The following is a 71659-nucleotide window of genomic DNA, read 5'->3' as shown; positions in this document are numbered from 1 at the left end:
CTGAAGCAAAAAGATGAAACAGGAAAGAAAAGATAGAGGAGACGTTAGGGCCTGGGGACGCCTGTAGGTCTACCTTGGATCTCCGCGTGGACTGAAGGTAGCCTCCAAACTACGGTCCAAGAGCTGCTCCGGGATCTGCACATAATGCAGAGTGTAGTATCAGCATAACCGACACCATGTGTTGGTAAGTGCCTAGCCTAACCTCGACGAAGTAGTGATGAGGCTAGGACCAGACTAACAAATAAACTTGTGTAGTTATATAATATACAGCGGAAAGTAAAGCAGAAATAAACAAGTAAAGATGGGAGGAGGGAAAACTTGCTTCGGGGAATAACAGGTAACAACAGAATATCAAGAGAACTATAAAGGAACCAAAATCCAACTACTAACAAGGGTAAGGAAAAACGAAGGCAGAATTCACTTTCATTTCACATCTTGTTGCAGGCGTGCAACCCGATCCCAATTCATTTATCTCGTTGCAGGCGTGCAACCCGATCCCCATTTCACATATCTTGTGGTAGGCGTGCCAACCGCTCTCATTTCAAATATTTTGTGGCAGGCGTGTTACCCGCTCCCATTTCAAATATCTTGTGGCAGGCGTGCCACCAGCTCCCATTTCATATATCTTGTGGCAGGTGTGCCACCCGCTCCCATTTCAAATATCTTGTGGCAGGCGTGCCACCCACTCCCATTTCATATATCTTGTGGCAGGCGTGCCACCCGCTCCCATTTCAAACATCTCGTGGAAGGCGTACCACCCGCTCCCATTTCATTTATCTTGTGGAATGCGTGCCACCCGCTCTCATGTTATAAATCAACAACAATCACAAAGAATCCCGGCAAGGGAACAAGAACAATATAACAACTTCCCAGCAACGGAACATTAATATTTCAACAACATTCCGGCAAGGGAACAATGATATTTCAACAATATCCCGGCAAGGGAACAATAATATCAAACAAACGTCCTGGCAAGGGAACAATGATGGTAATAACATATGAGGCACAATAAACCACAACGGAATCATAACAATTATAATACAAGACCCACGGGCATGCATGAAACTGACGTATAGATACTTGTCATCATGCCTATACGTCCTACTCCACAATTAACACGTAGCAAATAAGACACAACTCCTAATCCCTCAAGCTAAGGTTAGACCAAACACTTACCTCGATGCTAAGAACACACTTCACGTTTCAATTATAGCTTTACCCCTTGATTCCACCACCAATTCGCTCTAATCTAGCCACAAGTTACTTAATTACATCAATAAACGCTAAATGAATCAACCCCAATGCATGAAAATGAGTTTTCCAAAGTTTTACCCAAAAAGTCAAAAATCGCTCCCGGACCCACATGGTCAAAACCCGATTACCCATTCCCCACGAACCCAAATATATAATTTGTTTTGGAATCAGACCTCAAATAGAGGTCCAAATCCCCAATTTTTGAAAAACATATGTTCTACCCAAAACACCCAATTTTCCCCATGAAAATCATTGATTTTGAGTTAAAATCATGTTAAAAGATGTTAATGATTGAAGGAAATGCGTTAAAATTAACTTACAATCGATTTGGAAAAAGAATTGTTCTTGAAAATTACCCAAGAAAGTTTGTGTTTTGAAAAGATGTGAAAATGGGTTTAAAATTCGTCTAAGTATAAAAGTTGCAGGTTGAAGATGTGGGAAATGCGAACAGGCGTTCGCAATTGCAAACCCCGACATCTGCTAGCTTGGGATTTGGGAAACAGGGCTCGCATTTGCGAACCTTTCAGGGAATTTGGAACTTCGCATTTGCGAAAGGGACCCTCGCATTTGCGAGGCCGAATTGCGAAGAACATCTCGTATTTGCAAGATAAGGCAGGCCTGGGCTGGTTTGCATTTGCGATATTGCATTTGCGAGCCACGCTTCGCAAATGCGAAGCCTGCATGCCTGATCATACCAGCAATGAAACCTGGAATTTTCTAAGTCCAAAATGCACTTCGTGGCCTATCCAAAACTCACCCGAGCTCTTGGGGCTCCAAACCAATTATAAACACAACCTCAAAAACAACCTACGGACTTATTCGTGTAATCAAATCACCAAAATAACATCATGAGCATCTAATTAAACCCCAAAATCGATGAAATTTCTCAAAACTTCTTTAAACATCAAATTTTGCATTTAAGGTCCGAATAACGTCAAATGGATTCCGCTTATTACCAAACTTTACCGACAATACATATAAATCACATTGAATCTGTATCGGGCTCTAGAACCATAATACGGGCCCGATACCACAGGTTTCACATAACATTCCACTATCAGAAAATCTTTATTTTTTCAGAAAATAATTTCTTTCAAAAATTCATTCCTCGGGCTTGGGTCCTCGGAATTCGAACCCGGGCATATGTCCAAGTCCCATATTTTTCTGCGAACCCTCCGGAACCGTCAAATCATGGGCCCGGGTCCGTTTACCCAAAACGTTGACCAAAGTCAAATTAATTCATTTTATAGTCAAAATTTATCATTTGTCATAGATTTTCATATATAGGCTTTCCAGCTACGCGCCCAGACTGTGCACGTAAATCGAGGTGGTGCTAAAAGAGGTTTTTAAGCCTCAAAACATAGAATTCATTTTAAAAATAAGTCACATTCTCCACCTCTAAAACAACCGTTCATCCTCGAACGGACATAAGAAGGAAGTACCTGAGTCGGGGAAAAGATGGGGATAACGGCTCTGCATATCGGACTCAGACTCCCAGGTCGATGCCTCAGCAGGCTGACCTCTCCACTAAACACGAATAGAAGGAAAACTCTTCGATCTCAACTGACGAACTTGCCGGTCTAGAATAGCTACCGGCTCCTCCTCATAAGACTAGTCCTTGTCCAATTGGACAGTGCTGAAATCTAACACGTGAGATGGATCACCGTGATATTTCCAAAGCATGGACACATGAAACACTGGATGCATGCTGACAAGCTCGGCGGCAATGCAAGTCTATAAGCCACCTCTCCCACTCGATCAAGGATCTCAAATGGTCCAATGAACCTAGGGGTAAAGCTTGCCCTTCTTCCCAAATATCATCACGCCCTTCATAGGTGACACTCGAAGCAATACCCGCTCACCAACCATGAATGCCAAATCACGAACCTTGCGATCAGCATAACTTTTTTGCCTGGACTGAGATGTGCGAAGCCTATCCTGAATGATCCTGACCTTATCCAAGGCATCCTGAACCAGATCCGTACCAACAACCGAGCCTTTCTCGGCTCAAACCATCCAACTGGAGACCGACATCGCCTACCATACAAAGCCTCATATGGAGCCATCTGAATACTCGACTGGTAGTTATTGTTGTAGGCAAACTCTGCTAAAGGAAAAAATTGATCCCGTGAGCCTCCAAAGTCATTGACATAAGATCGGAGCATATCTTCCAAAATATTAATAGTCGGCTCGGACTGCCTGTCTGCCTGAGGATGAAACGTTGTGCTCAACTCAACCCGTGTGCCCAACTCTCGCTGAACTACTCTCTAGAAATATGAGGTAAACTACATACCTCGGTCCGAAATGATAGACTCGGGCACACTATGAAGGAGAACAATCTCCCGGATATAGATCTCAGCTAACCTCTCAAAAGAATATGAGACTGCCACAGTAATGAAATGTGCTGACTTGGTCAGCTTATCAACAATAACCCACACTGCATCGAACTTCCTCTGAGTTTGTGGGAGTCAAACAACGAAGTCCATAGTGATACGCTCCCACTTCCACTCAGGAATCTCAATCTGTTGAAATAAACCATCGGGACTCTGATGCTCGTACTTAAACTGCTGATAATTCAAACACCTAGCCACATATGCAGCGATATCCTTCTTTATTCTCCTCCACCAATAATGTTGCCACAAATCCCGATACATCTTAGCGGTGCCTTGATGAATAGAGTACCGGGAACTATGGGCCTCCTCTAATATCAACTCTCGAAGCCCATCCACATTAGGCACACAAACTCGACCGTGCAACCTTAAAACTCCATCATCACCTAAGGTAACCTGCTTGGCACCTCCATGTTGCACCGTGTCTCTAAGAACACACAAATGGGGATCATCATACTGCCGATCATGGATACGCTCCAATAAAGAAGAACGAGCGGTCGTGCAAGCTAACACACAACTGGGCTCAGAAACATCCAACCTCACGAACTGATTGGCCAAAGCCTGAACATCCAAAGCAAGCGGTCTCTCACCAACCGGAATATAAGCAAGACTGCCCATACTAGCTGACTTCCTACTCAAAGCATCGGCCACCACATTGGCCTTTCCCGGATGATATAAGATGGTGATATCTTAGTCTTTCAACAACTCCAACCACTTTCTCTGCCTCAAATTCAACTTATTTTGCTTGAACAAATACTAAAGACTCTTGTGATCCGTGAATACCTCACATGCCACGCCATACAGATAATGCCTCCAAATCTTCAACGCGTGAACAATGGCTGCCAGCTCCAAATCATAAACTGGATACTTCTTCTCATAAATCTTCAACTGCCGCGTAGCATAGGCAATGACCTTGCTATTTTTCATCAACACTACACCAAGTCTAATACAAGTTACATCGCAATAAACTGTATAAGGCCCTGAACCTGTGGGCAAAACCAACACTGGTGCCATAGTCAGAGCTATCTTGAGCTTCTGAAAGATCGCCTCACACTCGTCCGACCATCTGAACTAGGCATCCTTCTGGGTCAACCTGGTTATCGGGGATGCGATAGATGAAAACCCCACCACGAACCGACGATAGTAGCCTGCCAACCCTAAGAAACACTGAATCTCTGTAGCTGATGCTGGTCTAGGCCAGTTTTTTGACTGCCTCAATCTTCTTCAGATCAACCTGAATGCCCTCTTTTGATACAGCATGACCCAGAAACGCAACTGAACTCAACCAGAACTCACACTTCGAGAACTTAGCATATAATTAACTATCCCTCAAGGTCTGAAGAACCACTCTAAGATGCTGCTCGTGCTCCTCCCGGCTACGGGAATAAATCAAAATATCATCAATGAAGACTATTACGAATGAATCCAAATAAGGCCTGAACACTTGGTTCATCAAATCCATAAAGGCCATTGGGGCATTTGTCAACCCGAATGACATCACCAAGAACTTATAATGTCTGTACCGAGTGCGGAAAGTTTTCTTAGGGACATCGGATGCCCTAATCCTTAACTGATGGTAGCCAGATCTCAAGTAAATCTTCGAAAATACCTTGGCACCCTGAAGCTGATAAAACAAATCATCAATCATCGGTAATGGATACTTATTCTTGATTGTAACCTTATTCAACTGTCGGTAATCAATACACATTCTCATTGATCCGTCCTTCTTATTATCAAACAACACCGGCTCACCCCAAGGCGAAACACTCAGCCTAATGAAACACTTCTCAAACAAGTCTTGCAACTGATCCTTCAACTCTTTCAACTCAAGCGGGGCCATACGATACGGCGGGATAGAAATGGGCTGAGTGCCCGGAGCCAAATCAATGCAAAAGTCAATATCCTTGTCGGGTGGCATACCCGACAGGTTTGAAGGGAATACCTCAGGGAACTCACGAACAACGGGCACAGAATCAATAAAAGGAACCTCAACACTAGAATCACGAACATATGTCAAATAGGCCAAACACCTCTTCTCGACCATACGCCGAGCCTTCACATATGAGATAGCACTGCGGGTAGAATGACCAAGAGTCCATATCCACTCTAAACAAGGTAAACCCGGCAAGGCTAAGGTCACAGTCTTGGCATGATAGTCCAAAATAGCGTAGTAAGGTGATAACCAGTCCATCCCTAATATGATATCAAAATCAACCATGTCCAGAAAAAGCAAATCTACACGAGTCTCAAGACCTCCAATCACAACTATACATGAACGATGGACTCGATCTACCACAATAGAATCACCCACCGGTGTAGAAACATAAACATGGGTACTCAAAGAATCACTAGGCATGACCAGATATGGTGCAAAATAAGATGACACATACGAGTATATAGACCCTAGATCAAATAACACTGAAGCATCTCTATCACAAACCAGAATCGTACCTATGATAACTACATCGGGAGCCTCAACCTCGGGCCTGGCTGGAAGGGCATAACATCCGGGTTGGGCCCCACCACCCTGAACTACCTCTCTGGGACGGCCTGCTACTGGCTGGCCTCCGCCTCTAGCGGCCTGAGCTCCACATCTAATACCTCTACCTCCACCTCTAGAACCTTTACCCCCACATCTAGCTGGCTGGGCGGGCTATAGAACACTCGGTGCCTAAACTATGGCACGGGAACCCTGATGCTGAGAGATACTCGGTGCTCGACGGAAATACCAAACAATGTGCCTTATGTCGCCACAAATAAAACAAGCCCTCGGCTGCTGGGGCTGACAACCCTGGAAACTCTGAAGCGGCGGTGCACTGATAGGAGCTGGTGGTGCACTGTAGGACTGCTGATCAGAATACTATATATGGGAACCACGACCACCTGAAGCACCATGAGAAACCTGAAGCGCTGACTGAAAAGGCCTGGAAGGATGGCCTCTACCATACGAATCCCTACCTCTAGATGAGGTACCACAGAATCGGCCTGAATGACGAGGCCTCTTGTCAAACCCCTAATCACCTCCCTGCGATAGAACCATCTCAACTCTCTAGGCCACATTAGCTGCCTCCTGGAAGGAAATCTCACTCCTTGTCTCCTTATCCATCGGAAGACGAATCGGCTAAATAAGTCCCTCAATAAACCTCCTCACCCTCTCTCTCTCTAGATGGGAAGTATGATAAGAGCAGACGAGCCAAGTCGATGAATCTGGTCTTACACTGGGTAACAGTCATAGAACCCTGTTGGAGACGCTCAAACTGCCTCTGATAGGCCTCTCTCTGAGTGATGGGGAGAAACTTCTCTAGAAATAGCTGAGTAAATTGCTCCCAAGTCAAAGCTGGTGATCCGGCTGGTCTAGACAAACAGTAATCCCTCTACCAAGTCTTAGCGGATCTAGACAAGCGAAAAGTAGCAAAATCGACCCCATTGGTCTCATCTATCCCCATGTTCCTGAGAACCTCATGACAGCTGTCTAGATAATCCTGTGGATCCTCAATAGATGCACTGCTGAAAGTAGTAGTAAAGAGCTTGGTGAACCTATCCAACCTCCACAAAGCATCGGCAGACAGAGCTGCTCCATCACCAGTCTGAGCTACCATACCCGGTTGAACTGCTCCAACTGGTTGAATTGCTGAAGTTTGAAACTGGGGAGCTACCTGCTCCGGAGTGCGAGTAGCAGGAGTTTGGGCTCCTCCTCCAACTTGAGAGACGGTTGGTGCTACATGAAGCAAGCTTGCCCGGGTGACACTCTCTATAAGGCCCACTAGGCGGACCAGAGCATCCTGAAGAATTGGGGTGGCAATAAATCCCTCTGGGACTTGATCTGGGCCCACCGGAACTGCTTGGGCCGAAACCTCGTCATCAAAATCAACCTGAGGCTCCGCTGCTGGTAATGCTGCTCGGGGCTGAGCTCTACCCCTACCTCGACCTCTAGCACGGCCTCGCCCTCGCCCTCTGCCCCTTGTAGGAGCTGCTGCTGGAGGCTCAAGCTGCTGGTTAGCAGATGAGGAAGCGCGTGTTCTCACCATCTGCGAAGGAACATAGTAGAAATTCAATTAGCATTGAGAAACCAAACCGCACGATAGGAAAGAATAAATGTGAAGTTTTTCCAAACTCTGTAGCCTCTAGGGATAAATACAGACGTCTCCGTACCAATCCCTCAGACTCTATTAAGCTTGTCTGTGAACTGTGAGACCCATGTAACCTAGAGCTCTGATACCAACTTGTCACGACCGGAATTTTCCGTCCTCGAGAATCGTGATAGCGCCTACTAATGTGAGCTAGGCAAGTCAAAACCTTAAACTAATTACTTCATTGTCCATTTCTTTCTTTTTAACAAACGTAAGCAATAACGTATAAACAACGGAAATTTATTTTAAGCGGAAGAAAACCATAAAATATCTGAAGTCTGTATCTATTACAACTGCTTAAGCCTTAATCACCCAAAACCTGGTGTCACAGTACCACAGACGGTCTAAGACTGCTAAATACAAGGTTTGAAAATAAAAGACACATTGTTTCTGAAGCAAAAAGATGAAACAGGAAATAAAAGATAGATGAGATGCCAGGGCCTGCGGACGCCTACAGGTCTACATTGAATCTCCGCATGGACTGAAGGTAGCCTCCAAACTACGGTCCAAGAGATGCTCTGGGATCTGCACAAAGTGCAGAGTGTAGTATTAGCACAATTGACCCCATGTGATGGTAAGTGCCTAGCCTAACCTCGACGAAGTAGTGACGAGGCTAGGACCAGACTACCAAATAAACTTGTGCAGTTATATAATAGACATCGGAAAGTAAAGCAGAAATAAACAAGTAAAAATGAGAGGGGGAGAAAATGCTTCGGGGAATAATAGGTAACAACAGAATATCAAAAGAACTATAAAGGAAACAAAATCCAACTACTAACAAGGGTAAGGAAAAACGAAGGCAGAATTCACTTTCATTTCACATCTTGTTGCAGGCGTGCAACCCGATCCCAATTCATTTATCTCGTTGCAGGCGTGCAACCCAATCCCCATTTCATATATCTTGTGGCATGCGTGCCACACGCTCCCATTTCGAACGTCTCATGGCAGGCGTGCCACCCGCTCCCATTTTATTTATCTTGTGGCAGGCGTGCCACCCGCTCCCACGATACAAACCAACAACAATCACAAAGAATCCCGGCAAGGGAACAAGAACAATATAACAACTTCCTGGCAAGGGAACATTAATATTTCAACAACATCCCGGAAAGGTAACAATGATATTTCAACAATATCTCGGTAAGGGAACAATGATATTTCAACAATATCCCAGCAAGGGAACAATAATATCAAACAAACGTCCCGGCAAGGGAACAATGATGGTAATAACATGTGAGGCACAATAAACCACAACGGAATCATAATGATTATAATACAAGACACACGAGCATGCTTGACACCGACGTATAGATACTCGTCACCATGCCTATACGTCGTACTCCACAATTAACACATAGCAAATAAGACACAACTCCTAATCCCTCAAGCTAAGGTTAGACCAAACTCTTACCTCGATGCCACGAACACACTTCACATTTCAATTATAGTTTTACCCCTTGATTCCACCACCATTCTCTCGATCTAGCCACACGTTACTTAATTACATCAATAAACGCTAAATGAATCAATCTCAATGCATGAAAATGAGTTTTCCAAAGTTTTACCCAAAAGTCAAAAATCGTCCCCGGGCCCACATGGTCAAAACTCGAGGTTAGAACCAAAACCCGATTACTCATTCCCCCACGAATTCAAATATATAACTTATTTTGGAATCGGACCTCAAATCGATTTCCAAATCCCCAATTTTTGAAAAACTTAGGTTCTACCCAAACACCCAAATTCCCCCATGAAAATCATTGATTTTAAATCATGTTAAAAAATTTATCATTTTTGAACCTGTACCGGGCTCCAGAACCATAATATGGGCCCGATACCACAAGTTTCACATAACATTTCACTTTCAGAAAACCTTTATATTTTTTAGAAAATAATTTCTTTCAAAAATTCATTTCTCGGGCTTGGGACCTCGGAATTCGATTCGGGGCATACGCCCAAGTCCCACCGTTTACCCAAAATATTGACCGAAGTCAAATTAATTCATTTTATAGTCAAAAATTATCATTTTTCACAAATTTTCACATATAGGCTTTCCAGCTACGCGCCCAGAATGCGCACGCAAATCAAGGTGATGCTAAAAGAGGGTTTTAAGGCCTTGAAACGTACAATTCATTTTAAAGTCATCACAACACATTATCTTATTTTTCTCTTTGTATTTGTTTATGCAATCGCAGGATTAAAATTGTATACGATGAAAATCGGAGCTACTCGATTTCATTCTTTGGTCGAGATAGGAATGTCATGTCAAAGATCTAGGACGTCGAGTCATCCCTAGGTCGACCTCGATGACGGACAGAAAGAGGCAGACTTCGAGGAACGCCGACCTAGCTTGATAACGGAAAAGGCGAGATATCTGCGATTCGTCGAGAATCGTGACATGAATCTCAGAACAGATCAATCTACAGTGGTTAATTAGATGTTAATATGATTTCCTACTATAATTAGAAGTGTACATTATTTGGGACTCTCCTATTATATAAAGAGGGATCTCATTCATTTGTAAGCATCATTGTTCACTAATAATAATACACACATCTACTGCTCTTATATCTTGCTTACCGTTCATTACTGTTCGTCATTGTTGTTTCATTTCTTTACTGTTATTACTATTGCTCTATTTCGAGACCGTCTTAGATCGAAGTCGAGATTCCACTCGCATACTAGTTTGATCTATCCAATCTCCTAATTTATCTATTTAATTCCTTGTTTATCAATTGGCATTAAATTGAATCACATATCCTTAAAACCACAATATAAGTTTAATTGTTACTCGAATTTTAGGATAACCAAAAATAGTTTTACCAGGTAATTAAGCTGATTAACACAAGATTATAGATATATAAATTGCAGGCTTGCAACAGTAACTATTGTAAGAGGTTTCGCTGATAGAGCATGTAATAATATTCTTTCTCTGTGTTTCATTTTATATGATACTGGTATTATTTATTACTCCCTCCGGTCCAAAATAAGTGATTTTTTAGTTGTCTTCATACAGATTAAGAAATTCACCTTTTAACATTAATTACCAGTGAAATTGACCATATTAACATTTACTATCTCTTCACATAAATACTCCTAACACATACTCCAATACTATTTACTCCAAGGGCAATGTAGGAAAAAAATAATTAATTCATTCTTGAAATATGGAAAAATCACTTATTTTGGACCACAAAAAAAGGTCAAAGAATCACTTATTTTGGACCGGAGGGAGTAATGCGTTTAAAAGAGAATGACACATTTCTAATTTGATTGTAATTTAATTTTAAAGTTCTTATTTTACACAAATCATGCTTACTCATACAAATTTCATTGCATATTTATAATCACAAGTTCTAAAACTATTTTTATCTCCAAATTTCTTTTTCTCATTTTATTTCTTCCCCCAAAGAGACAAAATAGAGCCTAAAAAGAAGAAGAATGAAATTACCATTCTTGCATCCCATCACAAAAAGGACATGACAATGTCAGAGACAGCTGGGCAGAATGACTTTTCTCAAGTTAACTCTTTGCATAAAAATATTTTAAAAAATTATTACTCCACTATTATCTTATCTCAAAAAACAAATACAACTAAAATATTATTTTTCAATCCAATTCTCCCAACGGAAACCAAACAAATTCTTCCAAAATCATATTTAATACATTCGTATTTCAAAATATAAAAAGAAATTAATCAAATGCCACTTAGCCGAAGTTTTTTTTTTCTTTTTTCCCGACAACGACTGGTAAGTTTGACAAGTTATCGTCTCTATTAATATCCTTTGTCGTAGGGCTGGACATATATCGGGTAAAATTGATAGTCCAAATCGAAAAAGATTTATTGAATTATCGGTATTGAATTATTGGGTTAAAAGTTCGGTAACGATTAAATGTTATTTTACTATTGAGTTATCAGTTCGGGTTTCGAGTTGCCAAATTTTATTAACGGTTTAATCGATAATCCAATAAACTTTATAAAATTACAATTTTATCCTTCAATATATAATTTTAGTTCTTCCAATTCTCTATCTACTGCTGTAACACTCCCAAATTTGTCATTCAACACATAGAGAAACAATGATATAAGGTTTATTATATTCTTTGAGAGGGTTACAATAGTCGAGAAAGTTTATCATATTCTTTATACAGTACACATTATCCTTCATTGCTTCTTCCCTCTAGAATCTAGATTGAATTATCTTATCGGATAAACCAATAACGATCGATAATCGATAATCTATATTTTATCTGTTCGGTTATCGATTTAACATATTTATAAACCGATAACCGATAATCGATATGCTAAACTGATAACAATCACAACCGAACCGAACCGATCGATGTTCACCCTTGAAATTAAATTACTAACTGCAAAAGTAGAAAAAAAATATTAAAAAAGGAAAAAAGAAAACATCTTAGACGTCAAGTATGACACAAGTTCCCTTTTAAATGGGGAATAGAGTTGTTGCCATTTTCCTCCCACCTAGTTAATGCACTCAATTATTTAAATATATCAAAAAGAACATGAGAAGAAGACGGCTATACCATAGCTAAAAAGTGTCAAACTTCCTAGTTTAGTTAATTTTTCTATTAAAAATAGTAATATTGGACTTCTAGTTTTTTCACACCTAGGTGTTTTTATTTAAGAGAAAAAAAAAAACTTTTAAAACTGAATACTTAAGTCTTACATTAAAAAAATACCTGAGACTTGTGGAAAGCGCGTAAGTGAAAAGCCAGACGACATTCAAAGTCGTTATTCAAACTTCAACTCCTTACGTTTTTTAATTCTACACTTCACCATACAAAACTCATAAACCAAGACCCAAATCACCCTCATTTTTATTTCCTTCTTTTTTTTCCTTTAACTTTGCCTCTCCTTACAAATTGTTCCTCATTTTCCTCTTTCATTCAGCTTCCAGATTTCTAACCCAACTCATTTTTTTTGGATTCTTGAGGATTTTTCATTCAGGCAAAAACTAAAAAATTTAGTAGTATTAGTGATGGGGACAAAGTTCATTCTTTTCATTTTGTTGTTTATATTCTTGTTTTCCTCTGGTTTTGTTGCCTGTGGAGGATTTTACAGCTTCAGAAATCTAAATTCTAGTGTTTCGGGTATTGAATTCCCTAACCATCCAAGCTTTAATGCTGTTTCTTCTTCAGCTGACTCAGATTGCAACTATGGAGTTTCTCAAAAATCAAAAACCCATTCAATAGCTCAAGAAGTAGATGGTGTTGATGTAAAAAATGGAGAAAATGAAGAAGTTTCCATTTTTGGAAACCAGAAAAAAGAAGCTGTAAAGTTTCAGTTAAGGCACAGATCAGCTGGTAAAAAAATTGAGGCTAAGGATTCAGTCTTTGAGTCAAGAGCAAGGGATTTAAGCAGAATTCAGACACTCCATACAAGAATTGTTGAGAAGAAAAATCAGAATTACAATTCAAGACTTGCAAAAAGTAATGAAAAACATGTGGACAAACATAAGCCTGTGATTGCTCCGGCAGCAGTTTCGCTGGAATCTTATGAACTTTCCGGCAAACTAATGGCGACTTTGGAGTCAGGTGTAAGCCTTGGCTCTGGTGAGTATTTTATGGATGTGTTTGTTGGTACACCACCTAAGCATTTTTCTTTAATTCTTGATACTGGTAGTGATCTTAATTGGATTCAATGTGTTCCTTGTTTTGATTGTTTTGAACAAAATGGACCTCATTATAATCCTCAAGACTCTACTTCATTTAGAAATATAAGTTGTCATGATCCTAGGTGTAAATTTGTTACATCCCCTGATCCTCCTCAGCTTTGTAAATCTGAGAATCAAACTTGTCCTTATTACTATTGGTATGGTGATAGTTCTAATACTACTGGCGATTTCGCGCTTGAAACGTTTACTGTTAACCTCACGACGATGAGTGGGAGTGAATTTAGGGAAGTGGAAAATGTGATGTTTGGTTGTGGTCATTGGAATAGAGGATTATTTCATGGTGCTGCTGGTTTGTTAGGATTAGGGAGAGGGCCGCTTTCGTTTGCTTCTCAGCTTCAATCTTTATATGGTCATTCGTTTTCGTATTGTCTTGTTGATAGGAATAGCAATTCTAGTGTTAGTAGTAAGTTGATTTTTGGTGAAGATAAGGAACTTTTGAAACATCCACAGTTGAATTTTACTTCATTGGTTGGAGGCAAAGAAGTGGAAACATTCTACTATGTGCAGATAAAGTCTGTCATAGTTGGAGGAGAGGTACTGAATATACCCGAGGAGACGTGGAATTTATCGCTAGAAGGTCTTGGTGGTGCAATCATTGATTCAGGTACCACATTGAGTTATTTCGCGGATCCTGCTTATGAGATTATAAAAGAGGCATTTGTCAATAAGGTTAAGGGATATCCCATTGTACAAGACTTTCCTATTTTGAATCCGTGTTACAATGTGTCTGGTGTGAAGAACTTGGAATTTCCCTCGTTTGGGATCGTGTTTGGTGATGGAGCTGTATGGAATTTTCCAGTAGAGAACTACTTTATCAAACTCGAACCAGAGGATATCGTTTGTTTGGCAGTTTTAGGGACTCCTCGATCTGCTTTGTCGATAATTGGAAACTATCAGCAGCAGAATTTTCATATCTTATATGACACCAAAAGGTCCAGACTGGGATATGCACCAACAAGATGTGCTGATGCTTGAAATTTTATGTACAGTATTCTTGGAGTAGAAGGTGGGAAAATTGTGTTCATTATTTCATGAACTTAGAAACAGTTCATATATATTGTAGGTTATACATTATTTTTTCCCCTTAACTGTAGATGATTTTATGTTGTTTGACAGAAACTGGCAACTATGTAAGAAAATTGTAATAGGAGGTTTTCTCACATTATGAAAGTATGAATCATTGCTTTTTAAAGTTCAGTTCATTCTTAATCTTCTATGTACATTGTTTCTAACAATATTTCTAATTGTAGTGTTTTAATCCATGAAAGGGAGCCTCAACGTAATTGGCGTAACAGGAAAGGTTGTTGCCATCCTGGTCACAGGTTCGAGCGGTGGAAACAAACTTTTGTAGAAATGCAGGGTAAGGCTGTACAATAGACCCCGTGGTCCGGCCCTTCCCCGAACCCCGCGCATAGCGGGAGCTTAGTGCATCGGGCCGTTCTTTAGTATTTTAATCCATATGTAGTATGATTTGAAATCAAGAAATTTAATTCAACCATGTATTCTGACATTCAATCTCCTCAACCATATAGAGTGAATAATCATGTGAAACACATCATATCTCTTTGGTGGATCATTTATGACAAAATGCCTTTGCACTTGTCTCACTCCCTCTACCATTTTTTCATATCTTTCCTCAGAAATTCCTAGTAAAATATTTTTCAAGTTTGGTAATTCACTTACTGAAACTTGTATTGAGAACTTATCCCAATCAAGAACATCACTAAAGGGCAGCACATAATTTTGTGAGATCAAAACTGGTACACAGTTTGCATATATAGCCTCCACAATTCTTGGACTTGCAACTTCATAACCACTTGGACATAGGCAAAATTTGCTACTTTTCATCATTTCATCATAAGATAATTCTGGTGGAATTTTGCTATAAACTCTTATATCTTCATCTTTTTCTTCCCAGTGTCGGAAAAGTATAGGCCGAATTCGACCGTGTGATCGTCCTGCAAAGAACCCTAGGATTGTCTTGTTTGACTTTGGCAATGCTTCAACAAGTCCATTAATGTTTCCTGTGAGGAGATTAATCTCTGGAAGTGGTACATCTTTTCTTGGATTAAAGAACTCAGATGTATTTGCATTGCATAATACTCGTATAGAAGTGAAATACATTTGATGCACGTACCATGTAGCTCGAGGCCCCTACAAATGTACAAAACTATATATAACGTCTCGTCATACCATGTAAAAGAAGTACAGTCATATATACCTCTCTATAATAGTCATTTTTATGATAAAATTTTACTATAACGGCAAGTTTTCTTTGGAACTGATTTTTTGATCATGTTATGTTATATTATATGTCCGGACAAATAACGTTATTATAGAGAGGTTTAACTATATAAACTTTTCAAATTCAATAACGTACTTACCCAATCATGGCTTGAAAGCATAAAATGATCAGCTCCAAGGCTTCTATTCCAGTATGGGTATTTTGTCGATACAGTACGAACATAATCACGAAGAATGCGTTCCAAGACGGCCTTATCGCGAATGATTGGATCGAAAAGGTGTTCGAGGATCATAACAACACTAAAGGGAAGGAAATAGACATGAGCTTTGTCAGGATTAAGAGTTTGAAAATGGTTGTTTGCTTCCATTAGGTTAATGAACATGCCTTCCATTGAGTATATGTTCTTGCAAGGACCATAGTGAAATAGAGGCGGTTCTCCTTCTTTGTACACAAATATCTTGAATAGTTTCTCCATTAGCAAATAACTCCTGCATTACTTGCACAGAAGCTAGAAATTTTGAGTAAACAGGGATGAACATACTGGCTGGAAATGTAAACAGTGAATCCGACTTGTTATTTATGTAAAGATTCCAAAATGAATAGAATACTATGGCCGTGTTTGGTATAACGAAAAATATATTCTGTGGAAAATGTTTTCCAAGAAAATGTTTTCTTGAAAAATAAGTAGTAATCTTATTCATTTTCAGGTGTTTGGTACGCAAATTAAGAAAAATAACTTCTCAAGAGTATTCATAAATAATTTAGATACAATAAACATGAATCCATAAACTTTCGAACCAACAACCTTCCGAACCCACAAATTTCACAAACTTCCGAACCACTAAACTTTCGAAACCGCAAACTTTATAATTTCTAAATCCGTAATCTTCCAAACACATAAACCTCCGAACTCATAACTTTGGAACGTGTAAAATTTCGAACATGTGAAAGATGAAAAAACTAAAACTGAAAATATATAAAAAAATATTTTTTTCCGGGGGAGGGGGGAGGGCTGGGGGCAGGGGCGGTTTGTGCAGAAAAACTAAAATACAAAAATTTGAAATTACAAAAAAAAATGGTGCGGGATAGCTTTTCTAAGAGAGGGGGTGGGGTGGGGGTGGGGTTTGGTGGGTGAGTGTGGGGGTGTGGGGTGGGTTGGTGAGGGTGGGGAATAGGGTGGGAAGGTTGAGAAGGAGTTTTGGAAAATGTTTCCCCTTATCTTGATAAGGAAATATTTTCCTCCAATTGGAGGAAAATGAGTTCATAAGGAAAATGTTTTCTAAAACATTTAAGCCAACCAAACGTGGAAAAATTGGATTCGTACCAAACACACCCTATGTGTTCTGAGCCAACACCTTGGACTCTCATGCTAATAAAGAAATGTCTCTTTGCTGGGCCTTAGGGGTGACAAAATGGTTCAAAGAAAATAGTTAACCACCCATATTATCCATTAAAAATGGGTTGGATAATGAACTACTTTAAAAATGAGTCAATTATGGATAAGAATCACATTATCCATTTAGAAAATGGATAACCAATGGGTAACCAATGGATAACCAATGGGTAACCAATGGATAACCAATGGTTCTAACTTTTACACTTGTTAAGCCTCAAATTGGGAGTTTCTCAAGTTAGGGAGACTAAGAATTCTCTCAAAAGTGATCATATGTAAGAAGTCATGGAAAATATGGTTACCCATATTATTCGCCGGTTAACCCATTTTTTATCCGTATTAAATATGGGTCGGGTCGGGTAATTTACCATTTTTTCATTACCCGTTTTCGACCCGAACCATATCCGACCCGACCTGCTCGTTTGCCACTACTACTGTGCCTATACAACATGTTTATGGCCTGCCCAAAAAAAAAAAACTAGTCTTCGCCCCTTAAATGAGCAAGACTAGTCTTCGCCCCTTAAAACAGAAGGCCTGATCCAAAACAGATGGAGATATAAGCCTTGAAAATTCGTTAAAATAGCACGGTCTAGCCAATTTTCGAACTGGTCATTCAAAAATAGCCAGCGTTTTCCAAGTCATTAAAAAATAACCACTATTTTGCTGCAACAGAGACTGGTCCAGCATAATATACTGGAGTTCGGTGCACCTGTGTATGAACTTCCAGCATATTATGTTGGACCGGTATACTTTGCTAGCTCAAGTATAATATACTGGAGTTTGGAGCACCGTTTCCGTTCAGACTTATCTTTACATGAAAAGTGGCTAAATTTTGATTACTTTTAAAATTATGACTATTTTTGAGTGACCACTTGTAAATCTGGCTATTTTTGAATTTCTCCCTGAAAATTGGGATCATCACACAAATACCCGACTGGATTTACTGTTTACTTTTTCTAGTCAGTATACATAAATTCTATATATATAGAGAGAGAAGTGGGTGAACGACTATTTAGGTTAATTGTTTCTTAAAAACTCTAGGAAATGAAACTTCTACTGAAGTGAAATGCAATAACGCTTTAATTATTACTTTTCTTTCTTACTTTTAACTTCTAATTTTGAATGGAATGGACCCATGAATGGTAAAATTAGAGAAGGTAATAAAGTGCAAGAATTTGATGAACTTGAAACTTTACACCTAAGACGTGTGTAAAATTTTTGTGCTGCTACAAATTTTAGATTATGGTTGTATAGGTCCAAATTTAGTGATCACGGTAACGAATAAGCAAGACAAAGGATGGGGTCGACCATAATATAATGACTGAAGGTCGTTCTCATAAAGGCCGATGCCAGAAGCGGGCAGCCGAGATAAGAAAGTAACAGTAGCATAGGTTCAGAAGGGGACATAAAGAATATTCCTTTAGATATTCTTTATGTTGTACTTTTTAAGGTTTTGGGGAATATCCCTTATAAATAGGAAAAGATAGGGAACAAAAGGGCATCTGCTCTCTTGACTAGAACATATTGTAAAGGGTTGACAGAAGCATATACGAGGAAGTTGTCTTATTCATTGATTTATTCAAGCATATGGTGTTCAATCTTTATCCATAAATCTCAAGATTCCATACCCACCTTGACTTCTCACTTTTCTGTGTTGCTATTAGAGAAAATGGACATCCCAATCATATAATAATTGGATGGTAGATCCTTTCCTGTTACATTCCTTGTCATTATTTACAGTTATTACACATTTATGCTATCATATTTATTGTCAATCATAGCACATTAAATTAGCTATTTAATACTCTTGAGCTCTACTCATTAAACAAGTACTCTATTTTACACAGTCTAGAATTTATTAGGCTCAATTGAGATTCTCCTTTTAACTCATCATTAATTGGTTTAGTAATTATTTGCTCAAACAATTTGGCGCCGTTTGTGAGGAGGTTTTAATTGAAACTATAGTTCCTTCTAGATCATAAAAAAGACAGCCATCTTTTCTTCGTTTGCACAAACTAACGATGGCAGGAAAAAGAGATGCATGGCTGAAAGCGATAGCAGGTGTCACTACCAACATTCTGAACACCATTAACGAAGATGGTTGGGAAGACAACGAGAACGTGACACCAAACGCTACGCCTAGGCGGAGTGCTTCACCTCCCTCTCACGAAAGCATAACAGCTTTACGCGAAAGGGGAGCCTCCATGTCTACAGCTGAAGAAGCACCACTAGCAGTGAAAAAATTACTGGAAAAGTGACTGACAAGCACTCTAAACAATATACTCGACAGACCCGTTCAAAGGAAGAACAGAAACACCGCGCAAGTAGATACCACAACAACCACTAGCAAGCAGCCCATCCCTCAAACAGGTAACACTTACACCACTGTTGATGCAGGTAATGATGCACTCGCAGTCGTTCTAAAGAAAATGGAAGAAATAGAAAACGAAAACAAGGCACTCCATAACCAGATGCGGGAGCATCGAGAAAGGGTCGATAAGATACCGGGCGCCCCAAAAATTTCTACCAAAACAAGACGTTGGTCGGTTCATCGAACAACCGTACAACAAGTAAGTAGCTCCACATGCCATTCCCAAAACCTTCAAAATGCCATTGTACCTGAACATATAGATAGTACTACAAACCCCGAAGATCACATCATCCATTACATCACAGCGGTGAAGGTCAACGACCTTTCGAATGAGCAAGTACCATCAGTGTTACTGAAAAAGTTCGGTGAAACCTTAACGGGTGGATCCTTAACCTGGTATTCACAACTACCAGCGCGGTCAATAGCAACGTTTGAGGAAATGACCGACAAGTTCGTCACCGTCCATGCAGGGGCTAAAAAGGCGGAAGCTAGGGTGAATGACATATTCATCGTTAGGCAATCGTCTAGCGAGGGACTCAGGGACTTCCTCGCCCGATTTAACAGGGTGAGAATGAGCCTACCAAATATATCAGAAGGGATGGCGGTAGCGGCTTTCCAGAAAGGGTTGAGCAGGAACGGGTCGAGAAAAACCAGAAAACTATTAAGTAGGCTCATGAAATACCCTCCCACCACTTGGGAAGAAATCCACAATGCATATTGCGTCGAAGTGAGAGCCGATGAGGACGACCTTAACGGTTTGACCCAACGGCTGATATCAATTCAAACAGAATCAAGGAAATATCATCTTAATGACGGTCGAAGAGATCAGTCAGGCCCTCGTCTCAACCGAGAAATACATCAGCCCTACGTCAGAACAACCGTCCCACCGTCTCCTCGACATACGGAAGGGCCGCCCAGACCGCACACAGGGACTCAGCGAAACGAAAGAGGTATGCCTCCACTCTTATCCGCTCACAATTTTTGTGTTTCCCCTTCAGAAATAGTGTACGCACTAGAGAAGCTTGGCACAAAGGTGAAATGGCCACAAAAGATGAAGTCAGACCCAAATACTCGAAAGTCGAACGTCCTCTGTGAATTTCACCAGGAGCGGGGTCACAAAACCGAGGACTGCATAGCTCTACGGCAAGAGGTAGTAAACATACTAAACCAAGGGCACTTGAGGGAACTGATAAGCGATCGTGGACGAGCCAACTTCGGCCGCAGACGTGAACAACACCAGGGACCTCCAAAACCACCCTCCCCTGCTCGTACCATCCAAATGATCATCAGCGGAGGCGATGAAGCAGCAATCAACCATGTGAAGTCCACCACTAAACATAAACTGAAATGGTCGATCACCCACGAATGATACGACGACCTCGGAGACAGTATTATCTTCGATAAGTCAGATACCGACGGTTTGAATTTCCCTTATTTCGATGCTCTTGTTATTACTTTGCCTATTTCAGATACTGATGTGAAAAGAATAATGGTAGATGCCGGAAGCGTTGCATGTATTATCCACCCTCGAGTCCTGGCACAAATTAGACCCGAAGACAAGATAGTACCGCATTGCATAACACTAACAGGTTTTAACAATGCAGTTGAGCGAACCTCTGGGGAGATAACGTTACCTGTTCTGTCCGGGGGCGTCACCCTATAAACAACATTCCATGTCATGAACCAAGACACAACTTACAACGCCATCATAGGGCGGCCATGGATACACACCATGAGGGCCATCCCGTCAAGCCTCTATCAAGTAATCAAGTTCCATTCTCCATGAGGAATATTCAGTATTTGAGGTGAACAACGCACCGCCCAAGAATGCTATTATATCACCCAGGATTGCACGAACACCCAACAGCTAAAGGGAATAGATGCAGAAGCATAGCAATTACCAAAGCCGGGGACCAAACTCGACATACAAACAGACGTCAGCAGGAACCCCGATATCGTGGAAGCCGCTAGGTCAACGGTAGAAGATCTCGATCCCGTCCAACTGAACAACATCGACAAAAGCAAAAAGGCTTACATTGGACATAAGCTCTCAGAACCAGGTAAATTTCACAAGTTTTTAATTGACAATGCCGATTTGTTCGCCTTCTCCCATGCAGATATACCGGGTATCTTAAAAGATGTTGCCACACACAAGCTGAATGTCGACCCACTCTATCCACCAGTGCGGCAAATAAGAAGAAAATTCAACACCGCAATCAACGAGGCCGTCAGTGATGATGTGGATAAGCTTTTCACCAAAGGTTCCATCCGGGAATCAAAACAATCCCCAATGGGTCGCCAATGTGGTCATGGTAAAAAAGAAAAATAGGAAATGGCGGATGTGCATAGATTTCACAGACCTAAACAAGGCATGCCCGAAAGACTCCTTTCCATTGCCTCACATTGACCAGCTCATCGACACAACGACATGGCACAAATTGCTAAGCTTCTTGGACGCCTACTCCGGTTACAACCAAATCCTCATGGAAGAGTAGGACCAAGAGAAAACTACTTTCATTACCCATCAGGGAACGTACTACTATAGAGTCATGTCATTTGGGTTGAAGAATGCAGCGACAACGTACCAAAGGTTGGTCACCAAGATGTTCAAATATCAACTCGACAAGACAATAGAAGTTTACATCAACGACATGTTGGTCAAATCAAAAAGTAAAGAAGACCACATCAATCACCTGAAAGAAGCCTTCGGTATATTGAGGTGGTACGACATGAAACTAAACCCCGAAAAATATGCCTTCGGCGTAACCTTGGGCAAATTTCTTGATTTTTTGGTATCACAAAAAGGCATCGAAGTCAATCCAGATCAAATCAAAGCCATTGAAGGGATACCTGAAGTGTTAACCAGCAAGAAACAGGTGCAAAAACTGACTGGCCGTATAGCCGCCCTGTCGAGATTCATCCTGCGGTCAACCGACAGATGCCACAAATTTTTTTATATGCTGAAAAAAGACAACGGGCTCCAGTGGAATTCAGAATGCATCGATGCCTTAAGAGAACTAAATGCATACTTGTCCTTACCCCCACTACTTGCCAAAGCAGAGCCTAGCGAACGCCTCCTAATATATTTGGTCATCTCAAAAGTCGCGATAAGTGCGGTGCTGGTCCACGAAAACAAAGGTATGCAATCTCCAATTTATTATATTAGCAAAACCATGGTCGACGCCGAAATGAGGTACCCCCACCTCAAGAAGTTGGCTTTAGCATTGGTTATAGCTTCACGAAAGCTTAGACCCTATTTTCAGTGCCATCTCATATCGGTGGTGACGACCTTTCTCCTGCGGAGCATCCTACATAAACCTGAATTGTCGGGAAGACTGGCTAAGTGGACCATAGAAATGAGAGAGCATGATATAACATATCAGCCGCGAACAACGATAAAATCGCAGGTACTCGCCAACTTCATCGCCGATTTCAGTGCCAAAATAATGCCCAAGGTCGAGTAGGAAAATTCTCTTACCTCTCCTGGGCAACCCGACTTCTGGTTCCTTTACACCGACGGAGCATCCAACGTATTGGGGTCTAGACTGGGACTCGTACTCGAAGTACCAACAAGGGAAGTTATCCGCCAGTCTATACGGTGCCCCGATAGGACTAACAATGAGGCCGAGTATGAGGCCATAATTGTAGGATTAAAGCTATCTCTCAAATATGGAGCACAACGAGTCATCCTCAGATGCAACTCACAACTCGTCGTCAACCAAGTTACAAGGACTTTTCAAATCAAAGAGTAAAGGCTACAAAAGTACCAGGCAGAAATTCACAAACTACTGCCAGAATTCGATGAATGTCGACTTGACCAGATACCTCAAGCTCAAAACATTGAGGCAGTTGGCCTCGCCAAACTAGCAGCAACCACCAAAATATCAGTAAAGAAAATGTGGTCACCCTCCTCCACTCGTCAATAGACCAACTCGAGGTACATTCCATAAATTTGACTTGGGACTGGCGCAACCGCATCATGACATATTTGCAGGAGGGAGTACTTCCACAAGACAAAAAGGAAGCCAAAAAGTTTAGAATGCAGGCGGCCAGGTACAATATCATAAATCAAGACCTGTACAAGAGAACATTCGGGGGGCTTTGGCGAAATTCCTAGGGCCGAATAAAACAAGGCACGTGCTCGAAGAAGTACACAAAGGTCATTGTGGTGCCCATACAGGCAACCGAGCCCTCGTTAGATGCCTCGTACGGGCAGGATATTACTTGCCCACTATGAAAAAGGAGGCCACAGATTATGTTAAGAAATGCAAATAGTGCCAAAAGCACACACCTATGATACATCAAGCGGAGAACACCTCCACTCTGTCACTTCGCCATGCTGTTCATCAAATGGGGAATGGACATCATTGGACCCCTCCCAGCGAGGTGAGCTAAGATACGTTTTCTTTTGATTTTAACTTACTACTTTTCCAAATAGGTGGAAGCGGGTGCATTCACCCAAATACGCAAACAGGAAGTCATCACATTTATATGGAGGAACATCATATATCGTTTCGGCATCCCTAAAGAAATTAGCTGTGACAATGGACCCCAATTCACTGGGAAAAAGACCACCGAGTTCTTCGAAAAATGGCGCTTCAAGCGAATACTCTCCACGCCATATCATCCCGCCAGCAAAGGTCAAGCCGAATCCTCCAACAAAACAATATTGAACATCTTAAAGAAAAAGCTCGAGGATGCCAAAGGTTTATGGCCGGAATTTCTATCAGAGGTACTATGGGCCTACTGCACCACGCCAAGAATAAGCACAGGCAAAACGTCATATTCACTGGTCTACGGGACCGATGCCATGATACCCGTTGAGGCTCGGGATCCCAGCCTAAGATACTCCAATGAAAGCGGACAAGATAATAACGAGAACAGGAAACAAGACCTCGACGAGGTAGAAGAATGAAGAGACATGGCCTACATAAGAATGGTAGCCCAAAAATAACAAACAGCAAAGTACTATAACAAAAATGCCAAAATACGACCGCTCAAAGTTGGAGACTATGTTCTCAAAGCCAAAACACAAACAAGCAAAGACCCAAAAGAAGGCAAACTAGGAACCAACTGGGATGGGCCATACAACATCACGGCAGCAGCAAGCTAATGAGCGTTCCAACTAGAAACAATGGAAGGAAAACTACTACAAAACAATTGGAATGTTGCCCACCTCAAATACTTCAACTTCTGAAAAAGTATGCCCCTCAAGTCGTACTTTTTTTCGCTCACTCGGGTTTTGTCCCAATTGAGTTTTCTCGGGGAGGTTTTTAACGAGGCGACAAAGGGGACGTCTTGAAGTTCAAGTATGATTCATCACCCTGCCTGCCGACTGCGTCTCTAGGCCGAACGATGAATGGACTAGATACATGGAAACTTCTCCAATATATGTATGAAACGGACATGTATACCACTCTCCAGCGAATGAAATAAAGCAGCATTTTGTACTCTTCACCAAGATATTCTCCAATGAATGAAATAAAGCAACATTTTACTCTCCATCAAATCTCTTTATTCGCATCTAAAATTCGACCTCGCTCGAATTACTTAACATTCGATCTCGCTCGAATCACTTTAACATTCGACCTCGCTCGAATCACTTAACATTCAACCTCGCTCGAATCACTCAACACTCGACCTTGCTCGAATTACTTAAATATCTACGATCGACTACGCCAAAACATTACACACAAGCGACCAGAAAGCCAGGGACTTTCCCTCGCAGCAAACAAAAATAACAATTCGGAGATACACAGCAAAAAGGTAATTATTCCATTACAACTGTTATATTACAAAACATTTTACAAAGGGCTCGAAGACGCCCTCATAAAAATAGCAAAGCAAAACAAAAATAAATACAACGGCCTTACGCCGCATCATCCCCCGCTACATACTCCTCGTTATACCGAGAATCGAAGGCGTGCCTATCCGCATCATCATTGGCATCGTCCCTGCCAGGTGTACCGGGATCATAACCATAGGCTTCACAGGTTGCACATGATTTAACACGAACACCCTCGAGATCTGCCTCAGAAACTCTCCCGCTGGCCTTCATGGACTTGTACACATCAAGCTGAGCCTCGGCATGAACCCACATCTCATACAAACCCCACAGCACGACGGGATCAACAAAAGTATGAGACGGGGACGGCTGCGACTGCCATCACACTTCCTCTCCCTTCAAAGCAACAACTTGTTCATTCAATTCGGACAACTCCGCCTCCAGACCTTGGATCCGCTCTTCTAACCTCGCTACCTTGAGCGCCGACGTCTCCACCTCATTATCCCAGTCAGACCTACAAACACGGAAGGTATCATCTAGGGCTGCTACTTCAGATATGGAGGCCACCCTGCCTTTTTCGGCACGAGCCAATTCATCGACTTTGATGCTCAACTCGCCCCTCAGATCAACAGCCTCTGCTTCCTTTAGCCCAAGCTCAATAGTTAAAGAATCCACCCACACCTGAAGATCGACGTTCTCAACCATCACCCCCTTGCTCACCTCGAGCTCATCATCTTTGGCCTTAAGAGCCGCCTCAAGTTCACCGCATCGACCTATGGCCTTCATCAGCTCATCATCCCGCTCCTTCAGCTCTTCAACCTTCTGCGCCAACTCTTCCTCTTTCTGTTTAAGCCCATCACGAAATAGCTGAAAATCGCTATCTTGAGTGAAGACATCGGCCAACGCACAGTGCTTGGTGCGGTACTTTTTGTACTTGGAGGTCACCTTCTTAAAAACGGTCGTCCTCCGCCCATCCCTCTGGTCGTGCTCGATCTCCATAATGAGAATCTGACATGCAGAGGAAAGAAAGTCAGCATAAGCAGATTACGCATGGGAAACAAATCCTAATAGGAAAAAAAACTTACCCACAAAGCCATGCCAAAAATACTCTGCAATAGCTCTGCATCACTCATCACCTAAAGCACCATGTTCTCAGAAGCGGAGCACAAGGGGGTGAAGGATGACACTGCCTGCTCAGAGTTCGCCAAAAGATCGTAACACACGGGAATTACGTGTCTGTTAGGACCCTCTGTGCTCACTTACACGTGGGTATTTCTCTCCAAAAAGGCACGCACCTCTTCGGGATCAATGTCTGAGCCTGAACTATTGTCCTCTGCGAGCACCGCCCCATCTCATCCGACCGCCGATGATGCGCCACCTTCAGCAGCCCCTATAGGTTCCCCACCTTGGTATATCCCCTCGGCCCTAGGGGACCTCCCCACCATAATATCATCTGCCATAAAAACGGCCCCTACGTCTAGCATAGGCGAGAACGCCGCTCTCGAAGCAACGACCTTTTTCTTTTCAACGCTGGTTGCGACAGTCTTCCCGAGCTCCATCCTCCTCCTCTTTCTCGACGACGACTTCTCCCCGTTAGAGGACTCATCTACAAGGTGGTAGACATGCCAGGAAGAGATCTAATCCCGTATAGCGATATCCCGAGGAGGGGGGTCCCTTGTTGACAAAGTTTGAGTACGACCTCCGCGGGCGGACTCAGCCAAAGTAAATGGCATCCCTGCTGATGCAATGGCCTGGTGAAATGCCGGCAATGGAGATTTCTTTTTGGAAGCCCGTCGACCTGTCACCACAAAGAGGTCGTATCAATAAATGACGGCAAACAGGAGAAGGCCGAAACAAAAGTAACACTTACTAGACGGGACCTTTGGTCCAAAGTTTGTAAAAAACCGCCCAATCTCGTATTCCCACCATGTGAGGTAACACGCGAGCCAACCAGTTCTCAATGCCGGCGACGGGAAAGGGTACACGCCTCTTAGCTAAAGAAAAAAAAACAACATAGAGAAATCACAAATGAATAAAAATAAAAAGGGATGGAAGAAGATAACAAATGTATGTCATCAACACCTACGATTATGATTCCACTGCTCAGGAAATCCAGCAGGGTCCGACACCAAGTGCTCGGTTTTGATAAAAAAGTACTTGTGCCAAAACTTCTGGTTCGTTCTATCGTCCATTCCAACTATCAGCTCCCTGGTCCCGCGATGTCGCAGGTGTATCATGGTGCCTCTGTAAAAACTTGGTGAAAACAAATGTAATAGGTGGTGGATGTCGACCTCACAACCAGCCAACTCCGCGTACATTGTCAGCATCATAAAATCTTTATACAAATACAGAGACAATTGTATCGGGCAGACATTGTAAAATCGGCAGAATTCCTCCGCCAGCGGAAGAAGAGGGAGAGTATAACCAATTAAGAAAGGATAAACATAAAAAGTACAGTACCCAAGTCTATGGACCTCCATGATGTCGCCCGCAGCTGGAACCATCTCGACGTGAGAAGGAATATGGTATGTAGAACGGAGTTCAGCTATATGAGACAGCCCGATTTCGGAGATCACCGGATCGGGAGCAGGAGTAGGTTCCTTGTGGAAAACGCTTCTGGACAAGGGATTTCTAGGAAGTATCTCCTTTACATTAGGAAAACTCCCACCCTCTTTAGCCACGAAATCCTCACCACCTGAAGGAGGAGCCACCGATAACGGAGTGGCATCGGAAACTTCGTTATGAATGCGAAAGGTTTGTGACATCTCGATGAATAAAGGTGTGTTATTAAACCTAAAGGAAGAGGTGATGACTAGGTAAGAAGAAGAAACGGAATCGTAAAAACAAAGCTGATAACAGGAATTGGTAAAGAGGATCGAAGGAAAATAACGTTCATGCAAGGAGGGGAATGGTGGAAACTTCTGAAAAATGAAACCCTCATCTATTAATAGGGCTGTATGGCACGAGAATCGAAGCAAAGGATTGTCAATGACACTAAAACCAAAGCGACAAGCACGAAAGACGCGTAATGATGACACGCGTGGCAGTGACGTCACATCATGGTAACCATACCAATCACGACTCCACTGGTTGTGTCGTTCTCTCGATCTTGGTCGACCCGACATGATTCAATAGCCAAATTCTCCCGCAACGAAAATGAATGATGTCCGCTTATCGAGGACATGCACGGCTACGACCTCAAAAAGCGGAGGGACTAACTGTATAGGTCCAAATTTGGTGACCACAGTAACGAATAAGCAAGACAAAGGACGGGGTCGACCATGATATAATGACTGAAGGTCGTTCTCATAAAGGCCGATGCCAGAAGCAGGCAGCCGAGATAAAAAAGTAACAGTAGCATAGGTTCAGAAGTGGACATAAAGAATATTCCTGTGGATATTCTTTATGTTGTGTTTTTTAGGGTTTTTGGGGAATATCCCTCATAAATAGGAAAAGATAGGGAACAAAAGGGCATATGCTCTCTTGACTAGAACATATTGTAAAAGGTTGACAGAAGCATATACGAGGAAGTTGTCTTATTCATTGATTTATTCAAGCATATGTTCTTCAATCTTTATCCATAAATCTCAAGATTCCATACCCACATTGACTTCTCACTTTTCTGCATCGCCATCAGAGAAAAGGAACATCCCAATCATATAATAATTGGGTGGTAGATCATTTCCTATTACATTCCTTATCATTATTTATAGTTATTACACATTTATGCTATCATATTTATTGTCAATCATAGCACATTAAATTCGCTATTTAATGCTCTTGAGCTCTACTTGTTAAACAAGTGCTCTATTTTACTCGGTCTAGAATTTATTAGGTTCAACTTAGATTCGCCCTTTAACTCATCATTAATTGATTTAGTAATTATTTGCTCAAACGGTAGTGGTGATATACTAATTTCCTACAAGGTAATCTTCTCTTAGGTTTAAAAATAGCTATAAGGTAAAACTGCGGAAGTAAAGCGAGAACAGAAAATAAAATATTAAACCATTTTCTTAATCCTAGATCCCGGGCTATTTAAACTTTAAACAGAAATAGTGGTATTAAAGTTAAGGACTAAGCCAATTTTGTAATTGATCTTTTTTAGTGGAAGTACCAAGATGTATACACCTAGATTCGAGCTAGTTGGACTGTCGGAGAGTACGTTTGTTTGCATAAGGTTAGACAAGAACCTAGTTTTCGGATGTTCAATCTCTGTCTTTGGATTATTGGAAATGTCACCACTCTTTTCGAAAATTCTTGATCATTGTGGTCGAGAGGTCAAGGGGCATCGAACTTTTGAATTCAGCTAAGTTTTATTATTGACTTTTATTTGTCCATTATATTAAAAATATATTTTTATTTTTAATTATACCTTTTAGCAAATTAAGAGAAAAAAAATCTTTTTTCTTGTTTTACCCTTATCATAATTAACTACTCATTCACCAAATCATTACACCAGACTTTTTGAAATGCTTTCATTGTTATGGATTAAATTGTAAAATACATTTTGCTAAGTGGAGTGCAAAGTCAAAAGTAAACCATTAAAAATGAATAGAGGGAGTACTTTTAAGTCCTCATGGACAGATCAAGGATTTAAATTTAATGGGTTCGCTTTTAAGATTTTTAGCGTTGAACTCCTTTTACCATTAAAATTATGAGTTCAAATCTAATACTTGTTAAAATTTTAGCCGTTTTTATATATAAATTCATACTTCATGTCCGAACTCCAAAGTTATGAGTTCAATTAAACCCATAGCCGAGAGGCTACATCCGCCCTACCAGTCCTTAGTTCCCCATAAGGAGCACTAAAACCAAGTTTTACTCTAGATTTCAGGCTTCAACCATGCCAGGCATATTTAATATCACAAGATTTAAAAGGTTTTTTTGGTATGCTATATACATCTTGGTTAAACAAGCTCAATTAAATTAAGACACATAAAACACATGGAATGGATAGTGTGTGTATATATATATATATATGCGTACCTGTGAAAGGCATGGGGGTTCCTGTAAATATTCCCCTGAGGAACATAATCTGCATCTTCATATGGGGACTCATTGGTGCCATTGATGAGAAGGGTTTCTCTTATTAAAGCTCTGGCACTAGAAAGACCTGCTTCTATCTTTTCCATATTCTCATCTTTCTTCTTCTTCTCTCTTCTCAACATTGTTTCTGTTTTCAAGTCCTTTATCAGATTCGCCACTGCTCTTTGCATTTTTGCATTCTATTTCACACACACACAAAAAAAAAGTGTTCAGATGAGAATTAGGTTATTACTTGGAACAATCCCATAACACCAACAAACAAAATATATTGTTCTAAAAGAAGAAGTATATGTAGAAATTATTATTGTTACTTACGTTGAAAGTAGGGTAGAGAGCTGTTGTAGGGTTAGGAATGGAAGGTGGCAGAGAAGTTGAAAGCCGAGAAAGCAAAGCGAAAGAAGCGTTGTGGTGATTTGTGAGAGACAAGAAAGCTATAGCTGAGGAAGTAATAAAAGCAAGAAAACCAACGCAACATGGATTTGTGCTACAAAACTGTCTCATCTCTCTCAATTTCATGTTGAGTAGTAATCTGTTGTGAAGCTAAGAAACACTACTGTTGAGAGAAATGGTGATTGATAGTATATTATATATATATATATATATATATATATATATATATATATATATATATATATATATATATATTCATATGGAAGTAGTAACATTTATGATTTATTAACAACTGTTAGCTGTTCCATAAAGACCTTTGCAGTTTTCATTCCTCCCAAGAGTGAAGCTAAGGTCAACTGGTCAAGTCTCATTTATGCTAAAGAGCTTAATTATCTTCTACGCGCACAAAGTAAAATATACATTTACTTATAGTGTAATGAGTTTTTACATCGCATGTGTAATTTAATGTTAGCAATCTGTATTACCGTAATATAATTACGAAACAGTAAATTTCTGTAACATAAAACATAAACAAGTAAAACAGAAAGTTAGACAGAAGCTAGAGATTGTCGGAAACCAGAATCAATAAATATATTTCAGAATAAAATCGAGCCCATTGAATGTACAATGTGTCCTTAAGAAAATTATTTCCCTCAAGTACCTAAGGTGCTGCAATATTATCCTCCCAGGATAGAACGATTTAACTCACCAAAGTATTGGTACCAAAAATGCCGGTGAAACAACGAACCACTTGAAGGTTATAAATCACACTGAAATTTTAATTGTGCAGAAGAAGGAGAAGAAGCTTAGAAAATTTGGTAAGGAAAGATTCTGGGCTCAAGGCATATTTATAGCCATTTTCTGGCAAAACAGTCATGGTTGTTGGAACATGCGGGAACGATTCTCGTTTTAAATATTCCGAGAAAAGGATTTAAAATATTCGGGAAAGAAACGGACCGGGTCGCGTTGCGGGTCCTGGGTTATTCCGGACTGACTTTTTGTTTAATTACTTAATTGAAGTCGAGCGAGCGACGAAGAGGACAACGCGAGGCTTACTTTCTTTCCAATCCATTTAATACCAAGAGAAGTGCTTTCTCAATATAAACATACTCACTTTCTTTCCACCGCCAATAAGGGACAGTTACTTTTTCCAAAACAGAAGGAAACTCACTTTCCCTTCACTTTCTTCCCCCATTTCCCATTCACCAAACTTCAATCCTAACATTTAACATGTTTGAAGATAACTACAGCTATTAATAATAAATCAAGGACATTAGGAATGATCAAACGGACTTAATATTTTACACTTGTTCTTTTTTTAATTTGTAGATATGTGCCCTAAAGAACGTTTAAAATTGATCTTTAAGACTTTTAACTCTCTTCTTATTTGTTACTGCTATTAATTAAGATAATATCTTGGGTATTATAGGTACGTACATTGGTAGTTATATGTTGATTTGTTCTCTTTGATGATAGTATTTGGTAATTAATTAATGTGCCTAAAGTTTTCTAAACTAAGAGAAGATTTTTTTTTACGTCAAAGTCATTTTTAAAGAGTTTAAGTTATTTAAATCGTTAGCATAAGGAACTTTACACTATCAGGTCATATTTGTCGATCGTAATTCGTAATAAGTAATTCATCTTATTTTAAATATTATAAATTTTACATTTTAAAAATATTTCTTGTAGATTCTCCTTGAATGACACATGTGATGCTGAATTACTATATCGATTTTCTATATATTCGGAGAAGTGAAGAGGAACCGAAGGTGGTGATTTCAAGGATTTCTTTTCTTTTTTAGCACAAAAAAAAAATTAATTTGCTATGAGAAACATTAGGCTTGGCATATATTACTAGGTGTTTCACACTGAAATCTCAATGTCTTGTACGTAGTTCTAGGTGGCCCACGCTGAAAATAATCGGGCGTTGTATTTGTTTTAAATTAACTCTGACATTTGGAATAGAAAAGTCTATGGATCAGTTTAATTATACAAATTCCAACTTTCCAATAATAAACCATACATGTGATTGTCCATAGGCATTATAATGAGTTTCGCAGCACTAATTATGGTGTAAGCATATGCACATCTATACTTATTTATTTTGTACGGAGATGAGCGTTAATTGTTCTCCCTTTATCACATAAGGGTAGTTACTTGTACAGTTGTACTTAACGATTATTACTTACCATATGATATATACATCTTCGACGAACCAGGTGTTGGATTATTTGGCATAATACAAGATTCACTTAAAATTCATAGTGATACCATTAAATATAATTATTAGTCATAAAGAGAAAACAAAAGTTAAGAGGTAATTTAGTGGTTTACGTAGCTCCTACTCAAAGATGATATACTCAAACCTAAAATTTCCTCCGTTTTCTTCTCCATTTTTTGGGGGGTAATATGTATAAAGTGTAGGTACGTAGTTAACAAGAGCTAATGACTCGCGGTTACTAAGAATTTCTCGCTATGAATAATGACCAACACAATGATTCCATCATGATGAAATTTCAGAGATTACATGTGCCTATAAGCCTTGGTTAAACTCCTCAAACACATCAATGTAGCGTGCGTGTCCAAAATATCTAGGGACATCACAAATTATTACAACTTATTACCTTATACTTCCGCGGTCTAAAAAGTCATAATCCTTCCCAGAAGCTGGCCACGAAAGAATACCTATGCATACCTAGTCAGTAGCTAGGTTGAGATCTCTTTCGTTAATGAATATCAGACAAATCACTAATTAAAAACAGGCATGCACCACCATTTATATCTTCCACAAGTTTTGATTGATGAAATTAAAGAACCAAGTGGTTAAAAATGTAAAAGAAAAATTGGCGCAGAGCCAATTAATGTCCAAATCTCACCGTCCAAGCAAAACTGTCTTAAGGAATAGCACGTTGTAGTTTGTGCACTCCCAAAATATTCCAAGCAGCAACAATTAATACAACAACATTGATATGTTTATTTTCTACTCCAAACACTCGGCATGGAAAGTATATGTTTGGGAAATAAACCCCCTACCAAAATAATATTCACGGTAATAAAAGCGGAATAATAATGTAGCACCGAGATACGGTAATTAACAAGAATAAAAGAGTAACAATAACACCAAGATTTTAACGTGGAAAACCCTTCTGAATAAGGGGAAAAAAACCACGACCCCGAGAGGAGTAACTGATATCACTATAGTAAGAATTTTACACTTTGTAGGCCCGAGTAAAATACTACAAAGACCACTACAACACTCAAAAGAAATAACCCTCTTTCGATATTTCACCTCACTACAATATCACTCACTCTCTATTTTCTTCACAGACTATTTTCTTATACCCTGTCTGTGAAACCTCACTCTTTCTTTCTAGCTCTCAGATATATTTTCTTCTAAGATTGTGATGATAAAAATGAGAGCCGAAGCTCTCATTTTATAGGCAGAATACAGCCTACCTCATTTGACAGCTTCATCTCTGCAGCGTGCCATTTTTGACAGAAAACAAAAACGTGGGCTGCTGCTATTACCAACTTTGACAAAAGTGAGGAAGGAAGAAAATTTCTTCCTTGAAATGTGGGCTGGACCCCACAAATCTCCCCCTCCGGTCTCATTCACCCGAAGGAGGTAACTTCGCAGTTTCTAGTTGGAGTGTATGCGGACAAGTTCTTTGCATAGCTCAAACTTGTCTCTTGGTACCACTTTGGTCAGCATATCCGCAGGATTTTCGCTTGTGTGAATCTTTTTGACCTGTAAAGATTCGTTCGCCACCTGCTCACGAATCCAATGATATCTCACATCTATGTGTTTGGTCCTTGCATGGTACATAGAGTTCTTGCTAAGGTCTATTGCACTTTGACTGTCACAATAGACGACATACTCCTTCTGATGCAATCCAAGCTCTTGAAGGAACCGTTTGAGCCATATCATCTCCTTGCCAGTTTCTGTAGCGGCAATGTACTCTGCTTCAGTTGTTGAAAGTGCAACACACTTCTGCAACTTAGACTGCCATGATATAGCTCCCCCTGAAAATGTAAACAAATATCCAGTAGTTGATTTTCTATTGTCAATGTCACATGCCATATCAGCATCTGTATAGCCTTTCACGATTGGATCAGATCCTCCAAAGCACAAACAATCTCCCGTGGTACCTCTCAGGTACCTGAGTATCCACTTGACTGCTTCCCAATGTTCCTTTCCAGGATTTTCAAGAAACCTGCTGACAACACCAACTGCGTGAGCAATATCAGGTCTAGTGCATACCATTGCATACATTAAGCTTCCGACTGCTGAAGAATAAGGAACTTTAGCCACGTTCCCTTTCTCCTCCACTGTTGTAGGACACATCTTCTTACTCAACTTTAGATGACCAGCAAGAGGTGTGCTGACTGGCTTAGCATTCTTCATGTTGAAGCGTTCTAGTACACGTTCAATGTACTTCTCCTGAGATAGCCACAACTTTCTACTTGTTCTCTCTCGAACTATCTTCATCCCTAGAATTTGTTGTGCAGGGCCCAAGTCCTTCATATCAAATGACTTGGACAGATCTCCTTTCAACTTTGCTATCAACCCCTTGTCTTTTCCTATAATTAACATGTCATCCACATACAACAACAATATAATAAAGTTATTCTCAGAAAATCTTTTAAAGTATACACATGGATCAGAATAGGTCTTTAGGTATGTTTGACTTTTCATGAATGAGTCAAACTTCATGTACCACTGCCTTGGTGCCTGCTTCAATCCATAAAGACTCTTATTCAATTTGCACACCATATGTTTCTTTCCAGCTACTTCAAATCCTTCTGGCTGCTCCATATAAATCTCCTCTTCCAAATCTCCCATGAAGAAATGCAGTTTTCACATCCAACTGCTCCACTTCAAGATCTAGGCTAGCTGCTAAGCTCAAAATTGTTCGAATAGAAGTCATTTTGACAACAAGTGAGAAAATTTTGTCAAAATCAATACCTTTCCTTTGTTCGAAGCCTTTAACCACCAATCGAGCTTTGTATCTGACCAGATTGTCATTTCCATCTTTCTTGAGTTTAAAGACCCATTTGCATTTGAGTGGTCTTTTACCCTTTGGAAGTTCAACTAGCTTGTATGTGCCATTTTTCTGTAGAGATTCCATCTCTTCTTGCATAGCTTTCATCCACTGGTTCTTTTCTGGATGGGACAACACCTCCTTAAGACTTTCTGGATCCCCCTCATCACTGATGAGTACATACTTTGTGGAAGGGTACCTGCATGACTCTACCCTTGGCCTCTCTGATCTCCTCAGAGGTTGAGGTTGTTCTTCTTCCTGAGTGGGGTGCTCCACTTCCTCGATACCTTCATCAAGTTGCTCCCCCTGCTCAATAACCTTAGCAGGTTTCTCCCCCTGCTCGGCAACCTCGTCGGTCGTACTTTATGCACTTTTGGGATTGTTAGAAGTAGAAGGAATAGTAACAAGGTTAGGAATTATACCATTCTTCGCCTTTTTTGACATATCAGCAGCAGTTCCAACTTCACTTTCTCGGAAGACTACATCTCTGCTTCTGATGACCTTCTTCTTTACAGGATCCCACAGTCTGTACCCGAACTCTTCATCTCCATATCCGATAAATATGCAGGGAACATATTTATCATCTAGCTTTGTTCTCTGCTCTTTTGGTACATGTGCAAAAGCTCTGCAACAGAACATCTTCAGATGCGAGTAGGACACCTCCTTGTCGGTCCAAACTCTCTCTGGGATTTCAAACGCCAACGGAACTGATGGACTCCTATTGATCAGGTAACAGGTTGTCTGAGCTACTTCACCCCAGAATGACTTAGGCAGTTTAGCCATTCTGAGCATGCTTCTCACCTTCTCCACAATGGTGCGGTTCATCCTCTCGGCTACGCCATTGTGCTGTGGGGTTCCAGGAACTGTCTTTTCATGTCTGATCCCATGACTTGAACAATACTCTTCAAATTCCCTTGAAGTGTACTCACCTCCATTGTCACTTCGGAGACGCTTTAGCTTTCGACTCGTCTCCCTTTCTACTAGAGCATGAAACTTCTGGAAAACTTGAAATACCTGATCTTTGGTTTTCAAAATATAAACCCATAATTTTCGTGAAGCATCATCAATAAAAGTAACAAAATATTTGTTACCGCCCATTGATTCAATTTCCATTGGGCCGCAAACATCAAAATATACTAAATCAAGTATATTCAATATTCTTTCAGACGATGTCTGAAATGAGACTCTATGCTGCTTACCAAATAAACAGTAGTCACAAGGTTTCCGTTGTACCTTTGGCATAAGAAATGAGTGATTTCTTGGCAAGAATCTGCAATCCCTTCTCGCTCATATGACCCATTCTTTTGTGCCACAAATCTGCAGAAATCTCATCTTATACTGCGTTCAATTCACCTTGGCATATTTCTGCATTTGTCCTGTACAACGTGCCACGAGCAACTCCCTTTCCAATCACCAATGATCCCTTAGTGAGTCTACACTTTTGATTTGCAAAATAGTTCTCGTATTCATCTCGGCCTAAAGCAATTCCTGAGATCAAGTTCATCCGCAAATCAGGTACATGCCTCACATCCTTTAGAACCAATGTGCATCCGACATTTGTCTTGATACAAATGTCACCAATCCCCGCAATCTTTGAGTAACTTGTGTTACCCATTCTCACTGTGCCGAAATCACCTGCTACATATCTGCAAAAAAGATCTCTTACCGGTGTGGCATGGTAAGATGCCGCTGTGTCAACCACCCATTCCGACTCTGGACCTGACAGGTGCATGCATTCCTCTTCCTCATTTATAAAGAGGACAACATTATCATTATTTTGCACCATGGCGGTTGTGTTGTCGTCATTCTTCTGGCCACTGGTTTCACCTTTGCCCTTCCTTGGATTTGGGCAATCTCTTTTGAAATGACCTGGTTGATCACAGTTGTAGCAATTTCTGGCTCTTGATTTAGATCGGTTCTTTGACTTCCCACGAGCTTCGGATCTACCATAGTTGTTCGAACTCCTTTGATAACTCCTGCCTCTACCTTCTGTGATGAGAGCCTGTCCTTGATTTTCAGGCTTCTTTCTCATCTTCTCATTGAGTAGAAGAGCCGATGTGACATCTTTCAACTCAATAGTAGTCTTACCGTGCAGGATGGTTGTTGCCAAATTATCGTACGAAGATGGCAACGAGTTCAATAGCAAGATGGCTTTATCTTCTTCCTCGATTTTCACTCCGAGGTTGGCAAGCTGTGTGATTAGTCCGTTAAACACATTTAAATGTGACAAAAAATTCGTACCTTCACTCATGTGTAGGGCGTATAACTGCTTCTTCAGGTACAATTTATTTGTCAGCGTTTTGGACATGTATAGGCTTTCCAACCTTGTCCAAATTCCACGTGCAGTGTCTTCATCAATGATGTTATTTACCACATCATCTGATAAGTGCAACCTGATTGCACTAGCAGCTCTTTCATCCAAGTCAGCCCAATCCTCAGCTTTCATGATACCAGGCTTTTTGGCATCAGCATCTAGTACCTTGTGTAATCCTTGTTGGATGAGCAGATCCCTCATCCTTCTTTGCCATGTTGAGAAACCGTTATCTCCGTTGAATTTTGCTACCTCGTACTTTACTCCGGACATTTTTATTTTTCACCAAGTATAGTACTACCGACAGTGAATAGTATTTCAGTGAACGAGCAGAACCTGTGCTCTGATACCAGTTGTTGGGAAATAAACCCCCTACCAAAATAATATTCACGGTAATAAAAGCGGAATAATAATGTAGCACCGAGATACGGTAATTAACAAGAATAAAAGAGTAACAATAACACCAAGATTTTTACGTGGAAAACCCTTCTGAATAAGGGGGAAAAAACCACAACTCCGAGAGGAGTAACTGATATCACTATAGTAAGAATTTTACACTTTGTAGGCCCGAGTAAAATACTACAAAGACCACTACAACACTCAAAAGAAATAACCCTCTTTTGATATTTCACCTCACTACAATATCACTCACTCTCTATTTTCTTCACAGACTATTTTCTTATACCCTGTCTGTGAAACCTCACTCTTTCTTTCTAGCTCTCAGATATATTTTCTTCTGAGATTGTGATGATAAAAATGAGAGCCGAAGCTCTCATTTTATAGGCAGAATACAGTCTACCTCATTTGACAGCTTCATCTCTGCAGCGTGCCATTTTTGACAGAAAACAAAAACGTGGGCTGCTGCTATTACCAACTTTGACAAAAGTGAGGAAGGAAGAAAATTTCTTCCTTGAAATGTGGGCTAGACCCCACAGTATAGTCGCAAGACCTGAACTCAAAGGAATGAACGGGATGCACAAGAATATGTGGTTTAATTCAATACAACTTTTTGCCATAGAGTAACATATATGTATACAGAAAGATGGAGGGAGTACATATTTCAAGATTTTTACTTTGACTCATTCTTGAGAGCAACATTTAAAAAATCCAATCTTTACAAATAATGTCCAAACACAACACAACAGAAACATATATGTATACAGAAAGATGCAACATATTAGTACAAGATTTTATGCATAAAGATCAATACTTTGACTTGTTTTTGTGAGAATTTTGAAATAATGAAATAGGGTGGAGAGAGAATAGTACTTTGAACTTGAACTTAATTGTTTGAAGCTTGAAACTTGTAGAGAAATTTGTAGCGTTTGATCTACGAGCTCTCTCTTGCTTTTTGTTATAACTTCTGGTGTTTTCTGGGTTATGAACACCCTTATTTATAGTTGTGGGAGGAAAGAGTTATAATAAAAACAAACTTTTTCCTACCAATCAAATTGAAGTGTGACAAGACCACATTTGATTAGCCAGAACATGTCACTTGCACATGTGGCGTGGTTTCATTGGTCTTTTAATGTGACTTGGACATGCCTTGTCATTTTGATACGTGGCATGATCCTATTGGCTCTTCCGTTTGACTTGGCGCGCCACGTCATTTCACGCGTGGCACCAAACTGGGCCTCTAGGAAGATGTCATCTTGGTCTTAATGAAGTTGGCATGATCGGGGTTAAGTGGGCTAGCCCAATATAATTAATCTAATTATATTAGCTCATAATATTTATTTGGACTAGTACATTTAAAATAGTCTAAATTATTTATTGAATTTAAATTCAATAAATTTTACATGCCTACATTATTATTTTTAGTTCAAATTTTCAGGATAAAATAAGTACTGATGAATCCCTAAATAGTAGCCCTAAGAATGGCCATTTGTGTACTTCCTCGGTTACGACTCCAAAATTGAAAATCGCACTAACTAGTCAGTTTTCGGACAGGTTCAAAAAATAGCCAGTGTTTGCAAACCCTCATTGAAAAATAACCATTGTTTTGTTGAAACACAGAAAGTTCTTCCAGCATATTATGTTGGAACTCCAACATACAGAAAGTTCTAGCATAATATGTTGGATTATGGAGCTCCTGAAATTGAAAAAAAAAAATGCATTACCATACTGTTATAGGTTCTGTGACTATCAACTTTATAGGCTTCGAATGAGTATGAATATAACACTTTTTCAGACCTCTGTTCTCAAGATTTGGCTTTGTCCAGCTTAAGGGGTAAGACAGTGTTTGCCAATAGAGAGGCGTGAAGTTGGAGCAGAATTGGTATAGTACAAGTTAGAGTATATTATCTTAGAGCTGCAATGGTTGACTGTAAATTTTCCTCTATGATTAACCAAGTAAATTGTGAAACTTATGGGCTCATAAAAAATTATTTGCAAAAATGTAAAAGGCAAAGGTTCAAAAACATGCAACCAGCAAATTTCAAGTGCTTGACCAAATGTTATAAGGAAAAAGTACCAATACATTTAACTGCCCCATAATTCATACTGCACATTTTCTTTCCTATTCATGTTTATCAAACTATTTCTAAATAAAATGATTAACATAGCAAGAACGTATGTGCAGTTAAATGTTATGCCTAAGAAGGAATTGACTAACCAGGTGTAGACTACACTTTGAAAACAGCATAAGCAGCACATACCTTTTATCATTGAAAATCAAAATACTGCATAAAAACAACCACAAACAAGATATACAAGAAGTAACTTCATAAATCATATGAAGAAATAGTACCTTTTGGTCATGCCACAAAGAACTTAGAGAAATACAACTGACAGAATCCAAATAAAGGAACCCCTAGATGGAAAAAAAATCATATGAAAAATAAAAGTAGATTTAACTAATGAAATTAGAAGCTGACACACAAGTATTGTTTACTGACAATAAAAGTATAGAAATCTTTAGATGTAAAAGTAAAACATTTTTCATTTATATATTTCTATCACTAAATCCTAGTTCAGTAAAATGTAAGATTCTACTCTGACTCATTTGCACCTCATCCATATAACTAAAGACATTGTTGTTTATAGACCATCACTTGCACCTTGCTAATTTTTCATTCTTACTCTTTAAAGCATATCATCAGATACATAAAGAACACAACAAAGAACGTGTAAGTGGTTAGCAATTTTTCGTTTCCTTCTTTAAAGCATAGTGACAAAAGCAGAGAGAACATATTAAATCCCCTGAAATCTTTAGTAATTGGCTATGAGTTATGGGTTTACCTATTAAATCAGGAAAATCACCCTACTAAAAGTAACTTAATTGCAGCAGTTCGGTCATGGTCATTATATATCTTTGATAACTTTTCCAGTTAAATCATCTCGAAGTTGAACCTTGTCCAAAACTTCTCCAGTTGAATCTTTGTCTACTTTTCCTTCTGCCATAGTGAGACACCACAATTCTAGCATAACGTGATAAATAACTACATATTATAAAGATAAACTGCAAACAAGTAAAATGATCAAGAAAGCATCCATACGAAGAAATTTTACCTTCAGCAGAGAAAGATATGGAAGCACAAAAAAGCAGCTTGTTCTGCCCCATCTTCGGAAGCCCTTTCTCTGGGATTAGTACGGGAAACAAAATCAAACAAACAAAGAATCCAACACTTTGGATTAGAGCATGTTTCATTTCGATAAATACAGTTTCTCAGTGTAAAGAGCACAATATTTACAAGGAAAAATACTGCAAAGTAGGGTAGTTGAGAAGTTGAATTTAACATTACAATACAAAGGCTTGCACAGATATACCTAGTTCCTATATCTGGTAGTGCGTAAAAAAGGCCTATGAAGTATATGTTAAGTATTGTATTAGTATAGGAATCAGATAATAGGTAAAAGAAAGTAATATACACAATAATCATGAAATCATAAATACTGTCGCTGCTAACTTTTTTGTTGTAGCTACAAGGCAAAATATAAGGCCGACCTTTGCAGAAAAACAGTGGGTAGGGGAGAGAATATTGAATCGTTACGAAAGAATATTAAAAGTTACAAGTATGCATTTAATGCACCATACAAATCCAAAAACACCAAACAAGTTCTATCGAATTTGTATATATAAGCTACTAATCACTGAGCTCGAAAGTAAGAAGTCATGTACAAATCTTTCAAACAATTAAGAACCAGCTCACTTTTTTCATGTAAACTCAGAATAACAAAATGGAATAAATCAGCAAAATAAAATACATCAGTAGCAGACTAAAATTGTAGCTTAAATCCAACAAAGTAACCTTCATCCACTCTAAATCCCCAATTTATAACTCTTGGTCAAAATACAAAAAACCTTCAAACATAAACAAACATGGAGAATAGTTAGATAGTAGAAGGAAATTCCAATTTCTTTCAAGGTATTTTTGAATTTCACAAAATTAACATAAAATTACAATTTAATTTCGAGCAACAAATAGACAAGAACCCAAAAATAAAACAATCACATTTACATATAATGAAAAAAGTATGTCAATTGAGCAACCACTGAACTGCAAAAACCCAAGCAAAACCCCAATTTTGTGTTACAATGAAGAAGCAGAAACCCAAGGAATTCTTAGCGAAGATCAGCGGTGACCGTGAACCATGTGATTTACAATTTAGCAACTAACGAAGTACAAAAATCCAAGTCAAACTCCAATTCTTTCTTACAGCGAAGAAAAAGGTTATGGAATTCTGAGCGAAGAGAGACAAAAGTAGAGCAAATTCAATTCTGACCTTTGAAATTACCTATTTCATTCTTCTCTGAAAGATACAAATCAGAAGGCAGACAAAGAAAAACAAAGAAGATGAACAGATAGAGATAGAAAGTGACATATCTGTCATACTGAAATACTGTAGACCTGTTGTCTCGATGAGGACCAGCATAGACAAACAATAGCAGCGAGAGGAAGCAGAGATTTCATGGAGGTGTTCAGAGAGATGGGAACTTTGAGATAGTGTTATGACTGATAATATGAAGTGATCAGATGTTACATGGAAGTCCACGCGTTGGGTCAGCAACATACAAACCCAAGCGCCCATCATAATCTAGGCGACTACTTTGTTGCTGTCACTGTTAGAGCGCCTACAGGTGTTTTAAGGGAAATTAAAATGACCAGAATACCCTTTTATAGGCAAGCACACATGACGACCTCGACATGCTTCTCTCGCTCTTCTATATCTACCAGTAGGATAAGCCCAGGCTTCGCCCGGGCCCAACACTAACAATGTTATACTTTTAGTTATATGTTATGTTACTTTGTCAACATAAAGGTGTTGATAGTAAATTTTTCTTTTTGGAAGTAAATTTGTTAGTACTAAGCTAAGCTTGCATATTATTTTGTATAGGTATGTGGCTATGGTTTTACTGTTGGATTAGAGTTATGATGAAAAGAGTTAGTTTGTATAGCTAATGTAAATAGTTGATGCAAACCTGCATAGTTAATCACAGAAAATGTGGAAGGATTGTAGTGCAGTAAACAACATCACCAAAATCTGCCTTGGTAAGAGTCAGTTTGCCAAGCTATTTATACAAAATGTGAAACATTGTACTGCAGGAAACAGTTCATGAAAATCTACTATTTACACAAAATGTGGAAGAATGTACTGCAGTAAACAACACCACCAAAATCTGCCTTCAATGTAAGTATTACAACAGCGGTGGGCTAGCAAAAAAACATTGGAGCGACCTTTGTTGCATTTCAAATCTGATGAGGCACCTGTATGAACAAAAAGTGAGAGTTAAATGTAAAATAGTAGTTGAGAAAATGTACATAAATTTTGTTTTGAATTGTTAAAAAATTCCAAAATTCTGCTGGATTGTGAGAACTATAGGCTTTACAGTATAAGCAAAATCCATAAGGTTACTTTTTGATAATGTTGTATTCTGACCCGGGCCCGGGCCTTAGTGGGTCTAACGGGTCGGGCCTCGCGGTCCCGGGCTTCGTGGTCCTGGGCTCTGGCGGTCCCGGGCCTGGCGGTCCCGGTCTTCGTGGGCTCAATGGGTGGAACCGGCCCGTGACGGGCCTAAGCCCACATGGTCCTGTGCTTAACGGGCCGGGCTCGTGGGCTTCGCGGGCCTAGCGGGCTTTTTTTTTTAAGGCAATTTCTTGTAGTATCATGGCTATATTAAAAATATATATGTAGTATATATGTATATCTAATTATTAAAGTGCTTGACGAAAAAGAAAATAACAAAACAATAGTAAAACACTAAATTGTCATGCATAATATATTTTCTTGTAGTATATTATATTGTATCTTATGTATATATATTCTCTTATATATTTTCTTGTAGTATATATATTGTATCTTATGTATATATATTCGCATAATATATTGTATCTTATGTATATATATTGTATCTTATGTATATATGTTCGCATAATATATTTTCTTGTAGTATATATATTGTATATTATGTATATATTTTCGCATAATATATTTTCTTGTAGTATATTATATTGTATCTTATGTATATATATTCTCTTATATATTTTCTTGTAGTATATATATTGTATCTTATGTATATATATTCGCATAATATATTGTATCTTATGTATATATATTGTATCTTATGTATATATATTCGCATAATATATTGTCTTGTAGTATATATATTGTATATTATGTATATATATTCGCATAATATATTGTCTTGTAGTATATTATATTGTATCTTATGTATATATATTCTCTTTTATATTTTCTTGTAGTATATATATTGTATATTATGTATATATTTTCGCATAATATATTTTCTTGTAGTATATTATATTGTATCTTATGTATATATATTCTCTTATATATTTTCTTGTAGTATATATATTGTATATTATGTATATATTGTAGCTTATAAATAATTCTAAGTATAGACAAAGAAATATTGCGAAAAGAAGCTCATGGGTAGAAGCAATAAATTTTATTACTAAAAATGGCATATCTTTCTTAGTCATCCTTCCCCCAATGGAATGAGCACAACAAGGTACTAATACCACCATTAGAAGGAAAAAAAACTAAGGAAGATGTGCCAAAATACAAGTTACATATTATTCTAAGTATTATCTCTAACAAATCTCATAAATCCTTCAAGGTTCGGAGGAGGTTGCGTTGGTGGCGGTGGAAAAGAAGCTTGTTCATCACCACTTCCGGGCGAAGCCGAATCCTCCGCAAGTTCCGCTATCATTTCTTCATAAGCTTCATCTATCGCCGGTTGTGCTTCTGCAATTCCAAAGTTTCTTCTTTCCGAGCGGATCCAATCTCTAAACAATACTGATTTTTCCAAGCTATCCCTCATAGACGCTCTATGATCACCTATTTGCAATCTTGCTTGACTGAAAGCGCTCTCTGATGCAACAGTTGAAGCTTGAATTGATAAAATATCCCGAGCCATCCTTGCAAGAACAGGAAAATGTCTTTCCCTTGCCTTCCACCATTCCAAAAGATCAAAAGAGCCGTCTGGATTCTCCTTTTCAAGTCCCTGAGACAAATAAACTTGAAGCTCATTTAGATGTGAAGTTTCATCATAATTTTCACCTTGAGACCCCCTGAACTCCGTCCAAGATTTAAGAGTTTTTAAGCCCGCAACTCTTTTAGACGATTGTGAGCTAGACGAAGTAGGGGTTGGAATAGTTGGCCTAGCATGCTCTAAGGCAAGTTGATAAGCATTATAAACTGTTTGAGCATTAATCTTAATTGAAGCTTTTGCATCTGCAAGTGTCGCAATTTCCTCATTTGAAAGATCTAAAGCCTTATAAATATTTGAATACCAAAAATGAGGACCTCCCAATTTCATTGTAGGATTTAGCATTGCAGCAAGACCATAAATAGGAGGGATAGGAAAAAAAATATTTTTTAAACTTTTGTTTCATTTTATTTATAGCAAGTTCATAAATATCCCCACCCTCACTAAATTCAACAAACAAATCAGATAGTGCTGCAATATAAACTAAACAGTTTGAAATAGTAGGATAATATTGCCCAGAAAATGCATTTGTAGCAATTTGAAAATGTTCTAAAAAATCTAAAAGAATTTTAACATTAGTCCAATCTTGAGTGGTAAGCATTTCATCATCATCCTCACCACCTACCCGAGAATTAAACGTTGCATTAATTATATAAAGATTGAGAGAGATTGAGAGATTGAGAGATATTGAGAGATATTGATGAATTGGTGAATAAAAATGAAAGAATGAGGGGGTATTTATAGTTGAGAAATGGGGAAAAGTGTAATTATATAAAGTTTGGGGTTAAAATAAAGTTTGGGGGCCAAATGACCATTTTTTAAACTTAAAAACGGTCATATTTTCAGCCCAAACGGCTAGATTTTAAATATGGCCGTTGGAGAATTTTTTTTTTTTTTTTTTAAAAAAAAAAAAAATAGTCGTTGGGCCCGCCAGGCCCGCCAGGACCGGCCCAGGCCCGTCTGACGGTCCCGGGCTAAACGGTCCCGGGCTCGTGGGCTCAAACATGAAGACCGGCCCGTGACGGGCTTAGGAGGACCACCAGGACCGGCCCACCCAGGACCGGCCCACCAGGACCGTTAGGACCGCGGGCCCGGTCCGGTCCGGTTCAGGCCCGGTCCGGTCCGGTTCAGGCCCGGTCCGGTTCAGGCCCGGCCCACCGAGCAGCCCTACTTTTTGACATAAAATAAGCATTGTAATGGACAGAAATTGAGAGAAGTAAATGTAAGTATTCATTAATTAGTAGTCTAAAAGCAAACAACAGAAATTCTATTGAGAATTGCAAATGTCATCCAGCTAAATAATTTAACAAAGAATTAGAATGCATGAATGGATGGATAAACAATGTTGTTACCCGACAAAACTTTTATTATATATGAAATTATTGTTTGTGTTTGCAGTTGTTTAGCAGATGCAGCTTTTTTGATTTGGTGCTTACATATAAAGTAACTTAGTTAAAAGGTCTTAAAAAAATAGGGTCTATGAAGTATCAGTTTCTAACCTTGACTATTTTTGCCGAAGACTTGCTGAGTCTATGAGTGGTTTCTTGGTTGGGTTTCCATCTTGTGCCGATGGAGTGCGATTTGCTTCTGCAGAAGTGATGGATTGTACCTTTCTTTTTTGTAAATGAATTTTGAACAGCTTGTTTAGCAAGTGCTCTCTGATATGCTCAACAGGTAACAGCTGTTTCTGTGGGAATAAGTTTGCTACAGATTGAGTTAAGTGAAGACTTTAAACTAATTTGGAGTCACGCAAAATAATTCTAGAGTTGGCAATATATACACCTGGGCAATGGTAGTTTCATATACTTGCTCTGTTGTCATTGAAAGCATTGTTTCAGCTACTTTGTCCGACACCATTGTTGTTATTGTTCCGCTCTCGTCTGTGATTTCAACTTCAAATTCACATCTACAATATTGTGTTTGTGCGATGATAAGGTTTTAGTTGTCAGATGTCATTATTGAAAGTGTGTCAATCGTAAGAGCTATTATTACCTTGGAATCAGCATTCTCTCTAGCTTGCAGTTGATACAAAGAACTTTTTTTTTGCGCTTGATTCGTGCTAGATGTTGACACTCAGAGCATAGAAGTACGAAGAAAAGTTGGAACTCACTTGGTAATGATATTTCTCCTTCAACATAAAAACTTTGTGCCTGTTGAGAAAATAATAGAAAGATACTACTTAGTAATCACAACATAGAATAACTCACAAGATAAAATGGCGATCCCAGTATTGGTGTTATTCAGTTACCGATGTATCATTCTGTTCTTATTTCTTGCGACCATATTATTTGTCTTACTGCTAAGAGTTACGTTACTAGTAATGTTATAGCAGAAATAGAATATACTGAGAAAATGTTTTAAGCGTATCAGCTATGTGAAGTTATGTGAAGTTCATTTAGCTAAAAATTGTGTTATAAAACGTCGACAGAGGTTTAGTTTCTCTATTCATGTTAATATATGTGTTATTGCATTTGTTTTATGATTTATTGGAGTTAAATCTCTATAGGTATACAAATATTCGGCTAATTTTCTTGAGCTTTATTTGTCTTGGGGTACTCCTTTGTTTGCTGGTGAAAAATATTTCTCTTTGTTTACGTAGTTTCTTTGTTGATTTCTGGTAGAAAATAATAATTGTCAGAAGGCTATTTTTAATACGATGTAGAAGCAAAAGAACAATCGATGGTAAGCCCAAGTCATATGTTTTAATATACTTACAGTGGACTGTGAAAGAATGGTTGAAATGAGAACTATTTGGTCTTCAAAAGGTGCAACATTTAGTGTCGAAGGCGATTCTGATGTACTTTTGAGAGTGTATTCAATTAGCATATGTTTGTTCTCCTTTGTCCTGCGATGTAATAGGAGATATTATAGGTTTTTTTGGAATCATATGGTATTAAAAAATGGAATGTATTGGCGAGCAAATAAAACACATTTCATACCAATTCATTAAATTTGTTGCCTGCGGGTACAAAGGATCGATTAAGATTGATGAATTGAACCTTGTTGTCAGGCGAACCTCTGCATATCATATAATGTACTTGTTAATGAATAAGTTAACAAATCTAAACATTGATGTACATGTGTGATGTAAAGTAACTTGTGAATACCTTGTTTAAAGTTAGAAACAGCTATTCGTTTTGCAACAATGATAGGATATCTATGTAGCTGCTGTAGTAGTTCAGTTCCATCGTTGTCAGCCAATTCCCCCCATATAGTAAACAGAAAAGGTTTTTTCCTATGATATTAAGGATGAAGTATTAAATACATATTTTGTTGTTAGAGGTAGTTAAAGTAAACATTACTTACTTGTCTTCTATGAGAATGGCCTCTTGAAATCTTCTGTTTTCGCTGCCCTGTTATTTCATGGTACCGCAATTTGCCACAACTGCCACCAAGTCTGCTTTGGAAAAGCATGTGGGTATAAAAGTATAATGTCGCTATTTAAATTTGATAATGAAGAAACATGTTTTTTTACAGCAAAAATAAAATAGTATAAAGTCATGTTTGTTTACCGAATTCATCTTCTAGAATTTGTTTCTCGATATCGGCAAAGCACACCATGTTTAATTTTGTAGGCAACGGTAACATTGATTCTTCTTCATTGTTCTCTGTAACTTCTTCGACAATACTGAAGGTATCGACGACCCATTCGAGTCTGTGCATGGGAATTGCAAAACGTGACGGTTCCCTAACTTTAGCTGCTGAGATGAGGTACGTGTGGAAATGTTTGAACAGGTTGTCATAATGTGCCACTTCAGGACCATATGTTATGATGCAGATTTGGTCTTCCTGCAATTTGTTAACATGTAACATGGAGAAAGTGCTTACAGATATGATAGAAGCTTATTACTATGTAGTTGAGATGATTGTGAACTTACTTTTTCATCTTCGTGCACCCGGTTATCTCTGCTAATTTTGGGGCGGATTTTGTCAACAACTTGTATTTTACGAGTCCAATCTCTAGTAAATGGCGTGATTTCCTGGATGGTATATCGCTGCTCCATCTTTTGAGTAGCTTGCAACCTGTTGTAGAACAAAGTAGTTGAGCGTGAAGAATTATATAAAGAAAACAATTGAATGTTGGCCATAACGCTGGGGATAATTATGTGCTCCGTTGAGATCATAGCTTGTCAATTTAGTTTGGATGGTTTATTCTCTCGCAAAGTTATATTGGGTAATCTGATGTTTGCGCGTAAACGTAATTGATTGTTTGTGTTGCAGTTTATCAGGTATGAATTTGATGGTGCAACAAATGTTTCTTCATTTCTCCCGGGTTCCTTCTGGGAAGCTGAAAAGGAGTTAGTTTTTCCCTTGTTATGTTACTATGGTAATTGTGATTCCCGCATGTTGTTAGTTATATCCTATAATTTCAAGTTGTAAAATTGAGGGTGAAATGAAGTTCAACCTTGTAGAAGGAAAGACCATGAATAAACATGGATGCCATCTGTTGCATTCTACTAAAATCTATAGAAATTTTAAATTGTAACTTGAATTAAACTTAGCTTTAACAACATTAAAAAGTATAAGATGAATGGACTACCTGGGTTTTTTGGTTAAAACTTGCAGTGTAGCTGAAAAGTTAAACACAGTGAAGGAAGAAGGGAAGCAGAAGATATTTAGAGAGACGATTTTGTGGGATTGGTTTGAGTAGTGAGTGTTAAAGAAAATTACGCCATGTTGTGCACAAGTGTCAACAAAATTTACAGGTGTTGGTCTTGAATTATAGGTGTAAGCTAAAATTAATCTTGGAATGACTTACGCAGCTTTCCCCTCTCCTCTACGGAAGTAATCTTTTCAAAAAATATAAAAAAGAAAAAGAAGCCAATTTTCTTTCTATGGACCCCTTCCACCAGATTACTTTACTGACGTCACCGTAGTTAGTGCATTAAGAAATAATTCTCAGCAATTAAGTCATCCGATGGTGGCACTACATCATATTTAATATAGATAGGTGATTGTTGATAGTATGTTTTAAAAGGTGGGGCGTGATGCGAGGCGTCTTATCTTTAATGAATCGAGGCGTAAGCCTTGAGACGTGGGTGTAAGTCACACGTATCTTTAAATTTTATTAATTTCAAGAATTTTAAGATAGTATAAAATAAAAATTATTTATAAAAATTACATTAAAATCACAAAATTATAACAAATAATCTATTTAAAATATTTATAAATTATAATTCAACTATGAATAATACGAAAAGTATGAAATGTATTCGATACAAAATCTTATATGTAGTTCTTAAGGAGTAATGAATCTTGAAAGGATTTCAATATTATAATTTGATTTTGTCTTAAAATTCGCCTTTTATATATTTAATATGCTTTCTATTTGAAAGAGAATTTATATAAAAACATAATTCACAATTTAAATATGATTCTATTAAATTAATAAGTATTGTATCTCCTACAAGTTGAAAAAAGAATATTTTAAAAAATAATTTTTAAAAAAATTACGGACTATTATATAGTAAAGACATAATAAAAGTTAATAAATAAATACTTTTTAAATGAAAGATTCATTTAAAATTAACTATCATAGTAATTTTAGTAGATAACGTTTGCTTATGACATAAAATACTCTCAACTTAATGATTTATGATCAAGGAAAAAGTTATTTTGAATAGTCAATGATTTATTAAGAAAATTTGAGGATTTACAAGGTTAGTTACATATAGTTACATAAAGTTTTAGTATTAGGCAAACCTGAGTACGTTGGGCATTGGCTGTATTTGGGGTGTAAGTTCCAACGGCCGAAGTGTAAATCTGACGGCACTAAGTCCCACACATAAGTCCAGGGGCGTTTTACGAGTGTTCCGCCCCAAGGCGAGCCCCGACCGAGTCCTAATTGTGCCTTTTAAGACAGAGGTTGATACAAATCAGAATTAGCTAGTTACAAAGCAGAGTGGAAAACAGAAGTGCACAGTGAAAGCAGGGAAATATTTATGAAGGAACTACTGTAAGACAGAAAGGTTCAGTAAAAGCAGTGAAATATGAACTACTGTAAGAGTTTCATTTGGCTGATAAAATTGTTTCCTTATAGGGAAGTTAATGTAAGTGACTGTAGAGGAAATGTTAGAAGTACAAAATAACATGAATTGGTCTGTCTGGGCACACCGTTAAAAATTTTATATCGTTTGGTTATACGGATTGTTACCTAGCTATTCCGACGGTAACCTGAAGAATTGTATTAGTGCTATATATATGTAATGGTATCAAAATCATGCGTATGCGCGCAATGTATAGCATAACAGGCGGATAATGTTATATATTGTGAGGAATCATGATTGTATCTGTGAAGACGAACACTGCAGTTTACAATTGAAGTTGCGGACAAAGTAGGCAACACTCAAGTTTTGCCTTGGGCACTTATATTTTTGGCTGTCATTAGCTGAAGATATAGCAGAATTGTCGTTGGCAGAGATCACTGGTAGTTCCCAATTGAATGGGAAATAGTTGTATGTGAAAAGAACCTGCATAAATAACCACTACACATATCAAATGAGAAAATACAGATCAGTTGTATTATCTTTCGGTCATCTACGTTATCCATACGTTGCAGTGAACCAAAAAAACTGGCTTATTCCAGACAAAACATTAGGACATGTAAGGCTTTGGTATTATGACAATTCATTACAGTACCATTAAAACATGTGAATCCGGGTTTCAGTCTAATGTAATTTAACAGATTTAATGCCAATTTGATTAATATTATGTTTTGTTGCAGGAAATGAAAGGTAACAGTAAAACGAGAGAGAAATGATTGTTTTTCATAGCTGAAGTATCCATAATTTACTTCTAGTCGACTCGAACGAATGAGTAAGTAGGCATGCAGGAGTTGCCATCCCTTCCTCTTTTACTTCGGCTTCTCTCTCGGTTGCCTCTCGAAATGTGGCAAACAACACCTCCCAGCCATGTCAGTTCAACTTAGACTTAGGGCTGGCCTTGCCTCATTCTTGAAGCTACTATTTCTGCCCAACCAAACATAGAATAAAGTAACAAAAGAAGTAACGTTGTTACTCTGCCTTTTGCAGTTCCCTCGTATGTCTTATCTTCCTGTAGGGACCTAACGAAGCTTGGACTTTGAAGAACAACAATTTTACTTTGTTTTAAGGGTCGACAAATAAGGAGTGGACTTAACTTCATGCCCATTATAAAAGGCGCAAGGATATTTGCCTTACTGTAATCGAACCCAGGTAAATCTCCCGTGACTGTGTCACAGAAATACAATTCTAGTTTTAACCCTAAAGTGTAGTCTGCCTTAACCTTGTTAGTTACATAAATGGGTTGTTGCTTCTTTTCCTTTTACGTAGGAGGAGGACATTACCATTTATTGAAGGAGGTAATCCAAGGGCAATTAAGCGAAGATGATCATCCTTTTGCTCCTGTAAGGCTTCAAATGATCTTGTCCAATAATCCCTACAAATTTTAAGTTTGGCGTAGGCAAATTCAGATAAAACATATTGTTAAAATCAGTACCAAAAAGAAGAAAATCATATTTTTATCAGACTCCCTCCATTTTTCACACGCAAATCGTTTTTCTAGTAACCACGTATTACTCATTGTTCATCTGAACCAAAATGAGCCAAGTATGACTTGAAAAGTGACCTTTACATGATGGCGTGGTTGATGTGATAAGTTGTGCAGTTATACAGAAAGTGCAACCAACTTTTGAATCTTAAAGTGAATGTTATAGCCAGTGCACCTTTTCTTTTTTAAAAACTATGTAATTCGATAAGTATTATCAGAAATACACTTTAGCGGAGCAAAATTGTCCAACATTTATAGTTGTCCATTAAAGACCAAATTACTGAAAAGACTTGAAGAGATCTGTTGATTCATTGTATAGAAAGAAGGCAATTTAAAGATTTTAAGTTAGAAGAGCCTCCATTTGCACATAGAACGAAGAAAATATCCCCCCGCCCAAAAAAAAATATGGGAACAAACTTCCCAAAGGAAACATAACAGAAAGATCAGTCAAGGTCAAAATTAAGAGTTGTGGAGAATGGAAGAAAATAACAAATATAAGGAATCACAACTTGGTAGATGAAGTACTAAACCTGTAGAAAATAGTACTAAACCTGTAGAAAATAGTTGACAGGTCTTTGTACCAACAAAGGTTCATGAGGAGGTAATTGTACGGATACAATGCAAGCAATAAAATTTAGAAGAGCTAACTTAAATGAATAAAGATGTACAAATAACCTTAAAGCGCAATTTATCTGGATAGTACAAGTGTCAATTAGCAAGAGTTAGTATGCGACCTCATAGTTGAACAGCTCAGAAGTTAGTTAGAGGTTATATATTTGCAAGGAATAAATCAAAAATGGTCACTCAATCATGCGTACAGATAAGATTGAGGGCTAAATAAGGCTAACACACACAAAATGCAAACAGAAAGTACCACTTCATCAGGTTTACTTTTACTTATGCTTCCAACATCTACATGGCAAACATTTCATAAAGCGTGCACTCTAGCATCCCAACGATAAATCCAGAAAAGTTGTAAGTGTAAGTTGTTGTTTAACATTTTGAATATTCCTGCGACCTAGGTAGAAACAAATAACCATCTTTCACAGGAGATTGGATCCTTTGAAAAGGAAAGAAACCAATTAGTAAAAGGATGTTATTATCAAAGTGGAAAATTACAATCCTTCATTCAAAAAGAACTTTTTGCAAATGCGTAAAAGTTTTTTCTATTTGGGCAGAATTGTGCCTCTTCCATGGCAACCCATCCAGAGAACATTTCTTTGCCACCTTACATTGACCAGTGATTTCACTTGCAGGTTTCAAACATTGACTCCGTAGAGATGCAAAAAATACAACTGCTTTTTATAGTGTAGATTGGAAAAAAGAGGAAAATAAATATGAATTCCGGGGGAAAAAGGTGGTAACCAGGAATAGAAAGGGAAAGAGTCGATGACAAAGGGTAAGCGCTTAATTACTCTTCACTTTCACTATATTATTATTCCTCAAATGCCAAAAAATAAACTTGGTGAAAAAACAAATATTAGCGCAAAATAAAAGCTAGTTAATTTATAAAAACAGAAAGGAAATGATTAGAAGTATAGAGCAAGTTTTAACATGAAATTGATATCTTCATATCTAGTAGATTTAAATTCAAAGATTGAATTTTGAAGAGAAACATAAACGATTCATAATACTCAAAATAACCAATATCGCGTTTGAGCTCTAGATAATCCATATTAAATATTTCTGATGCAAGATATGAAACAGGAAATAATAGTTGAACCTAGCGACCTTGTAACATGTTTGGTGGTTGTTATGTATGCAGCATGCCCAAATAATTGATTTGCTGGCGAGATGATGCCTCACGTACAACTTACTTGGTCCAACTCAAAATTTTGGTTGGCTAAACATAGGAGCATAAAAGAAATAATTGTGACTAAAGGCGCATAGAATGGGGAAAAGAATTGTAATAAAGTAAACCAGAAGAACCTTGAAAAATATATACCTTATTGGTTTTGGAAGATCCAACGTATGTTGCTTCACTAATCATCCCGCCTTTTAGTATTGCAAAGCATAAATACACAATTAACCCTCCTCCTTTTTCCGGGCTTGGGACCGGCTGTGGTGCGGTAGTGTCACTGAAACACAGGCGGAGTTAAAATTTGGTTTTTTTATTGTTGAGCTAAAGATCATTAGGTTTCCTACGAGAAAGCTTTCTGAATAATTTCGTCGTAAACGACATTATATGTTGAATGATCATCATTACTGTCTGTTGTTGATGGTCGAATCAGTATTTTAACACAGTTTGAACTTTTGGCTCTTGATAAAGCAACGTAAAGTTGACCATGAGAAAAAACAGGTTCACGTAAGTAAATTCCAACAAAATCTAATGTTTGACCTTGAGCTTTGTTTATGGTCATAGCAAAGCACAGTCGTAGGGGAAATTGTGTTCGCTTAAATTGAACAGGTATTTTTTCATCTTGTGATGTTAACAATGGTATTCTCGGAATAAATACATGTATATTTTTGAAATCACCACTTTCAATTTTAGCACTTATAACATGTGTTTTAAAGTGACAGCATGTCAACCGTGTGCCATTGCATAAACCTTCGCAAGGATTCACATTTCGTAATAATATAACTGGACAATTTTCCTTTAAAGTTAACTTATAAGGCGGTAAACCAGGAGGATCTAAACTATGTAGAAAATCTTCAAACTGACTTTGATCATTTCTGGGGATTTAGTGATTAACATATTATTTAGTTTGTTGATAAAGTTATTCTTCGTTGTTAAAATAACACGAGATGTTATCATAGATGAATCAGGAGAAAATGCATGCAAATCAGGATATGTTACACTAAACAATGCATCTAAGGATTCTTCTTCGGTCGTAAAAGGAATAACAAAGGAATTAGGAATCTCTATTTTTTCTTCACAGTTAATTGTTTTTGTTCCATTTCCAATTCAGAGTAAATATTCACAAAAAGAAGGATTTGTTCTTGCGCGCATATTTTCAGATAGGTACAATTTTTCAAGTTTATTCCAAATTTCAGAATACAATAAGCTTTCGTGAATAAAATCTTCTTTTTTCCCATATCGAACAACTGGTAGAGTTTGTCTAAAGTAACCTCCAAATACAACAACTTTACCACCGAACATTGTATTGGCATTCATAATATCTCTCAGAATTGCATCAAGAGCTGCAATCATATTCTTTTTTGCCATTGATGCCTCATCCCATACAATTAATTTTGCATCGCTAATTAAACGTGCGACTGAACTTTATTTACTAATGTTGCAGCAAAAATTATCATCTATATCAATAGGCATTTTGAATCGGGAGTGAGCAGTCCGTCCTCCTGGAAGGATAGAAGCTGCCACACCAGAAGTTGCAGTTGCTAAAGCTATAAATCCTTGGGACCGGACAGTTGCCAATAATACACGGTACAAAAAAGTTTTACCTGTTCCTCCAGGACCATCGATGAAGAAAGCTCCTTGTTTTCCAGAAAATACTCTATTAATTATTGTATTATAGGCATGTAATTGTTGAACATGAAATCTCTTCGGTAAGATCAAGTCTTTTTCACTAACAATAATATTTCTTTCAAAATGAACATCCTTTGCATCCTTTGCAATTTCAGAAGGTCTAATGTTCTCTAGAATAAGCTTATACTCATTTATGTCGTGTCCCATAGAGTACAAGATATCATTGATATGGCTTAAAACCTTGTGCCGAATGGTTTTTCCTTGAAATTCAGAGTAATGTTTAAAGTCTTCGGACATTGAATCTTCAAACATTTTCCATAATGTTTTTGGATTAGCAGGATTGCAATATACTAACAATGTCGCAAATAAACGTCTCAAGCTATACGTCATTTGATAGCTTACAGCCTCCGACATACATTCAATTAAACTGTTGTTACAGTATAATAATCCTCTTTTTCTGTTGATTCTCTAAATGTACTACAAGGTACCTCGTTAACGGTGCGAAGATCTTCATATGATTTAGGTCCTCTCACGTTCATCAATAATAACCTGAGATAATACCTCTCTCTTTCTGTTGGGTGACATGTTACAACACGTCCGATTACGTTACGTTTTTGGCGACGTGTCCACGTTCTATATCCTGGAGACCATACAAAATATTCCGGGAATTCCTTATACAATAATTGCATAGCTATAGCATGTTCATCGGTTGCATTCATAGCAAAAAATTCTGTCAACATTGTTTTTCTAATCATTGGATTATTTAGAATTCTATTAACAGTTTCATTGCTTTTAAAGGGAACAAATTGTTGCCCTTCTAAATGTAGTTGAAGATGATAAACACTCGGAGTCATTTCATTAATAGGAAAACCAAATAAACGCCATGCCGCTTCAGGGGGTGTTACCCATCTAGCAGATCGATATTCTTTTATTTCATCTATTTCTTCATTGCTATGTATAGAAAAGGCAATTTTATCATGTCCTTTGCAAATGTATTTGTAAATATATTTTACAACTTTCATATCAGAACAAACTTCAATATTCATATGACAGTCAAACTTACAAAGTAAGTAAGGGTTGTATGGGACAACCCATGAATTGTCCAGATATTGTTCTCTTATATGTACAAGTTCGTCTGTGTTTCGTCTTCTATAAATTGGATACGAATTCTTTCCTTTTGATGTTTACTCAACAAAATCTTTTGGATAATCAAATTTACAAAGCCCTCTTTTTCCCATACATGAATTTGTAGGATTTAAATCACCGCACGATTCGTGCATCATATGCTGAAGCACGCGTGAGTAAAGGTGCTCTTTGGTATTATGATCAGGCAACTCAGCGCAAAAAAACTTATCATAAGACTCAGGGGTTAATAATTTGTATTCATCACTAAGTATGATAAGAAAATGAGCATGTGGAAGACCACGTTTTTGAAATTCTATAGTATACATAAAAGCAGCAACTTTTCCAAAGATTTTTCTTTTCAAGATATCTGCCTTTAATTCTTCTACTTTTGCTCTGAATACTCGTGATACTAAATCAGGTCTATTTTGAGTTTCATCCATTGATAACAAGTGTTGTTTTATTTCTGGCCAAGACGTATTACATGTCATAGTTAAAAAAATATCAGGTTTTTCAAAACGTTGCACTAATGCAATAGCATCCATATACCGTCGGCGCATATCTCTTGGCCCTCCTATAAAAGTAACAGGGAGGAATGTTTTCTTCCCAATCTTGGAAGCTTCTGTTTCCCCAAGTCTTAAAAAATCAATAAGTCCTTGTAGCATATCTATTCGAAACAAATCTTGATTAAAAAAATAAAAATCTAATCTTTGTGTTTCTAGCTTTATGAACACATCTACTATGAATTATTGAAATAATCTTGCACAATGTAGGACTTCATTTTTGTCATCCTCTCTTATCTGAAATTTGTAACAATAATACTCACGGCAAGAAACTGTCTCTCTTTTCCGTTTTCCTTTTTCCATAGTTTGAGCTTCCATATCAAGAAATCCATCAATGGAACACATGTTTTTTACACTCGGTAATTCTTCATGTTTACAATAACGTTGATCTCTTCGTGTGATTTTTTTAATACCACAATGCCATCCGTTTTACTGTATGGAAATAACAACGGGTATTGTAATGGGTCATAACATCCATAATAATACTTTACTGACTGAATCTTGTTACTATATGTGTATATACGAATATGAGGCGTAGAAACAGTATCAGCAGCATTATCATGTACCCATATTCCAGCCACCTCTGTTGTAGTTGGTAGATTATATACACGTTGATCTGACTTTGGTTCATATTTAAGCGTGATATAGCAGTCGAACAGTTTTGGAACATTTGTCAAGGATTTTAAAAAAATAGAATATGGATTAATTGATAGTACATGCATAAGTTTATTTACAATTGATTCGTTGATATTTCTTGAACAAACCATTCTGTTAGCCAATTCATTTTCATTATCATAAAAGTATAACTGCATATTCTTTCCTTTTTTATCAGAAGGAAGTAAATCAGATATAAAATGATACATTTGTCCCTGAACTCGAAAGGTATATATACCATGATATCTCCTCGCCAAATCTTTATCGTTGGTTACACCAAGTGACGTAAAGGCAAACATATTGTTATATGTTCTAATGTAGGTTCGAAAGTGCTTAGCTTCTTCAGTGTTGCCTTTATACAAATCTGATAATTCATTAGGCAACTTATATGAAACTAACTTAACTGACCTGCTGCCACAACAAAATCCAGGAGGTTCATATTAAAACCTTTTTGCGTTGCAAAATTTACAGTTTGGAACGGGTTTTAATCGTGCATAATCCGTATCTGTGTCATTATTTTTCTTATGGATTACTTTGGTCAAGGTACAACCTGTATGTTATAAGTATTGTTAAAAATAAAGAGATGGAAAATATTCTACTAATGAATAGTGTTACTCTAGCTAAAAGAAATACTAACATTTGTGTATGGCAATAGGGAAGACATTATGTTGTCCCTTATATATACACGATGTTGATCCTGGGGCACAAATTGTCATAATTTAGATGTACACCTAAGCCGTGACATACTAACAAAGATGTTCATAGATGTTCTAGCTTTACCTCTTTCAAATACAGAAGACGCATGATCGACCTTTTTTCCTTTATCCAAAGAACTTGAGGAAGTATTAACATCATGCTTGCTGCCAACTGCGACAAATTTGAAACGCATTGTACATTTAATATATTCAAGTAAACATGTGATATCCTGCTCTGCGTATAAAATAATTACTTAATAAATTATGAATATTTATCTGTCTACTGCTACACTAACATAACGTAAATAAAACGCAATAATCCAATCTAACCTTCGTTGTCAGCAGACGAAGCCTCTTTTATGGTAAGAGCACTATCTTTTCGAATCATAGGGTGACATTGATACATTACTCTTTCAGCTGGATCAACTGTCGATTTTATGGAACTATTCCATTTTTACCGCTCAAGTTCTTTGGTGCGGCGTTGTAGTAACATTGTCTTTCTTTTATCGGGCGATATTTGCCCATAAATATCACATCTTCTGACATTCTTGTCAGAGTTTGGATGTTCTGCATATGGCCGTTTATTTCTTCGCTCGGGATACATTTTTTTCACAAGCTTGGTACCGCAAGATAACTGCATTTAGAATATTCAAACCAAAAGAGGCGTCAACAGACCCTAAGTAACAAATTTTATTGTTCATTCTACTGGTAAATAATAGAAATGTAATAACCCGTCGGGTTAAGTCTTTTAAAGACCAGCCTTTTTATAAATAAAAAAAGAATTACTGCACCACCCTTCTCTTCCTAAATCACCAATTCATCTAAATCTATAACCTAAACAATGGTGTCACTAATTAGCCCACAGTTATACAGAAACATTAACTATGAATCTCACCAAATAGCTTAAACTTGGTCAGCTAAGTATTTGACAATGACAGTCATACTAATTAACATAACCAAAATCTACATAACATTATACTCAATTTCACTAATCCAAAAACCTATAAAATCTAAATATAATAAAGATTCATCTAAATGTATAACCTAAACAATGGTGTCACTAATTAGCCCACAGTTACACAGAAACATTAACTATGAATCTCACCAAATAGCTTAAACTTGATCAGCTAAGTATTTGACAATGACAATCATACTAATTAACATAATCAAAATCTACATAACATTATACTCAATTTCACTAATCCAAAAACCTGTAAAATCTAAATACAATAAATAAAGAACGACAATGCAAAATAAAAGAAACTAAGAAAATTATTTTATAAAAACACTGTAGGATTTTCATTACCTAAGATTGAAGAAAGAGAACTATTGAATGGTTCTTCAAATCATACCATCTGAATCTCAATGACGCTTTGAGTTTGCTTTTGTATTCGTTTGTTTATTTATTTTTTTTATTTATTTTCCTGAATCTGAATCTGCAGAATTATAAAAATAGTACTTATATGTGATTTGAGAGAAGGGGTCCGTGGGGATCGAGGATATGGCAATGGCCACTTCCGCTACTCTTCCTCTACTTCACTTCTTCCCCTTTTTGGTTATTTGGGTCCCATTTTTAATTTTACTCCCATTGTCCCAAAATCTTTTAAAGATTTAAAGAAAGTAGAACATCATGGAAAAAATGAAGACAACTTAGAATTCACATAAGAAATCCAAAACAAATTAATAAAAACAAAGAACAAATCAGAACCCAACCTCAGTTTGTTTTCAGCTTTCTGAAACGGATCTTAAGACCAAACTGAAGAAAAGATTGTTAATCAAGCCAAAACCACAAAGATCTGATCTTTTTGCAGAAGAAGAAAAAGTAGAACAAAAAGCATAAATAAAATGAAATGCTGGAGTGATTGGAATAAACTTGCTCTTTATGGTATATGTGAATCGAAAAGGGCTAACTTCTCTGAATTCGTTGAATTAGCAAGTGAGGTCTGCTGGATTTTGAGGCCATGGATGCTCAACTTGGAAGTGGATGCTTGTAACAAGTTACGGGAATTGGGAGTCCACGCGTTCGGCGACCGCAGAAAGAGTCAGCAATTATAAGGGTGAGCTGTAAATTAATGAAATTACAGGAATACCCCAGACAAATTAGAAAATTCAAGGGAACACACACGTTGACGGAGAGGTGCCTGTGTTCTAAGTAGGAATTTATATATAATATGAGAAGCAAAAAAATATTATGATGACAAGTTGGATAATATTAAATTGACACATGTTAACTTTTTGGATAATTCTCCAACTTTGTTGGAGTTTCAAATTTATTTTTAAAAAAATGTAGGGACATTTTTTTTCAGAATTCAAAAAAAAAATAAAAAATAACTGATATTTTAAAATTTTATTTGCTGACAGTTTTAAATTTTGTTTATGAGTAGTTCTTTTCTTTGAATTTGAACCAAAAACGTAAAAAAAAGACTTAGAAACCACCAACTATTCTCACTTTCTCCATTCCCCTTCCTCACGATCAGTTTTAAAACTAACTGATATTCTCCTCTTGCATATATTAGATTAAAAAAACTTACAGTTCCCTTTTTACTCTCACCAAAAAATTGTCGGGGAAAAATTGCACCCAAAATCATTCTCTGTAATTTTTCATTGTTCAATTACTATGTCATAGTGCCGAAATCAGAGATGGCCGATCAATAAATTGCTAAGCGTCTGAATCATTCTGCATCTCAGGTACAGTACTCCCTTTTGTTTTTATTATTATTTTTCTTAATGTACATATTTTTAATTCAAAGTAGGAATTGGACAGTGAGACTGAACTTTGAATCATGTTGTGACAGATTTATGCAAGGACAATTTACTTTCATTTACAAATTAAAGTAAAATATACTAATAAGTCGTAACAGTTCATGGGACAATTCAATCTATAGAAAAACTAAAAGTTCTCTTTCTTTTTCTGATGTCAAACTTAATTATGTAGCCAACTTTGAAGTAGAACAACATAACAAGTCTAAGGTTACAGAAGCCTTCGACACTTTTAATCAGCATAGCATTGCAAGTGTAATTGGCGCTATAAAGCAAGGGTGCTTAATTATTTTGACAACATATTCTACGGAGGCAATTAATATTTCTAGATTTATAACATATAATAAAAGAATTTCTTTGGTTAACCTTTGAACTAATTCAACACCATTTAGAACAATAATACAATAATATTCGTATTATAGATAAACACTAAATGAAAAAAAATATTGTAGAACAAAAACTAATGTATAAAGAGAAAAATAGATATAACGTGTTTCTACCCGCATTTTATATGTATTTGATAAAATTAAGTAAGCAAATAATACTCGAAAATATTATTTATAATTTAAATGTAGAAATAATTACGAGAAAGTCATACAAGATAAATTACAAGAGTAATACAAAATTATATTTATTAAATTATATTAAACGAGTAATTTACTAAAAATTCAGATGAAAATTTAATAATATGACGTAATGGATAATACAATTAGATAAGTAAGAAACAAAAAATAATTTAATTTTTTGAAAAAATATAAAAATATAAGACTTATAACTAGAATTATGATGAGAAAAGTCGTACGTATACACATAACTAAAATTATAATAAATAAATAGTCATAAAGAAAGAATAAAAAAAAATCAAGTGATAGCGTAAAAATGTATATATTCAAATTAAAACTGCAAATGTTTTTAAGTTACTCTATTTGAGTTTAAATTAAAATAATTAAATATCTATATATTTTTAAGAAAACTATTATTAAAAAAAAGAAAAATATAAATAAATAAATAAATTATATAATATTAAGTACTTGCTAATTTAATTAAAAAAATAAGGAACAAATAATTTATTATATAGCACTAAGTACTTGCTAATTTAATAAAAAATAAATAAGGAACAAACAATTAATTTGATTATTATATAATGTGTATCCTGTTATGTGTTATATAAATTTTAATATATTTCTGTACATTATGTTAAAAAATAAAATAACAATTAATATTATTATTTTAGATCATAATTTTATAAGATTAATATTCTGTCAATACGCGAATCGCGCGGGTTTCTAACACTAGTATTAGTAATAGAAATTGCACGGGGCGTCTTATTTGATCGCCCCCATTTAACTTATACCCATTTTTTTAAAAACTTTTAAGTTGTACCCACTTTTTAAACAACTCCACCTCCCTTTCTCCTCCTTCTTCTCCTCCTTCATTTTCTTTTTTCTTCTTCTACAACGATTTTCTTCTTCTACAACGATGACTTCAACATTGCTCTCTTTGATTAATGAAGCTAAAGCAAATATACTGAGGACTTCCATTTGGATTATTATAACATTAAGAACGAGTTTCCTCATTGTCTGGAAACACAACTCCGTCATCCATTGCTGGAAATTTACTTGATACCGTGAATGTTTCTGCTCCAGCCTTTAACAGTAAGTTTCAAATTCATTCTTTCCCATGCACATGGAGTTTATTCTTCTTTCTCTTTTCTCTTTTCTTTAGGATGTCATATATTCAGAAAAAAATAATATCTTCTGCAAAAAACTTAAAAAATAAATAATTTTACTGGCTTGTTCAGACGCACCAGATTCGACGTTGCCTTGGCATCATGGTTTTGTGGATTGATCAATCGAAAAGCATCAATTACCACCTTCCTTTTAACACTCTGAATTGATCCGATTATATAAAATTTGGGTGAGTTATCAAAAACTAGAACTTTTTGATAGTGGGATTTCCCAGTTATAAAGACAGTTACAACACAAAAACTTTAGCTCTAGAGCTGAAGTTTCCCAGTTACAACACAAAAACTTCAGCTCTAGAGCTGAACTTCAGGGTCGGCTACTAGAATGCTGAAGTTTTGCGTGATTGTCTTTGTTACTTCAGCCCTGTATGCTGAAGTTATGCGAAAAAGCGGGTACACTTGTAATTTTTTTTGCAAAACGGACACAAATTAAAATGTGATATAAAAAGCGGGTATAAATACAAATACTCCGTATTAGTAATGTGCAGAAAATGTCAAATAACCCGTTAAGGCGTTAGTGGACAAATCCCAAGGGCATAAAACGACAAAACAAAGCCCCTGGTGATGTGCGTGAGTGCTGAGTGAAGTGTCACCGTTTGTCACACTATGTAACCTCCTCCACGCGGGAATCTCACTTTCAAGGAGGCTAATTTCCGCCACGTGGCACACCTACCACCTTCTTCTGCCACGTTATGGCTCCACCCCTCGTAACGGCTCTGTTTTCTCTTTTCTCTTTTCTCTTTTGTCCTCTTTCACAATTTTTTTTCTTTTCCTTGCCTTTGCATCTAATACTCTTTCTCTAAAAATCATTCGTTGTATTAATTTTAGATTTTCGTTGAGTAAAGAGAAGGTTTTTAGTATAGCATTAATTAATTTTAATATCATGGAAGTACCAGTAGGGTTCTTGGCAAGGCTTTGGAGCTTTATATCATTTCTTCCTTTCTTCTTCTTGCTCTTCCTCCTTGGCCTTCTCAAAGGTGTACTATAGTATTTCTTTATCAACCCCTTTTCTTTATATATCTGTTTTCAACCCCTAAATTTTTGCATGATCACATAATAAATTGTCTCAGACACCCTTGGTTTGAACAATTGTAAGACATAGTTATACTAAATTTGTACGTCACAAAGTAGTAGTTAGTGGAGTGTACTAAATTTGTACATATCACAAAGTAGTAATATCTGCAGTATATTTTGCACAGAGGCGAATCAAAGATTTGAACTTGTGTGGTACTTATGCATATAAATTTTTTGAGACCATTGCCGCTTTACTCAAAGTTACTGTCTTGTTTGTTTTGGTCATGTTAACACACTTTTAAAGTTGGAGTAATCTACTGGCTGGATAGAGCATTTAGTTAAGGAAAATGATATATAGAGAATGTTTGTAAGAGAACATTAAATTGTTGGCATTAAATGTTTTCTGGATATTGATAAGTTTGATATTTGTCTGGACAGGATTAATAATTGGTCCCATTGTCACAATTATAATAGCAGTTGGGAATTCAGCAGTTGTAATTGGACTATGGCCTGCACATTTTATCTGGACCTACTACTGTGTGACAAAGTATGTGTTTTCTTGCCATATGTCTTTTTCTAGTATTGTTTATTACAGTACAGAATGCAACATATTGAAAGGGAGCCTCGAGCAAAGGCCAAGTTGTCCCCGTGTGACTTATAGGTCACGGGTTAAGGCTGTAGACTCGCCCACCACTGATACTTGCATCAGGTAGGCTGCCTGCATCACACTCCATTGGGGTGCGGGCCTTCTCCGGACCCTGTGTGAATGCGGGATGCTTGTGCGCTATGCTTCCCTTTAGAATGCAACATATTGTGTATGTATCTGATATAGTATTCTGTTGTTTCTTTTGTGCTATTTGTTTCATACTATTTCAGAACAAAAAAGCTTGGATGGGTTTTGAAGATTGCATTACTGGTTTCATTGCCATTTCCTCTGATTCTTTGGCCCATAATAGCCATTATTGGGAGTCTTCTAGGTGGGATAGGGTACGGTTTTTTCGCCCCGTTGATAGCAACTTTTGAGGCTATTGGAGAAAATATCACATTGAAGATCTTCCATTGCTTTGTGGTGAGTCTCAGCATTCACTCAAACTCTGTTCTGTTTGTCTAATACTATTAACTAATGTTAAGTAGATGAAATTTAATATCGCATTGTCGGACAAGACATCGATCCTTGTAGTTAGGGTGCTACTGTCATTTCATTTTCGAGCTTCCGTTTGCTGGTTTCGGAGTTAGAGTGCTCATGTTAAAAGATTCAAACATTTCTAGCTCTTCAATAGAATAATATGTGCATGAAATCTACTGATTAAAAAGAACATATTTGTACATTGTGTGTGTGAGTGTAATTTATAAGCCAGAGAGTATGGTAGTTTTACTATGGGCATTCATGCTAGTTCCATCTGTTTGTCCTGATGTAATTGTGAATTTTACATGCCAATGACTATAGTTGATAAAATTGTTAGGATGGTTGTATTTCCACTGTGAATGTTTCTGCAAGCTCCTTTTGTTCGTTCAACTGTAGTCATGTATTTTACATGCCAAAGATTATAGTTGATAAAATTATCAGGATGGTTGTATTTCCACTCTTAAAGGGAGCTGCACAGTAGTACGGGATTTTACAGACTTTTGCTTCCACTCTTACTTTTCTTACATGGACGAGCTTTCTGAGGAAATGGATCCAGACGAGAAACCAATGGAAGTGAAGTGAGTGATATCCGAATTCTCTTTTCCATGGCATTCTCCGGAGACTGTGAATTACAGAGTACCATATTTTCATTTTCGTGCTGTGTCGTAGGTTGTCAAAGCTGCCGAGTTGCGTTTTGGTTTCTCTGCTTGCAATTCCAGTGGATGTGCCCTTTATTACAGCTCTTGCTCTTTGGAAGAGCCCGTTCATGCTGTTTAGGGGTTGGAAGAGGCTACTAGAGGACTTAATTGGAAGGGAAGGCCCATTTCTGGAGACGGTTTGTGTTCCTTTTGCTGGCCTTGCAATCATTTTGTGGCCTTTAGCTGTTGCTGGATCTGTGGTGGCATCCTTCTTTTCAAGTTTTGCTCTTGCGCTTTACAGCGGGGTCGTGGTCCATCAGGTCTGTTTCCTCTTCCCCTTCTGTTTCTTCCATTTTAACAGATTATTGTATCTGCCGGCTTCGCAAGTTTGAGAGGCACTAGTTTAGCACGTTGTTTGATTCTTACTGAAGTGACATGAGTTTTGCTAGGAAGACTCATTTCGCATGGGACTTGCATACATCTTAGCAGCCGTTTCCATATTTGACGAGTACACAAACGACCTACTTGACATGAGGGAAGGGTCATGCTTCACGAGGTATTGCCTGTATACTACTGCCGATCACTTTAGTTCATTACGTTATGGTCTGAAAGAAACCAACCCATTAATCCATGATATGAAATATTCCCTCTGGTTCAATTTATGTGGCAACATTACTATTTGGGGGGCTTATGAGGTTGTTCTTTGACCATATTTTTCTTAAATATTTTGAATTATTAATTATTACGTATGACTTATAATACTTTTTATGTAGTTTCTAAATATCTAAATTTTATTTTAAAAAAAGTTGAAGAATCTGTCTAATATCACGGTCAAAATTAAGAACTTTGACCTCGTACTCCGAATCGTGCCGTATAAAGTGGAACAGAGGGGGTAACTTACTGATACCATCAATGATGTTGATTGTCTGATTCTTTCCGGCAGCCAGGCCTCAATATCGAAGAAATATGAGCTCATCTGGAGGCCTTGAGAGTAAGAACTCAATTGAGCAGAAGATTGAAAAAGAAGGATCACGCAGCTTGAAGCTTATTTCGCATGGATCAAAAACCCTGAAACAGACAATCCAACAATATACGCCGATGCAGGTATAAAAAGCCATATGTAAAAATCACCCGCGACTTAATTTTTTTCATTTTCTTGAACCTAAATGGTAAGTCTGTGGTAGGTATGGGGTTGGCTCTTTAAATCCTGTGAGGTTAACGGCAGAATACTCCTACGTGAAGGCTTGATAGATGTCAAAGATATTGAGGAATGTATCGTCAAGGGGGACTGTAAGAAGCAAGGCATCAAATTACCTGCTTGGTCGATTCTACAGTGTCTGCTTATATCTGCAAAATCCGACTCGCCAGGCCTGCTAATATGTACGTCTTTTTCCGGGCTTGCCTTTTATCTTCCTCCTCTTTCACTTATGCATTACTTTTAAGGAAGAAATTATGTCTTTTATGCTATATACAGCTGATGAGGTGGAATTGACAAAGTCTAACTGGCCAAAGGATAAAGTTTTCGAGTGGTTTCTTGGACCGCTCTTAGTCATGAAGGAGCAAATAAAAAAACTACAATTGCGAGAAGATGAAGAAATTAGCTTGAGGACGTTGGTAATGGGGTGCAAAAATGAAAGACCAGAGGAATGGGATAACACTGGATTTCCATCCACTGATACTGTGAGGAGAGCACAATTGCAAGCTGTAATTAGGAGGTAAGTCTATATTTATGAAATGCTTTACGAACTTGTTATATTTTGCAATCATAATATTATTATTTTTGCGCCATCTCTTCCTAGGTGCATTGCAGCCACAGTCCATAGTGTCTGTTTGCATATATAACATATACAAACTAACCTATTTAACTTCCTAATAATCTTTTCTTTTTTCGAAAGGGAGCCTTGGCGTAACTGGCCAGGAGGTCAGGGGCTCGAGCCGTGGAAACAGCCTCTTGCAGAGAAAGGCTGAGTACGATAGACCCTTGTGGTCCGGCCCTTCCCCAAGCCCCGCGCATAGCGGGAGCTTAGTGCACCGGACTGCCCTTTTTAATCTTTTCTTTTTCTGAAGTCAACCACATATCTTACAATCATTCACACTGTCCTCATGCGAGAATCACTCACTATTCTCTTAATTGAAATTTTCTTACTTCTAATATTATCTTGAAATTAGAGCGAGAAGTGAACTATTTCTATATGAATAAATAGGTTGCAGGGTATTGTTGGTTCATTATCCCGGGTACCAACATTCAGAAGACGCTTCAAGAATTTGGTGAAGGTGTTGTATTTGGAGGCAATCCAGATCGGTCTTGTGGCTGATAATGATGGTGGAAGCTCAAAAGCTGGAAATAGCAACAGGCGCCAAAGCGTAAAGGGGGACAGGAGAAATAAAGACGAGGGGAAAGAAAATGAGGAAAGCAGTCGAGATGGTGATAGTATTGTGTGACTATAAGTAGATCATCCTCATCGCAGGTGCATGTAATTTGTGTAGTTAAGCATGTAGTAATCAGCTTTAATTGTGTACATTTTGGGTATTGAGTAAGCTTCTTTTTTGTAGTAGCTTCTCTTTCTTTCTGGTGTAGAAAACACAGTAAAAGCAGTTTCACTATATATTGTGGTTTAGCTTCTCCTATAGGATCCTAAAATTGTTTATAACTTGATATACACTCAGTATTACTGAACAAATTAGCTCAGAAACTGTATTTATTTCCTCAAGGGTAATTTGGACTTGATATAAACACACAAAAATAAAGAAGGAAAAAGATGTCGTAAATACGGCTATTCATGACCTCCCGAAACACTTAATAAATTGTAAAGGTATGTTGGGAGCCAGAAATCTTGTTGCGGCTGATCCTCCGGGGAAGAAGATAGTGCTATGATGGTACGCCGTGACTAGCTTGCCATTTAACCATGATTAATGTTTGACTCAAAAGATTTTAAACTCTTTTTAAGCAAATCAATCAAAGAAGATGAAGGGGTTAATCCTAGTTAAGGGTAATCAACTCTACATCCGAGATAAATAATACGAATTAGAAAATATAGTCGAATATAAATGTTGACGGCGATTATGGCCAGACTTAATAACATAAAGAAAGATGCATTAAGTAACAAAAACGTGAATAAAGGAAAAGATTCACCCGATCTTCAGTGAGACAGATCTTCTTTCATTTAATAAAGATGAATGATAGGCAAATACAAGAATCTTAGGACCCTTTTGGATCTGATGAAGATATGGGATCACAGATCCTCCTATTTCTTTGGAGAGGTGTGATTACATATTTTCTAGAAAAGGGGAGAGGGAGAGGGAGAGAGAGAGAGCTCGACCCCCCCCCCCCCCTTTTTGGGAAGTCCTCCCCTCCATATAAGAGGGGTATCCATAGAAAATACCTAAAAAGGTACAATTTAGAGGGAAGATTCGGTAGAATATTCCTTTTGAGGATTCTACAAGACTAGTTGTTTCATCACTGCTCGACCTTGGCCTGTCTGACCTTGGCCTTATTGATGATTATCCGACCTCGGCTTGTCCGACCTTGGCCTTACATCTCCGCATGCCGAATTTCTCTTATCTAATTTTGACCCATACAGTTAGGCCCTCCACTTATCGAGGTCATCTCTTGGTCGAGCTCGGTGAGCGGACTTCATTAATCGTAGTTCGAGAAATTCGGATAGCGAGGTCGACTAGTGTGGATCGCGGCTGAGGGTGTCTATCTTTAGGTCAAAGTGGTATCCCCGCGGGCTGATCTTTAGCAGAGTTTGATCAGGGCCAATGACTCGAGTGATGAGTCGAGTGATGAGTCGATCGAGAAGATGGTAGAGTTGGGGAAGGCCGTCGAGGCCAGGATAGCGGCTTTGGCAAAGATGGCGGCATCGGAGGAGGTCACCTACTGTGAATTCGGGCGAGAACGAAGTTGATTCGGACGAGGCCGAACTCTTCTTTTTTGGCGATAGCTCTTGGCCGTCGGGGTATTATTTCGAGCTAGTCGAAATGTTAACCCGTCGTGGTTCGATCGATGTCGAACTCTTCTTTTTGGCAAAGGCCCTCGGCCTTAAAGGGTGTTATTTCGACTTATCAAAATGTTAACCCGTCGTCATTCGATCGAGATCGAACTCTTCTTTGGCGAAGGCCCTTGGCCTTAAGGGTGTTATTTCGAACGTATCGAAATGTTAACCCGTCGTCGCTCGATCGAGGTCGAACTCTTCTTTGGCGAAGTCCCTTGGACGTAGGGTCGACCTATTCTTTTTTGGCGATGGCCCTTGGCCGTAAGGGTCGACCCCCTCTTTCTTGGCGATGGCTCTTGGCCGCTAAGGTCGATTCGGACGAGGTCGAATGTTGTTTCAGACGAGGCCGAATGTTGCTTCGGACGAGGCCGAATCTTGATTCGGACGAGGCCGAATGTTGCTTCGGATGAGGCCGAATCTTGATTCGGACGAGGCCGAATGTTGATTTGGCGATGGCTCTTGGCCGTAAGGTCGATTCGGACGAGGCCGAATGTTGCTTCGGATGAGGCCGAATGTTGATTCGGACAAGGCCGAATGTTGTTTCGGACGAGGCGGAATGTTTTTTCGGTCGAGGCCGAATTCTTTTTCGTTGGCGAAGGCTTTTGGCCTTAAAGGTGTTATTTCGAGCTTGTCGAAATGTCAACCCGTCGTCGTTCGATCGAGGTCGAACTCTTCTTCTTAGGCGAAGGCCCTTGGCCTTAAGGGTGTTATTTCGAACGTATCGAAATATTAACCTGTCGTCGTTTGATCGAGGTCGAACTTTTCTTTAGCGAAGGCCCTTGGCCGTAGGGGTGTTATTTTGAGCTTGTCGAAACGTTAACACGTCATCGTTTGATCAAGGTCAAACTATTCTTCTTTGGCGAAGGTCTTTGGCCTTAAGGGTGTTATTTC

General features: G+C 38.1%; 4 protein-coding genes and 1 long non-coding RNA gene across 19 annotated transcripts; 2 read left to right on the top strand and 3 right to left on the bottom strand.

Moving 5' to 3' along the window:
* The first annotated feature begins 12555 nt into the window (after positions 1 to 12555).
* LOC107825731 (aspartyl protease family protein 2) lies at positions 12556 to 14664 on the top strand. The gene has a single exon (XM_016652639.2). It carries the CDS (start codon positions 12772 to 12774, stop codon positions 14440 to 14442), a length of 1671 nt encoding a protein of 556 aa, XP_016508125.2. The 5' UTR covers positions 12556 to 12771; the 3' UTR covers positions 14443 to 14664.
* A 71-nt stretch (positions 14665 to 14735) lies between these two features.
* LOC107825730 (putative glycosyltransferase At3g07620) lies at positions 14736 to 30851 on the bottom strand. Its single transcript, XM_016652638.2, has 4 exons — positions 30623 to 30851; positions 30248 to 30486; positions 15852 to 16200; positions 14736 to 15621 (listed from the first exon to the last, which is right to left on the bottom strand). The coding sequence occupies exons 1-4, from the start codon at positions 30821 to 30823 to the stop codon at positions 14959 to 14961; spliced, it is 1452 nt and encodes a 483-aa protein (XP_016508124.2). The 5' UTR covers positions 30824 to 30851; the 3' UTR covers positions 14736 to 14958.
* Positions 30852 to 39809: 8958 nt separating this feature from the next.
* LOC107818517 (uncharacterized) lies at positions 39810 to 43131 on the bottom strand. 6 transcript variants are annotated; one of them, XR_012695850.1, is made up of 5 exons: positions 41561 to 43125; positions 41291 to 41469; positions 40800 to 40862; positions 40244 to 40707; positions 39810 to 40142 (listed from the first exon to the last, which is right to left on the bottom strand). It is a non-coding gene; the product is annotated as an uncharacterized LOC107818517 (long non-coding RNA). The 6 variants fall into 6 exon arrangements; XR_001655437.2 differs by having other exon boundaries at positions 40665 to 40707; XR_001655435.2 differs by lacking the exon at positions 40244 to 40707.
* Positions 43132 to 43480: 349 nt separating this feature from the next.
* LOC107807293 (uncharacterized) lies at positions 43481 to 61551 on the bottom strand. 9 transcript variants are annotated; one of them, XM_075223459.1, is made up of 16 exons: positions 61205 to 61543; positions 59822 to 60125; positions 59434 to 59663; positions 54976 to 55108; positions 52828 to 52919; positions 51207 to 51973; positions 49382 to 49526; positions 49016 to 49292; positions 48810 to 48900; positions 48611 to 48738; positions 48443 to 48521; positions 48219 to 48348; positions 47496 to 47653; positions 47286 to 47409; positions 47003 to 47190; positions 43481 to 43758 (listed from the first exon to the last, which is right to left on the bottom strand). In XM_075223459.1, the coding sequence occupies exons 11-15, from the start codon at positions 48448 to 48450 to the stop codon at positions 47008 to 47010; spliced, it is 603 nt and encodes a 200-aa protein (XP_075079560.1). In that variant the 5' UTR covers positions 48451 to 48521; positions 48611 to 48738; positions 48810 to 48900; positions 49016 to 49292; positions 49382 to 49526; positions 51207 to 51973; positions 52828 to 52919; positions 54976 to 55108; positions 59434 to 59663; positions 59822 to 60125; positions 61205 to 61543; the 3' UTR covers positions 43481 to 43758; positions 47003 to 47007. The 9 variants fall into 9 exon arrangements, 8 of the variants coding, with proteins under 8 accessions (XP_075079560.1, XP_075079564.1, XP_075079561.1 ...); XM_075223463.1 differs by lacking the exon at positions 43481 to 43758 and having other exon boundaries at positions 44942 to 47190; positions 59434 to 59493; positions 59577 to 59663; positions 61205 to 61551; XM_075223460.1 differs by lacking the exon at positions 43481 to 43758 and adding an exon at positions 54762 to 54873 and having other exon boundaries at positions 44942 to 47190; positions 61205 to 61548.
* A 3215-nt stretch (positions 61552 to 64766) lies between these two features.
* Positions 64767 to 69406, top strand: LOC107807292 (putative membrane protein At3g27390). 2 transcript variants are annotated; one of them, XM_016631648.2, is made up of 10 exons: positions 64767 to 64972; positions 65448 to 65556; positions 65886 to 66078; positions 66577 to 66713; positions 66805 to 67093; positions 67223 to 67329; positions 67721 to 67877; positions 67958 to 68153; positions 68248 to 68488; positions 68978 to 69406. In XM_016631648.2, exons 1-10 carry the CDS (start codon positions 64879 to 64881, stop codon positions 69213 to 69215), a joined length of 1761 nt encoding a protein of 586 aa, XP_016487134.2. In that variant the 5' UTR covers positions 64767 to 64878; the 3' UTR covers positions 69216 to 69406. The 2 variants fall into 2 exon arrangements, with proteins under 2 accessions (XP_016487134.2, XP_016487136.2); XM_016631650.2 differs by lacking the exons at positions 64767 to 64972; positions 65448 to 65556 and adding an exon at positions 65563 to 65718.
* Positions 69407 to 71659: the final 2253 nt, after the last annotated feature.

The sequence above is a fragment of the Nicotiana tabacum genome, chromosome 10, assembly GCF_000715075.1.
Source record: "Nicotiana tabacum cultivar K326 chromosome 10, ASM71507v2, whole genome shotgun sequence".
Taxonomy (NCBI): Eukaryota; Viridiplantae; Streptophyta; class Magnoliopsida; order Solanales; family Solanaceae; genus Nicotiana; species Nicotiana tabacum.
The sequence above is the reverse complement of the archived record's forward strand: the minus strand, read 5'-3'. Positions and strand labels throughout refer to the sequence as shown.

What these genes read in the sequence shown, in the direction of transcription:
- LOC107825730 (XM_016652638.2), bottom strand. Translation starts at nt 30,823, where the DNA reads ATGAAATTGAGAGAGATGAGACAGTTTTGTAGCACAAATCCATGTTGC. An exon ending in CTCTCTACCCTACTTTCAAC is followed by an intron (nt 30,487 to 30,622) that starts GTAAGTAACAAT and finishes TGTGTGAAATAG; the next exon opens with AATGCAAAAATGCAAAGAGC. An exon ending in AACCCCCATGCCTTTCACAG is followed by an intron (nt 16,201 to 30,247) that starts GTACGCATATAT and finishes CAAGTAATGCAG; the next exon opens with GAGTTATTTGCTAATGGAGA.
- LOC107807293 (XM_075223463.1), bottom strand. An exon ending in CCATTCTTTCACAGTCCACT is followed by an intron (nt 47,654 to 48,218) that starts GTAAGTATATTA and finishes TTTTCTCAACAG; the next exon opens with GCACAAAGTTTTTATGTTGA. An exon ending in GAGAGAATGCTGATTCCAAG is followed by an intron (nt 47,410 to 47,495) that starts GTAATAATAGCT and finishes ACAATATTGTAG; the next exon opens with ATGTGAATTTGAAGTTGAAA.
- LOC107807292 (XM_016631648.2), top strand. Translation starts at nt 64,879, where the DNA reads ATGGAAGTACCAGTAGGGTTCTTGGCAAGGCTTTGGAGCTTTATATCA. An exon ending in ACCTACTACTGTGTGACAAA is followed by an intron (nt 65,557 to 65,885) that starts GTATGTGTTTTC and finishes ATACTATTTCAG; the next exon opens with AACAAAAAAGCTTGGATGGG. An exon ending in GCGGGGTCGTGGTCCATCAG is followed by an intron (nt 67,094 to 67,222) that starts GTCTGTTTCCTC and finishes GAGTTTTGCTAG; the next exon opens with GAAGACTCATTTCGCATGGG.
- LOC107825731 (XM_016652639.2), top strand. Translation starts at nt 12,772, where the DNA reads ATGGGGACAAAGTTCATTCTTTTCATTTTGTTGTTTATATTCTTGTTT.